Raw genomic sequence first — 63,184 nt, 5'->3', positions numbered from 1 at the left:
GTGTTCTCTACAACTCTGACCCTCAGCTGACCTTAGCTGGCAAGCAAACCTAGTGGCATGTCTGGTGGCCCTTTACAGAGATGAACCTTTTGGCTCACAACTGCTCAATCTGTCCTCCCTCACTTTGACCTCCTGCCTAGAATGCTGCTCTCTCTGCTCACCCCCTCCCCTCTGCAATGCCCCTGGAGCCTTCCTGACTCTTCAGATAATCCACTATGCCCCAAAGAAACTATCGCCCTCGTGAGACCCTTCACCCAGCTGGCCTGCGTTTCTGGCGTGAGTTCAGCCTGCTCTGTAGGGTATACACACAGATGAGATAGGAGGGATGGGAGGGCCATGGGGGTAGACACCCCCCCCACATACACATAAACACACAAAGTGGAGACAGCTCAAGGGAAACACAGCTGTTTAACTGGGGCATGTAGTGCAGAAACTCAAGAGTCCGTGGGAGGGGAGAGGGAGGAAGAGGAGGAGGGAGGAGGTGGGTAATATCACAGGGCGGGCACACCCGATGTGCCATGCTCCCAGGCCACCTTTTTTCATCTTTGGCTTGACACCGGTCAGCCTCGGGATCATTAGGTAAGCAGCCTGAAGTCTGCATCCCCAGATTCCTAGAAAACAAACACAGGGGACACTCCTCTGGCTCTGTAAGGCACGGGGAGTCTCCTTGAGCATTCCAGGCGACTGAGCTCCAACAGCCCTGCCAGAGATGGGCTGCAGTCTTTGGATGAGTCATTTAGTGTCTGCGGGCCTCAGGCTCCTCATCCGAGGACGGCTTAGGTGTTGATGGTTCCGTCTACAGGTGGAAACAATGCTTAGAGTAGAAAGCAGTGAAGAAAGGAAGCCAAAGCTCGGGGTTCTTGGTCAAGGTGTTTCAATTCAGTCATCCCTTCCCCTCTGAGCCTTGCTGAGTTCCCATGCATACAGCAAGGTGTTAGGATGATATGGATGCTTGCATGATCAATCATCTCTGTCCTTCGAGATTCATCACCTCCCAGGAGTTTCAGGCAATTGTCAATCCCCACACTCGTCAGGTCTTCCCTGAACTTTCTGTCTAGCCAGAACCTACTACAGCCCAGCCAGCCCATCTCCTCCCCTTTGCCCACAAGGCAGCATGACAGGAAAGGCTGGGGTCACCTCAGCAAGGGCTGTGGTTAAACAGGACAAAGGACTTCCTCGAGGGCTGCAGGATGCTACACTGGAAAACAGCCAAGGTCCAGGGCTGCTTCCGGGAAAAGTCAGTGCACTTCCGGGTAAGGCTGCTTCCAGGGAAATGCCAGGACTCTATCTGGCTAGGCCAGTTTTCTGCTGGAGTAAATCAGCTGGGCAGTTGTCCTGGGGACCCTCTGGGGCCTGTTTAAACCCAATCCATGTCCCCTGAGATGACAGCAGACAAGGGGAGAGCCACAGGATATGGGTCACCAACCAGACACACGCTGTTGCCTCCGTCTAGAACACTCCCTAAGGACTAGAAATAGCTGACCCCCTCAGCCTTCTAGCTGACAGAACTTCCTGGCCAAGCGGTGCACTGAGTCCCGTATGTGTCAGGCACTGTCTAGACCTGTGAGCAAGACAGTCCCTGCCCGTCCGGCCTGGAGCAGCACCTGGCCCCTCCCTGTTCTCAAACAGGACACGTGTTGCTTATCTCTCATACCTTTTTATGGCCTGTTTCCTGGAGGAGTGTAAACCCTAGGGGAGCAGGGACCTCCACTTTCTCACCAGTGTCCCCAAGAACTCAGTGGAGAAAAAAAATAAAAACTAGCAAGCTGCCAAAACAGGACTTATAAATAAATGGACTTAGAGACCAGAGGCAGTTCAGACACACAGACTTCAGAGTAGCACAGAAATGTGAAGCACAGATCGGGTGGTGGTGGCGCACGCCTTTAGTCCTAGCACTCGGGAGGCAGAGGCAGGAGGATCTCTGTGAGTTTGAGGCCAGCCTGGTCTACAAGAGCTAGTTCCAGGACAGCTAGGGCTGTTACACAAAGAAACCCTGTCTCGAAAAACTAAAAAAAAAAAAAAAAAAAAAAAGAAGCACACACAGACACACACAGGAGGAGGATGCCTCCACAGTGTCCTTCAAGTCAACTCTGAGATTTTTTTCTTTGCCTATTTATCTTGCCTACCAGGCCCTGGGATGAAATCACTCTCACTCTGAGGCCTACCTAGATAATAGCTGAGGATATCTTGGTCCTTAAATTCCTTGTGCTGTACACGCAGCTGGCATTATGTTTGGCACTCTTACTTTTGGAGACAGGGTATCTCTACGTAGCCCTGGCATTCACGCTGTAGACCAGGCCGACCTCCAACACACAGGGATTTGTCTGCCTCTGTCTCAAGGTGTGCTGGGATTAAAAACATATGACATCACGCCGGGCTTTTTTGTTTTGTAAAAAATGTGTATATGTGTATCTGTATGTGTGTATATCACTGGGGTGAAGATGCCCCCAGAAGTAAGAAGAGAATGTAGGATCCCTTAGAGCTAGAGTTACAAGAGGTCGTGAGCCACAAACATGTCTACTAAGAATTAAACTCAGATCCTCTGGAGAACAGCAGAGGTATCGCTCCAGCCTGTTACCTGTTTGGAGCCCCTTCTTTGGTGAATAGGCATTTCAATGTAGCCATATTTGCCAGCTTTTAAAATAAAATGTTCGTGCCGTACAAGTTGGCTCAAAAGGTAAGGGCGTTTGCCGATAAACCTGACGATTTAAATTCAACCCCTAAAATCCACGTGGCAGAAGGAGAGAACTGATTCTGCAGGTTGTTCTTTGACTTCCACACACAGAATGTGGCTCACACCTCTCAAAGGAAAAAAAAATGACCTCTGTCTCCAGAGAGCTGGGATTAAAGTAAAGGCGAGGGCCCGGCTGAAGCTACTTTTTAAATCACGGTGGAGGCCGGCCTTTAATCCCAGCACTCAGGAGGCAGAGGCAGGCGGATCTCTGTGAGTTCGAGACCAGCCTGGTCTACAAGAGCTAGTTCCAGGACAGGCTCCAAAGCCACAGAGAAATCCTGTCTCGAAAAACCAAAAAAAAAAAAAAAAAATCACGGTGGAGGCCTTCAGAAGCTGGAACTTCTTTTCTGCCTCGCCCTTCCCCACCCCGGCCCCGCCCAAGTCCCGTCCCTCACCCCGCCCCGCCGGTTGCGGGGAAACCCGACGTCTTCCTAGGAACTGGTAGTAAACGCTCCTCTGCTAGAGCTTCTACCTGAAGGGGCTGGGAATTGGACAGACACGGTGGAGATCAGGCTGCCGGCCCACCTCCTCTAGGCCCCGCCCCCTCATCTGGCCCCACCTCTTTCCCCCGAGGTCTCCAGCTCGCGCCCCGCCCTTTCTCAAGGGCTCGAATCCCCCGAGGGGCCCCCGGCTCCCAGCCCAGGCCCCGAGACTTCCCCGGGGGCTCCGCCCCGGTCCTGCCCCTCCCCCTTCCCCCAGAGCTCCACCCCTCCCAGGCCTCCGCTGATTTCCCGAGAGTCCCTACCGGCTCCCTGATGGGTTCCTCCGCTTGGGTGCAGTAATCAATGGCCGTTGCCCCGACGGCGGGTGGCCCGGGCAGGCAGCCTCTTGCTCTCGGGACAGCGACCCGGCAGGGGGTGGCGCTGCGGGCTCAGTCAGCAGTTGCCCAGGCTGAGACGTGGCCCCAGAAATACACTTCTGGTCCAGGCAGTGCGGGATTGGTCACTTCGGGGGTTCTTTTCTCTCACCGGTCGAGATCACTGTAGTCAACCTGGAGAGACTGGGATTCTCAGGGGGATTGGATCTGGGCACCTCACTCCAACCCCCAGACTGTTGCCAAGACAGGGTGGTTTAGCCAGCAACACCCTCCCACATTCCTCTCCAGTCCTCGTTGGGACAAGAGAATTCACCACGCAGTGGGCAGGCTCAGCGAATAGCTTGTCTTGTCCTCTTGACCCAGGGTTGGATCATTTAACAGCTGCCTAGGTGTGGAGGGGGAGGCCTGACAGCTCACAGTTCCCCTGGGCTCGCCGCTTTGGGCATCAGTTGGCAGAGGGAGCTGGGTCTGAGTTGGTCTTTGATGGGATCTAGTCCCCATTAGCCTCCTCAGCTTTCAGGATAAAGAACCCCAGCCCCTTAGTCCTAGGGGCTAAAGGAAGGACAGTTTGGGGTGCTGGAAAGAGAGAACCCCCTCACTGCCCCAGAGGCCTCCAGCTTGATCCCACACCCCTGTTGCGGTGCTCACAGGGACCCACATCGCAAAGGCCTTCTCTGCCTGCGTAGTTTCACATCCGAGGCTGTAGAAGAGGAAGACTTCCTTCACCTCAACTCTAAATCATGACAAATTCACCATCTGTGTGAATTCGCTCTTTTGGCTGAATAAGACACTAAGGTTTGGAGAACAGTAAAAAATAAACGGGTGAGGGGTCTGTGTGCCCTTGTCCGGCTCAAAGCCTGGTGTTCAGGGCTCTGAGCCCAGACTGGGCCCTGCTCCCCGACCTGGAGATCCTGAGGAATGCCCTGGCCTAGCTCCCTTCCCCACACCGCCAGTTCGGCTATTAGTGACTCACACAGGCTTCAGGAGAGAGTGGGCAGCTGTTTGGAGCCCCCAGGGTCCAGTACAGGCCCTGACTTGCCCCCTCCCCAATCATGCAGCCATATTTAGGGATCTTTTCTCTCTCTTTGGACAGTCTCCCTCTACCAGCCCCTCCCTCCAGAATGGCTCCTTCCCACCAGTCAGCAGGATCTGGGCTTGCCTATCTCTGCGAGAAAAGCAAGCCTTCCTGTTCCACTCCCTTCTCCAGCTCCTTTACAGTTACAGACCAGCATTCTTAAAGAAGAGGACCTGGCTGTGTGGCCTCTGCCGCAATCTGGTGGTTTCCTCCCGCATTCACCAACCCGTGGGAACAGCTCCTCAAGGTCATCCTCTGACCTCCTTGTTGCTAAATCCAAGGGATGCGGGGAGCCTATCTGACTGGACCCCTCATCGGTGGCCTACTTGACACTCACACAGTCAGAACCTCCCTCCCGCTTGAGATACTTTGGGGCCCTTGTTTTTGAGACACTGTGAGCTCCTGTTCTTGCTATCTTAGCAGCTTTTGCAGTGTGGCAGGTTCACGGTCTTTGGCTTACCCCCCTCTCCCTGGCATGGGCAAGTCCCAGTCTATCTAGGTTCTCGTGCTTCCAGTGAGTGTCAGAGACCCTATTGTCTTTCAAACTGACTTCTGCCCGACCCCTACCTGCCTCCTGGAGGCTTCCAAGGCTGTGTGACCATGACAGCCATGCGCTCCTGTCTCACAGCAATCAAGTCCTCCTGTAGAAACACTTGCTTGAATCAGAAGTCCAGGCTCGCTTCTCTTTCTCCTCTTCTTCCTCTTCCAATTCTCGTTTACATCCTATATGTGGTGTTTTGCCTGCATGTATGTCTGTGCTCCACTCATTTGCCTGGTGCCTATGGAGGCCAGAAGAGGGTATTGGGTCCCCTGTAACTGGGGCTGCTCCTTGGGTATTGGGCATTAAACCTGGGTCCTCTGGAAGAGCAGCCAGTGCCCTTAACCACTGAGCCAGCTTTCCAGCCCAGCATCTTAAATGAAGTATATAAAGCACAGGTGACTGGTTTTTATTTATTTACTTATTTATCTGTTTATTTAGGGACATGCTCTGGGGATTAACAGTGTGTACATCACTCTTATTGTTTTAAAAAAAAGGATTTATTATCTGTGTGTATGTGTGCATGTGCCCACATTCTAGGGTAGAAGCCAGAGATGGACACTGGGTGTCCTGCTGTGTGGACTCTTCCTTATGCCCCTGAGACAAGAGCCCCCCGCTGTCTACAAGCCTCAGTGGCCCTCATGTTCCACTCACACCAGGGCTGGGGCTAAAGGCAGGTTAAAAAAAAAAAACACAGCCAGGAAGTGGTGGTGCCCTTTAATTCCAACACAGGGGAGGCAGAGGCAGGCAGATCTCCGTGAGTTCAAGGCCAGCCAGCCTGGTCTAAAGGGGAGTTCCAGGACAGCCAAGTCTACACAAGAGAAATCCTGTCTTGGGAGAAAAAAAAAGGCAGGAAGATAGATTTGTGAGGAGCTGCCTGGTACCTGATGTGGCTGGACAAGCGACATAAAGCCACTGATGAGATTTAAGGAGGGCCGACTCCTGCAGCTGGAGACTGGGACAACCAAGGAGGAGGCCGAGAGTGGTTAGGGCCAACATGAGAGGAGTCTGGATGGCTGGTGACAGAATCTCACTCAGAATGGTGCCGGGGTTTGCCTTGGTTGGAGGAAATGAGCAGGAACGGCATGCCTCTGAGGCCCAGTCCCCAGTGGCGCATGGGGAGGGGCCATGGGTGTGGAACCCCCACCATTGCTCCGGGCCACCCTGTCCGACCTGCTGCAGGGTTGGCCCGTCTTCCCGCGGTCCTCCCATTCATCTTTCTCCCTGTAGGAGCGGATGGAGGCTCAGGAAGTCAAAGACTGCTGACAAGGCTCAGTCCAGGGCATCGGGGAGGAGGAGAGAGAGGAAGCTGGGTCAGAGTCCGGATGTGATGGGCTTCAGGGACCGTGACATCTGTGGTTTCCTCAGAGCCTGGAAATTCCACTGGCACTGATTTCGTCAAGAGCACACATCCTGGGGTCTGGTCTGTGATCATCCTGGGGCCCCCCTCTAGCGCTTGGTTGAGACTGTATCTGCAAGGCCACCACTCCCTGACAGATCCCAAAATGAGAAACTGTCATTGCACTCTTCCCATGGCCCGGTCCTAATGTGTGACCTGCAGCCCTTGAAGGAAGGTTGGCTTTTCCCTGGCTGTACCTCTGAAGCTTGAAGGGGTTAAGGAATCTGCTCAGAGTTCCACGGCGAGGATGAGGCAGAGCAAGGATTTGAACCGAGGGTTGACATACATCAGAGCCTTGCTTTTTACCTCTAGTGCTATATTAAGCCTGTCCACCCTTCAGCTGATTGGCTCAGCGAGGGGAGGAGGCTTTGTGGGGGATTTGTTCGCGGTTGGGGCGGCTGCCCCCCTCTCATATCAAGAGATGGGAAATAGTGCTGACGTCAATTGTTGCCATGGCAATGCAGCAACCCTTTCCCTGCCGTCTCCATGGAAACCTGGGGGGTCCATCTGTACTTGGATTCGCCCCCTTCCTTCTAAAAGGGGGTCCCTTAGGGAGGGGCTAGCTAATAAGGTATCTGTGAGAGAAGTCAGAGAAGGCAGCGATTCAAATGTCTTTTTCTGGGTCCCTTGTCATTGCTCAGGCCCAGGCTAAGGCTTGGGAGCGGGGGTCCTGTACCGTAGTCTCTGGGCAGCCCTACCCTTGAGAACGAGGCATGTAGCATTACCTTTCTAACTAAGGATTTTTCTAGAAGCTGTCCCTTCCCTAGGCTCCAGATCCAACCCTCTGCAGAACGGTGACAGTATCCATGGCTGCCTGGCTCTTTGCTGCCCCTTGAAATCAAAGGTCAGAGTGCCAACAATTTCAGCCTTTTTCAAGGGCTGAGTCTGGCCTCCTACCTGGTATGATATAGATATGACCTTACCAAAACCTCGTAGAGGGGACTTAACACTCCCCCCCTTCCAGATAAGAATGTGGAAGCTCAGAGAGGCTTAGACATTGGCCCAAGGTCATGCAGCAGTGAGTGGCAGAGAGGAGACTTGAACTCAGGATTGGAGTTGAAGCCGGAGGTTTTTCTAGATAGGAGAATGGAGAAGAATAGAAGACAGAGAAACAGGAGGATGGAGCCCAGCCTGGTCTGTTGTCTGAGGAACAAAGCTCAAACTCCTCAGCTCGGGCCTCAAGGCTTCCTTGATGTACCTTTTCTTCTGTTGAGCGGTCCCTTGAGTTTCTGCAGTAGACCCAGACTCTCAGCATGCAACACCATCTGGGCTTGAGAAGGTGAAAACTTCATTCCAGAACCGCTTTCCACCTTCCTGCCTTAAAACCTTTGCCCACGGTGTTTCACCTGGGATGGCCCTTTCTCTGGCTCACAGAACAAGTTGGCACAGCTGTTATCTGTCTGGCAAGGTCAGCGCCTGAAGTCAGGCTCCCTTACAAACCAACCATATAGGAGGTACAGGAAATGTTTATGTTACAGGGTTTTAGGGTTTTTGTTTGTTTGTTTTTAGCATTTTTATTTATTTCGTATTTTTATGGTCTTTTTAAATAAAATGAAGGTTGAGAAGAGGGTGGGGCAGGGAAGGAAGTACCAGAGGTGAGAAGAAAAAGGGAGAGTGGAAGGATTTGGCATTCTAGGCAGGATGAGACAAAGCCTAGCATTTAAGGACCACCTGGGCGAGCTTGTGAGGAAGTCAACACAGGGTACTTTAGCTGGGTGTGGTGGTACTGTAATCTCAGTCCTGAGATGGTGGTAGGAGGTTGTCCAGTGCCCGGCTAGCCTGTGCTGCATAGAAAAGCTGCCTTAGTTCGAGACCAGCCTGGTCTACAAGAGCTAGTTCCAGGACAGGCTCCAAAACCACAGAGAAACCCTGTCTCGAAAAACCAAAAAGGAAAAAAAAAAAAAAAAAAGAAAAGCTGCCTTAAAAATTGAAAAGGGAGCCGGACGATGGTGGTGCATGCCTTTAATCCCAGCACTTGGGAGGCAGAGGCAGGCGGATCTCTGTGAGTTCGAGACCAGCCTAGTCTACAGAGCTAGTTCCAGGACAGGCTCCAAAGCCACAGAGAAACCCTGTCTCGAAAAACCAAAAAAAAAAAAAAAAAAAAAAAAAAAAAAAAAATTAAACAGGGGGTGGAAAGATGACTCAGCAGCTAAGAGCTCTGGCTGTCGTCCCAGAAGTCCTGTGTTTGATCCTGGGCATCCACACAGTGGCTCACAACTGCCTATAACTACGGTTCCAGGGGATCTGACGCCCTCTTCTGGTCTCTGTGGACAGTGCATGCCTTGGTGAGCAGACTGGCATGCTGGCAAAACATACACACATATAAACTAAAAATAAATCAGTCTTTAAAAAAAAAAAACAGGCAGAGCTCTGTGAATTCGAGGCCAGCCTGGGCTACAGAGTGAGTTCCAGGACACCCAGGGCTGTTACACAGTGAAACCCTGTCTTGAAAAAAAAACAGTTAGAGAGAGAGAGAGAGAGAGAGAGAGAGAGAGAGAGAGAGAGAGAAGACTGGAGTTGGTGGAGTGCTTACTTAACAGGTGCAAAGCACAGGCTGGATCCCCAGTGCCAAACAAAACTGGTGGTGGCACAAGCCTGTGGCACAGGCCTGTGGCTAGCCTTGGCTACCTAGTGAGCTCGAGGTTAGATTGGGCTATATTAAGTGCTGTGTTTTTTTTTTTCTTTTGTTTTCATTTCATTTATTTGGTTTTTCCTGAGGGTTTCTCTGTAGCTTCAGGGCCTGTCCTGGAACTCCCTTTGTAGACCAGGTTGACCTCAAATTCACAGAGGTCCACCTGTCTCTGCCTCCCAGGTGCTGGGATTAAAGGTGTGTGCCCCCACTGCCCAGCTTTTGTTTTCATTTTTTAATAAACAAACAAACCAACCAAAAAGTAAATTGCCTTTTTCAGATGACCATGGAGTCTAAAGTAGTCTATCGAGAGGGTTGACCCTGTCTCGAAAAACAAAACAAAAAAAGTTCATCAGCCTCATCAACAAAGTGAGTTCTAGGCCATGACAGAAAAGAAAAAAACAGAAACCAAAACTTGGAAGGTGGGGTGGGGTGGGGTGGGTGGTGGGGATTGGAGAGGTGGCTTAGTGTGGTTAAGAGCAGTTGTTGCTCTGCAAAGGACCCAGTTTCCAGCAACTACAGTCAGTGGCTCAAAAACATCCTTAGCCTTCTTAGCTCCGGGAATTCAGCAGGCACACGTGTGATGCATACACATGCAAACAGGCAAAACTTTCTTTCTTTTTTTTTTTTTTTGTTTTTCGAGACAGGGTTTCTCTGTGGCTTTGGAGCCTGTCCTGGAACTAGCTCTGTAGACCAGGCTGGTCTCGAACTCACAGAGATCCGCCTGCCTCTGCCTCCCGAGTGCTGGGATTAAAGGCGTGCGCCACCACCGCCCAGCCAGGCAAAACATTCTTACACATAAGGCAAAATAAACATCTAAAAATGTTAGGACACATTTCCCCAATAATTTTCTCTTCAGTCAGCAGTCCTACTAGTCTGAACTGTAACCAAAGGCTCGAGCAAGTGGGGTCATCCCTTGATCCCCTACAGCAGGGAGCTGAAGCCAACTCTAGCTTGGAAGAATTACATAGGCTTGCTGTGGTCAGCCTTTGATTTTCTTCCACATTGTCTGCTCATCTCCCCCCTCCCCCAGTCTTAATTAAGCGGGTGTGAGCAGCCAGCGTCCCGCAGAGAACGATTTCTTTGGGGAACCCAGGACAGGGGGGGAGACAACTGGAGAATTCTGAGGGTAAATGGTAGTTACAAGAATTCCTCTCAAGAGGGTAACAAGCCCCTACCTAGAACAGTGGTCCTCAACCTTCTTGATGCAGTTAATACAGCTCCTTCCTAATACAGTTCTTCATGTTGTGGTGACCTCCAACCATAGGTATTTTCGTTGCTACCTCTTAACTGCAATTTTGTTACTGTTATGAATTGTAATGTAAATATGTGTGTTTTCCTACAGTCTTAAGCCATCCCTGACTGGTCGCCACTCACAGCGTGAGAACCACTACCCTAGAGGGAGGCGGGTTGGGAAGTGGAGATGGGTCGAAGGTTGGTCTGAGGGAGGAGGGCTAGTGGGGCGGTACTGGCTAGGGCAGAGCAGCTCGATCCGACGGATACACATACACGGCCAGCCCGGAGTGGAAAGAACAGTTTATGCTGTGCTTTATTAAAATGTGCATCATTCTTTTATTTTAAAATGTGCATCATTGTCTCGTGCTCGGCGCGTGCGACCTCAGCGTGGTGGCCCGCGTCTGGCCTCGTCCTGCCCGGCTCCTGCGGAGCTGCCGTGCACAGGCGCACTCAGGTGGCACGGGCCCGGGGGCTCCCGCCCATGGCCAGGTAGACGTCGATGGGCACGTGCAGCAGCGTCAGACAGTGGCAGCCCGGGCAGCGTCGGAGCGGCCTGGCGAAAGCGGCAGGCGACAGGGGGCGCATAGTGTTGGGGCGCGCCTGGGGTCCTCTAGGGTAGGGCCCTGGGGATGGTGATGGGGCGGGGCCGAGGGACAGAGGGCATCCACCTCACCTGACAGGGTTATGATCCGTAGCTACTGGCTCCGGGCTGTCCTGGGACTCGGGGGCGGAGGCAAGGCCAGGGGAGTCTCCGGCCTCAATGGGGAATCTTCGACCCTGTGGGGTCTCCTGGGCACTCATGTCCAGGGCCCGGGACACTCTGCGCGGGGAGTGACGGTCAGGCAGCTCCGGAGCCTTGGATGCTCCCTGCCCGTGCTGCTCGTGGGTCGTGGCTTACCTGCCGGAGGCCGAGGCCGGTCCCAGGCTGGAAGCAACTGCCCGAGCCCTGGCGGCGGGAGGACGCTCCGGTCCAGGCGGAGCCTGGCAGGTGTCTGCTGAGCGCAGGGGCCCCAGTGCCGAAGGGGAGGGCTGCATTGTGACCCTGGGCTCTGCGTGCTGACCTCACACAGCCTATTCCTCGCTGGAATTCTAGGGCTCTGGCGACCGCAGTTTGGTGACCGGTTTGCACTACCTCCCAACAGCTCGATGGAGACTTCGGGGATGAGGGAGACTTGCCTGGAAGCAGAACCTGGCTTCCCTGGCCTACAACAGCCACCGGGGTCCCTTCTCCGGCACTGTTACCACTCGGTGCCGTACTCAACTCATGAATGACTTAACTCAGACTGGGTTTGCTGGTGGTGGTGAGGGCAAGTAGGGACACTGCCCATGTTGTCTGAGGGTCACACAGCATTTACATCACAATTGGGGGCAGGAGTTTAAAAATGTCTGGTCCTCTCCCTCCCCACCACCTGTGGCTGTGTCCAGACGGAGAATGTTCTAGCCCTGGAGGCGGCTGTGGATGAAGTCCTTGGGGGGAAAAGAAGCAGGCAAAGGGCGATGGTGGAGTAGTGCTGCCTCGCAGAGGCAGCATGAGCTGAGAGGGTGACGAAAGGAGGCGCTACACAGCATGGAGGACTTTCTTCTCTCCAATGGGTACCAGCTGGGCAAGACCATTGGGGAAGGGACCTACTCAAAAGTCAAAGAAGCATTTTCCAAAAAACATCAAAGAAAAGTGGCAATTAAAATTATAGACAAGATGGGAGGGCCAGAAGGTGAGCAGGGGCCCTTTGGAGGGTGGGCTAGCAGACGTGGGTAGGTGCTTTGCTCAGTCAGAAATAGTTCTTCCCTTTTGGTGACCGGCAAAACAAGCCAGATTACTGCCCTCAGGTCTGTAATAGACGGATGTGAAGATCCAGGATCGCTGCACTGTCCATATTTGCAAAATACATGGCAAAGGGGCCTCAGTTTTTCCTATCCCAGGAGGTATTGACTAGATGACAGGAACTGGTAAGGAGAGGTGGAAAAGGGACAGGAAAACAGGGCTCCTGGAAAGAACCCTGGGATTCAGCAGCTTTATTTGAAGTTCCCAAGTACCCTCTTATCTGTGGTCTCACAGGCTGCAGGGAGCAGGTTCCAAGTATGAGCTAACTATGAAGTCAGAAAAGGGGATATCTGCTGCGAGAACATCCGAGACTATTCAGGGAGTCAAGGAGGGACACACAGACACGGTGGGTGTCCAGAAGACAGAAACGGGAGCCGGGAGGGAGGAATTAGGCCCTTCTTTTTTGATAGTCCATTTTGCCTCTCCACTTTCCCCCTCAGAGTTTATCCAGAGATTCCTGCCCCGGGAGCTCCAGATTGTCCGTACCCTGGACCACAAAAACATCATCCGGGTGTATGAGATGCTGGAGTCAGCAGACGGAAAAATCTACCTGGTGATGGAACTGGCTGAGGGAGGGGATGTCTTTGACTGTGTGCTGAACGGAGGGCCGCTTCCCGAGAGCCGGGCCAAGGCCCTCTTCCGCCAGATGGTTGAGGCTATTCGCTACTGCCATGGCTGTGGCGTGGCCCACCGGGACCTTAAGTGTGAGAACGCCTTGTTGCAGGGCTTCAACCTGAAGCTGACCGACTTTGGCTTTGCCAAGGTTCTACCCAAGTCATGCAGGGAGCTGAGCCAGACCTTCTGTGGCAGCACAGCCTATGCCGCTCCTGAAGTGCTGCAGGGCATACCCCATGATAGCAAGAAAGGTGATGTCTGGAGCATGGGTGTGGTCCTGTATGTAATGCTCTGTGCAAGCCTACCTTTTGATGACACAGATATCCCCAAGATGCTGTGGCAGCAACAGAAGGGGGTATCCTTCCCCACTCATCTGGGCATCTCAACCGAATGCCAGGACCTGCTCAAGCGGCTCCTGGAACCAGATATGATACTCCGGCCTTCAATCGAAGAAGTTAGTTGGCACCCATGGCTAGCAAGCACTTGATAAAAGCAATGGCAAGTCCTCCCCAATAAAGTAGGGGGAGAAAGCAAACCCAAACACCTGCTTCTAAAATGGTGATCTATATTTGACACTTAGCTTACTTCTACCTCCTAAGGAGGTCCCACAAATTCCTTACCGAGACATCTTTCCCTCTAAAGATCTTAGAACTAAGGGCCTTTTATTAATGGTTCTCAAAATGATGTTTATAGGTGTTTAGTTAAGGTTCATTAAGTTAGACCCTAAAGCCATCCTGGGCAGGGAGAAGAGAGAAGGAACATGCCCCACTGGAGCTGCTCAGGTACTACAACCTGTTTTCCAAACAAAAGCAAAGGTCCTTGAGACGAAGAAATGGCCTCCTGCCTCCGTGGGTTGGGCTCATTCCTTTCTCAACCCAGAGGCCTCAGGACCCAGGCTGTACCCCACCTATAGTCCCAGCTTCAGGCAGGAAGTCACACCTGCAGCTGTGGGGACAGAAACATCCCCAGACACTTCTGGCTTCTGTTCAATCACTTTAATGCTGTTATGACAAATCTGTAAAAGGTTCAGGACAAACTTTGTTTTTTGTTCCTTTTTAATTACAAAACTAACAGCTGTTAGAATTTTTCTTTTTTTTTTTTCCTTTTCCCAGCTACAAAATACTCTGGGGAGATGCATCATAATTTAAAATATATAATATTGCACAAACAACCAAAAGGTTAATTAAACTAAAAATTACAAAGAGAAAAATCCCATCCCATCAAGAAGAAAAAAAAAGAAAAAGAAAAAAGATTTAGCATTCTCTTCATTCTACCCTCTTCTCTGAAGGTTTGACGTGAGGTGCCCACTACTCACGGCGCCCCTGTCAAGATCCCTTTAAGTCACTAGGGGATGCACCAGCACAGAATCACCAGAATTCTATCTGAAGCACCGGGTCTCTGTGCAGCCCTCACCGAGCCCCAGGCGGAAAGTCTTCAGGAAGGAGGTCCTTCCTCAGCAGAGGGCTGAGGAGAAGCAGGCCTGCAGATGGCTGAGCACGCCTCTGCTCACTTCACAGAGCTCACAGCTGGCTTGTGTCCTAAGCTATGGGAGTCAAGGTAGGTGGCTGTTCGCAGCAGGTATACAACCAGGCAACACCCAGAAGGGCCTGAAAGTGGCTCCCTCCCTTCTTGGGGAGGGGAAAAAATACAAGAGCAGACTCTTGCAGTGGCACAGCTGGGCTAAGGACTTGGGTGCATCTGACAGGAAAAAGCCCTGGGAAGATGTAGGGATATCCCGGTGTGGGCTAAAGGAGATTCAAGGTTTGGTCTTAGATTCTGAACCCATAGGACCTTCGCAGGAGTGGAAAACACTTGGGAGGGAGATTCCAGAGAGGCGAATTTCCCAGAGATGATTGCCTCTTACTCACTGGGACAGGAACCAAAACGCTATTCACTGTACCTGTGTAGCCAAGGGCAGGTGGCTAGCCTCCCTTGTTAACTCACTAGCTTATGGCCTTCTCAGAGACCTGTGTTTCAGCTCCTGTGTGTGCAGAAGACAGCTACCCCGGGAGGTTTCCCAGCAGGAGTCCCTAGAACAGTAGAGAAATGCAGGCTCTCCGGTGGGGTTCGGGTCCTCCCTTTAAGTCATCCTAAAGTTGGCACAAGTCAGACTTCTGGATTTGTATTTGGAAAGGTTCTTCCAAGGTGTGAGCAGAGGGCCAGCAGGGAGCCATCAGAATCTGCACCAAGTTCTGGATGGTAGAGGCCATTTTGTGGGGGACATTCTCAGTGTCTTCCAAGGCTGGCTGAGATTAGCGAGCAAGGGAGGTGGGATATGTCTTGGGTGGGGAGCTGCTTGCTCTGGCTCCCCTCAGTCCCAGTCCTCCCACTCCACATCTTCCAGCTGCAAAGGTGAGGAGATAATGAGAGCACACACAGTTACTCCTCTGAGGCAGCCCAAGCCCACCTCCCCCTGCCGAGCAAGGCTACCACTGGAAAGGGCCCATTCCCACAAGTAATCCCTAGCTTTAGGGACCACACTGGGGAACAGAGGCAGCTGCCTGAAGGAAGGGCTTGCTGCTTTCTTTGCTTTCGATTCTACCTCTACCAACTAAACCTAGCTCTGCCTCTGCAAGGGAAGGCCTGCCTGAGGAGTTAGGCAGTCCCCAAAAGGAGAACCCACTTCCTGCTGAGCAGACAAAGGCCATGCTTTCCAAAAGCCAAGAACTGAGAGTGGCACTGGACCAGGACCAGGGTCGCAGGGTGCTGCAGATGCCAATATAGCTAAAACTTTTATCTCTTGTCAACTTTAAAGGAGTCACGCAAGCTTTAGGCAGTCTCGACTTGGATCCATCACAGGTCAATGGACTCTTTCCTCCCCCTCCTGTTGGATGCATGTTCTCTTTGCACAAGGTCTTCTCCAGGGGCTCTGCACCCTAACTTCGTCCTCTTGCCTTGTTGCTCTTGGCCTGTTTCCAGCTGACTCCTGCTGCAGAGGGACTGAGTGGCCTGCTCAGGTATTCTGCCTAGTAGGTTTTGTTGTCTGTTTGCTTATTCTTTCAGAGAACCTCCTGAATGCTTTGGCAAGTGCTTGACCAGAGTCACATTCCCAGCCAAGCATATCAGGTTCTAGAGAGCTAAAAGACAGAAGAGGGCATGGGGTAATAGTAATAGAATTATTGTAACAGTGAGGTCATAGTTGCAAAAGGTCATTAATTCCCCAGCTTTTTAATATGAAAAACCAGGTCCTTGGGGCTGGAGAGATGGCTCAGTGGTTAAGAGCACTGACTGCTCTTCCAGAGGACCCGGGTTCAATTCCCAGCACCCACATGGCGGCAGCTCACAACTGTCTGAAGATCAGTTCCAGGGGATCTGACACTTCACACCAATGCACATAAAATAAAGTTAAATAAACCATAAAAATATTTAAAAAAAAAGAAAAGAAAAACCAGGTCCTTGTCACTGAGCCTGGTGGTTCACGCCTGCAATCCCAGAACTCAGGAGGCTAAGGCAAGAGGATGGCTGCAAATTCACAGCCAACCTGGGATACAGTGAGTTATCGATAACCCCCACCATGGGGGAAAAGGAAAGAGAGGGAGAAGAGGGGAGAGAGAACGGAGAGGAGAGAGAGGAAAACACACAAAGACTCAGACCTTATGTGTGTCTTTCTCTAAACTGCCCACTTCTGTTTTATTTTGAGGCAGATCTCCTGTCTAATTGTTCTAGAACTCGATATGTAGACCATGCTGTCCTTGAATTCAAACTCACAGATCTGTCTGCCTGTCTCCTCAGTGTGTGCCATCATTTTCGGTTGAAACTGGACCAACTCTTGATTTGGGGAGGCAGCAAAGAATGAAAACAATCAAAGGTCCATTTAAACTTAATAGCAGGAATGGGTTTTGTGGTGTTTGTCACTAATGTCTACTGGATGACATATGACAGGCACAGCACTTAGAGTGTTACTTGGTTTACCTTGCTAAGAATTCTAAGCCAGCTACTTTCCATCTTTACTTTAGATGAGGACGAAAGTTAAATGACTTGGTCTCAATCAAAGACCTTCTGTCCCCATAAGTCACAAGGGGCAGGCTTTAAACATCTATATCTCTCTATTTTAATCCAGACCCAGGTCAGCCTGAATTTGCTACATACTCCAGGCAGCAATCTCCGTGTCTTCCTGGGCACTGGGTTTATCCTGGGAGTGTGTCACTATGCCCTGCTCAGCATCTGTTTTGTTCTTGTTCCTTGGGTGACTGTGATACAGACCTAAGGTCAAGAACTCATTCATGCATCCAGCCTAGGACTGAGCAGCAGCATCCCTTACTGCAGCCATTACTTCACTTGGCTGTAGGGAGTCATACCAGGGAGCAAGGGGTGCTGGGAAAGGACTTCCACCCTGATGTCACTGCACTGGCTTGCTCTGGCTGACCAGACCGACTTACCTCACCGGAGGCATCCACTTTGGAAAGTGCCATCTGCACCTCTTCTTCAGTCATGTCCAAGTCAAAGTCCTTTTCCCAATCCTCACTGATGTCCGTGCTTGAGCCTGGAATCATAAGCGACATGTAATAAGCAGCGTGGTTACTTAGGCACGCTCACTTGTGTGTGTCTGTGCTGGCAATCTTTGTTTTGTTTCTCGAGGCAGTTTTCTCTGTGTAACAGCTCTGGCTGTCCTGAAACTTGTTCTATAGACCAAGCTCTATGGACCTGCCTCTGCCTCCCGAGTGCTGGGATTACAGGGATTTGCCACCACGATCCAGTCTGGCAGCAATCTTCAAAGGGGATGGCACGATACAACATCTTTAGAATCACTTTCATTGGGCTCAATGATTTTACTTGTAGAAATCTAAGGAAAAATCCTGGAAGTAGAAGAAAATTTAGTTTGTAAGGGATATAACTCAGTAGTAAGATAACACAACACTACCAAGGTCTAGTTAGATCCCTAGAAACACACACGCTCTTACACTTAGAGCTGGTGATAGAGCTCAGCGTTTCCCTATATGCACAAGACCATAGGCTCTGTCCCCAGGACTGACTGCATAAGAGGCAGGAGAATCACGAGTTCAAGCTAGGCAAACTCTACCACCTTATTTTAAATCACAACCCTTCCCCTTCACTCCTCTCTTTTCCCCACTGCATTTATTTTCTAACATACTCAGGTAACTATGCTTATTGTCCAATAATAAAGGGTGTAAATATTTTCTAACATATACTCAGGCTAACTATGCTTATTATCCAGTAATAAAGGATCTAAACATGAGCTCCAAGAGGGCAGGAATATTTGTGTTTTTTCCTTCTACAATTCCTATTGTCTAGAACATCAAGTTGATACCTAATACTCACAGACCTTTTATCTAAGTCAGCAGCTGGACAACTATTTCCCCTATCAAATTCAATCCACTGTTTCTATGGAACACAGGGCCTTCAGAATGGCTCAGCGGATGCTTGGTGTCAAGTCTAACAACTTGAGTTCAATCCCCAAAACCAACGGGATGGGAAGGAGAGAACCAACTCACAAGTTTAGGCATGCGCACACACACACACACACACACACACACACACACACACACACACACACACACAGCTGGAGAGATGACTCGCTGGTTAAAAGCACTTGTTACTCTATTCTCAGTACTCGCATGGCAGCTCACAACCTTCTGTAACTCTAGTTCCAAGGGATCTAACACCCTCTTCTGATGTGAGGGCACTAGACATGCATGTGGAACACTGACATACATGCAAGCAAACACTCATACATATAAAATCTTTTAAGTGGCACAATCATTTTTTGGTGTTTTGAGAAGAGACCTTGTCTCAAAAATAAAAAAATTTAAGTCTTTAAAAAAATTTCTTCGGGGGCAGGGTGGTGGTGGTATAATCCTTTAATCCCAGCATCTGGGAGGCAGAGGCAAAGAATCTCTGAGTTCAAGGCCTGCCTGGTCAACAGAACTAGTTCCATGATAGCCAGGGCTGTTACACGGAGAAATCCTGTCTCAAAAAACAAAAAATAAAAAAAATTTGGAACAGATCCCTGTCCCTTGTTTACATGTTGTCTGGATGCTTTTATGTGGTAAAGGCAGAGCTCAAGAGTTCCAGCAGTGGACTTATGGCCCAAAGAGCTAACAGTATTTAAGACCTGGCCCTGCTCAGACAGTTTACCACTTGCTGTACCACCTGCTGCTTCATGCAAATCTGATACAGTGCAATCTGCTTTAAACACACTCGGACAATATTTCTTCTAGGCAATATTGAAACCATATATGTGAAAATTATCAGTAAGAAGTGACCTACAGAGATGGCTGTCCTGCTGCACATTCTGCACGGAGGGCCTTTTGGGGTCTCCTCATCCCATCATGCAGTGCAGTCAAGGTCTGTGGAGCTTGGCAGACCTGGACTGATCATTATACCTACTGTGTAGTACGGGGCAAATTATTCCAAGCTGCAAATCATTCCCATTATGCTGGGGAAAGGTCTGGAAAGTAGCTCAGTTGGTAAAGCACTTAGCATGGACAAAGCCCTGGTCCAGTCCCCAGCACTGACGACAAACAGCAGCAGGAGCATTGGCACACCCTGTTATCTCAGCACTTGGGATACAGGAGGATCAGCAGTTCTTGTTCATCCTCAACTACTTAGTGAGTTCAAAGCTAGCTGAGGACACGAGATCCAGTCTTAAAAACAAACAGCAAAAATATAACAAGGGCAAATCACCGTCTTTGCGAGACCACTAAAGAAGCTTACTAGAGAACACAGATCTCTCCCTGGCCTGCGTTTTGACTCAGCAGGCAGGTGTAGCCCAGGATTCTGTGTTAGAAATGAGCTTGCTGTTTGAGAAACAACGGCATTTGAATTAGGGGTCTGAGTGTCAAGTGCCAATTACACGCTGAATATAGCAGATAATTAACAAATGGAGAAGTAGGGTCATATTTCTTTCAAAGGTCTTATCTCAGAGTTAAGTAATTTTACATGTGGTCCACTGCAAGTCAGAGCAGACCTACAGCCAAGACAAGTTCTAATCCTGTATCCAAAGACTCCGTGTGCCGTGCCCTCGGGACACGCATGTGTTTATCAGTTAGTGTGGCTTCCTGTGGGTCAAAAGACAGATTCCTGGCCAATTCCTTGCATGGCTGTAGGTCTGCTCTGATCTCTCGAACCTAAAAACTCCCTTCAGGCTTAAATGCTAAGATAGAGCCTTCTAGAAATGGAAACACATCAACTGACACTTGGGGGTTCCACTTCTACCTTCCAGGACAGGTACCAACAGTACTAACTGATACATGGCAGAACAAAGACTTTAATGGCACAGATGTAAATCACTTTCCTGTTTGATTACACAGGGGCATGTAACAAGATCTGCTTAAGGACATTAAGACTTCATGATGGGCTGGGTAGTGGTGGCCCACACCTTTAACCCCAGCACTAGGGAGGCAGAGGCAGGCGGATCTCTGTGAGTTCGAGGCCAGCCTGGTCTAAAGAGGTAGTTCCAGGAGGGGCTCCAAAGCTACGAGAAACCCTGTCCTGAAAAAGCAACCAACCAACCAAACACCACCAAAACCTTCACAACTGGGTCTGTTCTGTTTTGGTGTGCTTTTTCAGGTAATTACTAACCTGAAGGCACTATCACCCACAGTGTAATTTTTTTGTGTAATAGCTTTTCTACTTCCTCAGATAAATGGAGATTAAAAACAGGTTCCACAGGTAATGGTGAAGTAGGGCCTTTAACCCAGGGCTGTAGGCCACACACTCATCCCAACTTCCCTTTCCCTGCTCTGCAGAGAATCTGAAGAGGCAAGTGCCCCTTGGAGCAGCTCTGCTGCACACAGATCCAGCCTCGTGTCGGCTTAGGATGTGGTGGGGGTGGTAAGAGGGAAGAGGAGTCAGTACCCAACTGTCCAAATACAACCCCCATGCCCAGAGCTCAGGTTCGCTATGTCTAAGAATAAAAACCACTATGAGTAAGAATAAAGCACACACCCGCGGCAGTGACGCACACCTTTAATCCCGGGACTTGGGAGGTAGAGGCAGGTGGATCTCTTTCAAGGCTAGCCTGGTCTACACAGTGAGTCCCAGGACAGCCAGGATTGTTTCACAGAGAAACCCTGTCTTGAAGAAAACAATGCAAGAACAAAGTACACTCATGTACGTGTGCGGACACACACTTGTGAGGGAGAGGCATGAGGATCATGATTCAAGCAAGGCTCAGGCTGCAGAGATGGCTCAGCAATTAAGACTGTATACTGCTCTAGTTAAGGACTCAGTCAGTTTCCCAGTCAGCTTAGACTTCAGCTCTAGGGGATCTGAAAGTCTTTTCTGGCCTCTTCAGCTACCTACATTCATGAACAAATGAGAAACACACATACACACACAAATTAAAAATAAAGCAAAAAACAAAACAGAAATAAACCAAAAACCAGGGGCCCAGTAGTTAAGAGCACTTGCTGCTCTTGCAGAGGATCTGGTTCAGATCCCAGCATCCACATAATAGCTCATAGTTATCTATAGATTCATTCAGTTTCAGGGGATTCAAGGTACTATTCTGGCCTCTGCAGGCACCAGGCACAGGTGTGGTGCATAGACATACTTACAAACACTCATACATATAAAACATAAATAAATCTTTAAAAAAGACCCCCTTTCTATTGTTCTTTTATTTTCTCTTTTTGGAGACAGGGTTTCTCTGATTAGCCCTGGCTGTCCATACCAGAACTCACTCTGTAGACCAGGCTTGCCTCACACTCACAGAGATCTGATTGTCTATGCCTCCCAAGTGTTGGGATTAAAGGTGTGCACCACCACTGCACCACTGCCCGACTTAAAACCTCTTCTTAAAACAAAAGGAGTGGGGTTCTAGCTTGGTCAATCAATGCTTGCCCAGCGTGCACGGGGCTCTCGGTTGGCCCCAACACTGTGCAAACTGGTCATGGCGTCACTCATCTACAATTCCAGCATGTGGGAAGCAGGGAGAAGCAGAAGGACCAGACGGTCAAGGTTCAAGGTTATCCTCAGCTATCTGACAAGTTTGAGGCTAAGCTGGATGAGACCATGTCTCAAAAAATATTATCTAGAGGGCTGAAGAGATGGTTCAGCAGTTAAGAGCACTTCCAGAGGTTCTGAGTTCAATTCTCACAACCATCTGTAATGAGATCTGATGCCCTCTTCTGGCATAAAGTTGTACATGCAGATAGAACACTTATATACATAAAATAAATCTTTTTTTAAAAAGTGCCTAGCATTTGTGAAGCCCTGGGTTCAATTTCTAGTTCTACCACACACAGAGACTTTCCCCCTGTTCTATTTCCATTGTCCTAGTCTAGCGCCACACCATGGCTTCTCCTCACCTGTAGTTTACGGGTATCATACCCCAGGCTAAGCGTGTGAAGGTGTGCACAGCAGACGGTTAGGAGCATTAGTATTACAACTCTGTACAGCTTCAATCATTATTTTCCTAATCATCCGCTTTGCGGCCAAATTCTGAATGGAACTGCAGTTCTTTTTTTTATGTATTTATTATGTATATAGTATTCTGTGTGCCTACCTGCAGGCCAGAAGAGGGCACCAGATCTCACAACAGATGGTTGTGAGCCACCATGTGGTCGCTGGGAATTGAACTCAGGACCTCTGGAAGAGCAGCCAGTGCTCTTAACTGCTGAGCCATCTTTACAGCCCCGGAACTGTAGTTCTTAGAGTGGATGTGTGTACATGCACATGTGTAGGCCAGAGGGGAACTTTGAATATCAGGAATCATAACTCTACCTTTTTCAAAGAGTTATTTTATTACATTTTTTTTTTCAAGACAGGGTCTCTCTGTGTAGCCTTGGCTATCCTGGAACTCAGAGATATCTGCCTGCCTTTGCCTCCTGAGTTAAAGGCATGTGTTACTATGCCTGGCCTTATAGATTTATTTTTTTAAATTTTTTTTTAAAGTATTTATTTGTTTGTTTGTTTATTTATTATGTATACAATATTCTGTCTGTATGCCTGAAGGCCAGAAGAGGGCGCCAGACCTCTTTACAGATGGTTGTGAGCCACCATGTGGTTGCTGGGAATTGAACTCAGGACCTTTGGAAGAGCAGGCAATGCTCTTAACCACTGAGCCATCTCTCCAGCCCTATAGATTTATTTTTAATCATGTGTATTTGTGTGTGTCTGTGTGGAGGTTTATGCTTGTGCGCATAGTTACAGACCAGAGGAGAGCAGACCTCTGGAGCTGGACTTACAGGTGGCTTAATCCTCCTGAGGATGTGGGTGCTAGGAAGTGAACCCAGGTTCTCTGTAAGAGCAGCGTTCTCTCCCTGCTCCCCGCCAGACAAGGTTTCTCTGTAGCCTCCCTGTCTTGAAACCCCTCCCCCCAAAAGGGAGGGGTAAGCTGGGCAATAGTGATACAGGTCTTTAATCCTAGCACTTGGGAGGCAGAGGCAGGAGGATCTCTGTGAGTTCAAGATCAGCCTAGTCTACAAAGTGAGTTCCAGGATGTTACATAGAGAAACTCTGTCTTGATAAAACCAAACAAAAATGAAGGGGATATGAGGCCAGTCTGGAGTCCATAGTAAGATCCTATCTCAACCCCCCTCCGGAAAACAATGGGGGTGTAGTCACAACCCTCATGACCACAATCTCAGAAGCTGGCATCCCATTCCTACCAGGTTCTGTGTGTGCTCGTCCACCTTCCTATAGATTATTTCAGTCTTCAATGTGATCTTCCTATTGACTTCAGGGGGCTGACTGGCTTTTCTCTTTAATTTTTAAAATTATTTTTATTTCTATCTACATGTTATCTGTACACGTGAGTGTAGGTGTCCACAGAGGTCCGAAGAGGATATCAGACTCCTTGGAACTGAAGATGCAGGTGGCTTTGAGAGGCCTGATGTGAGTGCTGGGAACTGAACCTGGTCCCTCTGGAAGGACAGCAGGTGCTCTGAACTGCGGAGCCACCTTTGTAGCTTTGTAAACTTTTACCAGGAGAGAGGTAGGGAACCGCACCAATCATCAAGGGCTTTTTTTGTTTGTTTGTTTTGTTGTTTTTTTGAGACAGAGTTTCTCTGTAGCTTTGGTGGCTGTCCTGGAACTAGCTCTGGTAGACCAGGCTGGCCTCAAACTCACAGAGATCCGCCTGCCTCTGCCTCCCGAGTGCTGGGATTAAACACATGTGCTAACACCACCAGGCTTTCGTCAAGGGCTTTGTGAGACTCTAGTGATAGGCACACAGAGTGCTGAGCACGGCCTGGGACAGAAAATACTCCAAGAATATTGCCTATCATCAGCACTATGCTGGTTAGGGTTTTGTTTTTGTGGTTTTGGTCAACTTAATACAGCTAAGGTTAGGGTCATCTAGGAAGAGGGAACCTCAATGGAGAAACTGCTTCGCTCAGTCTGGCCATTCTGTGGGCATTTTTTTGACTGACAATTGGTGTGGGAGGGCTCAGTTCACTGTGGGTGGCAACTACCTGGGAAGGTAGTCTTGGGTATGTAAGAAAGCAGATTGAACAGCCAGTAAGCATCACTTCTCCATGGCCTCTGCATCCATCAGCTTCTGCTCCCAGGTTTCTCCCTTGAGCTCCTGCCCCGAAGCAAGCATTACTTCCCTCAGTGATGGACTGGTACCTGGACATAGAAGATGAAATAAACCCTCCCACACCAAGCTGCTTTTGGTCATGGTGTTTATCACAGCAATAGAAAGGACTCTATGATGCCTATCACCATGTCCCCAAAGCAGGGCTCTACCAAAGTTGCTTCTGATTGAGGGCGGTCTGAAACAATTTCCTTTTGTGGAAGAGAAAGCAGACGCTTAGACAAGAACAGTAACTTTTCTAAGTTACGTGGCTCATGAGTGCAGCTGGGGTTTGTCCCCAGACCCTCTGCTCTGCACCTGAGTCCAGCTTAAGATGATAAGTTCTCAACTGTTAATTAAGAACCCGCTCAGGCTGGGCGTGGTAGCACACGCTTTTAATCCTAGAACTTGGGAAGAAGAGGCAGATGTATCTGTGTAAATTCCAGGACAGCTTAGTCTACATAGTAAGTTCCAGGCCAGTTAGGAGTACGCAACGAGACTCAGTTTCCAAACAAAACAGAACAAAAGAGAACCAACTTTCCCACTATTGGGTCTCCCTTACCCAGCAGAAGTATGGGAGGGGGGCTTTAGTCATGTCCCCTCGAGCTGGACTGCGACTCCTCAGCACCTGCCCCAACTCTCCAGCTGTCTCCTTGATGACTCACTGCTGATGTTCAGAGTTCTCCTTTCTCTGAATGCCTCCAGCATCAAACCTGCCCCATACGGCTCATCATGTTCCATCACAAAGACTTGTCCTTCTGCCCTGCCCCCCTCCATGTCTCCTAAAGAGCAGGCAGATTCAATGGATGGATGGATGACCTCACTGAACAAAGTTTAACAGGAGCACTGTGTTAGAGTCTGGAAACGTGGAAGTTTCCGTCAGGGAGCAGGGTGAAGCTCTGGTGAGCCTACGTCCCATCCCCTGAAGCTGTCACCTGAGGGGCAAGCTTCACGGCAGCATGTCTGTCAAGGGTCACAATCTGCAGCAGGATCTTGGGAGACTCAGAAAGCTGACAGCTGTACCTCTCCTTTAATTCCTGGAGTTGAAAAGTTTGCTCTTTCACATAAATGCAGTCTCCAGCCTAAGACTCCATTACACAGATGCAACTGAAGCCCTGCTGTTGAAGGTGGCTCAGCCGAGTTTCCCTGAAGTTAGGCTCAAGGTTTGTCTCCATGGCTCATGACAAGGCTTGGAGACGCTAACTTTCCCAGGGCTCCACACTTTTCCAGGAAAAAGACAGACTGACAGACAGACAGACACACACACACACACACGGGCTCCCAGCAGGGGCAGAGCCGAATTGTTTAAGAGTAGAAATGGGCCAAGAGTTTGGTAATGGCATGATCATGGACTCAAGGCAGACACAGACCTGGGGCTGAAGCTAGGAGCTCCACTTCTCAGTCATTAAAATTTGAAAAAGTTACTTAATATTTCTAGACGTCATTTTTTCTCATCTGTAGAATGAAGATATTAGTATGGACCCAAGGAAAGGGAAATGCTCAAAACCATGAGGCATTTATCACAGGGCCTCACATAAACTTGGTTTTGTTGATTTTAAGAACCCTACCATGCATGGCTGGGCGGTGGTGGCACACACTAAAGCTTCAATCCCAGCACTTGGGGGGCAGAGGCAGGTGGATCTCTGTGAGTTCGAGGCCAGACTGACTTACGGAGTGAGTTCTAGGACATGCTCCAAAGTTACATGGAGAAACCCTGCCTCGAAAAATAAAACAAACAAACAAACAAAAGGAACCCTACCATGTTGCACATGGTGATGATTCATTCCTGTAATTCTATCACTTGGGAAGCTTAGGTTACAAGAGTTAAAGGCCAGCCTAGACTACATAGTTTAAGGCCAGTCTGAGCTATATAGTGAGGTCCTGTCTCAAAAATTCAAAGCCAGGGGCTCAGAAATTAAGAGCACTGGCTACTTAAGAGGTTCTGGGTTTATTCTCAGCACCTACATGGTGGCTCACAACTGCCTGTAACTTCAGTCTCAGGGACTGGGACTTCTCCTGGACTCTGTGTGGTGGATTAGATGCAATCGGCCCCCATAATCTCATAGGGAGTGACACTATTAGGAGGTGTGGCTTTGTTGAAGTAAGTATAGCTTCCTTGCTTTGAGGTTTCCTTATGGTGAGGATACTGCCCAGTGTCTCAGTTGACTTCCTGTCAAGATGTAGCCAGCACTGCATCTGCCTGCACGCTGCCATGCTCCCACCATGATGATAATGGACTGAACTCTGAAACTGTAAGCAAGCCACCCCAATTAAATGCTCTCTTTATAAGAGTTATCATGATCATGGTGTCTCTTCATGGTAACAAAAACCCGAACTAAGACACACTCATGGTAATTAAGAGCTCTGACTGCACTACCAGAAGACCCAGGTTCAATTCCCAGCACCCACATGGCAGCTCACAGCTGTCTGTAACTCCAGTTCCAGGGGACCTAACACCCTCACTGAGACAGACATACATGGAGGAAAAACACTAACGTATATAAAATTAAAAAAAAAAGACACATTGCATGTAGACAGTACACACAGATAAACAGATAAAACATAAAAATAAAATGAAAGTCAAAACCAAGCCAAACAAAAGAACCCAAACAACTTGCAAATGTATCCTTCAAAGACCATGTAAATGTTAGCTAATAGAGTATGACAATATACATATATCCCCCCATATATCTCTCCCCCCATTATCACAAATGAAGTGTATCTGCTCCTAGGATCATGACAACGGACAGACACACTGACATGCATGGTGGCAGCTCCTGCTTGCCCTGCTCATAGAGCCCCTTGTACTCAGGCCTCCAGACCTACCTTTCTTGCCATTGTTGGAGGGCGTAGACTTCCCACTATCTGAGTTCAGCTCGAATACGCGTAAGTCTGTGGGTACCTCCTCTCTCAGGGTCTCTACTCTGGCGGGAGGCCTGGGCTCTGGGCCACTGGCTCTGCTTGCAGGGGTTGGAGGCTTGGAGGGAACTGGGGGTGGAGGTCCAGTTTCCCCCTCGTCCTCAGCTAGACTCTGTTCTTCCAAAGATGCCTCGAGTAGCTTTTGGGACAGGTCTTTGGGCAGCACTGGCGTCTCTGGTGCAGCAGCAGGGTTGGCAATCTGGGTCACGAGGGAGATGCTCTCACTGCTCTCTGATGGAGTCACCTCTGCAGGGGGTTCCACTGGAGTATCTTCACAGGGGTTCTGGGGACCAGGTCCAGCTTCAGGGGTTGGGGAGGTTTTGGTCTCTTTTGGAATCTTTGCCTCTTTTGGAGACGGTGCAATGTCTTCAAGCTCCTCTATGGAGAGAAAGGTAGCGAAAGGGCGAGTATGGCCCAGTCAGCCCCATGACAACCTTGGAAAGCACGTCCTGTCATGTTGACTACAGTGAAGACTAGCCCATGTCTCTCGGTGCTACCTCAGCACAGGCTCTTCAGCAGACAGTCCATGCTAGTCAGTCTTGTCTCTACAGAGGCCAAGCTGGACTGCTGACAACACAGCCTGAGACAAGGCCTGGAAGTGGGTCTGTTCTAGGTTCCTGTCAGACTGTTCCATCCTATGCAAGCCAGGACTTACTTTCAACTTGCTACCCAATTACTGAGAAGGGACACTGGTTTCTCCTAAAGGTTACCCATACACTAGAGTTACCCATACACTAGAGGTTACCCATACATTAGAGGTTACCCATACACTAAGCTCTTAGTGGGGGCTGGATGTACAGTGTAAGTATTTCACACATCCTGACCTACAGTCTTGTCTTTTTTATTTTGAGATAGAGTCTTACTATGTAGCCCCAGCTGACCTAGAACTCACAATGTAGACCAGGCTGGCCTTGAACTCATAGACATCTGCCTTCCCCCGTCTCTCGAGTACCAGGCACTTGAGCCACAATCCTGTAGTCTTTTGTAGAAGGGACATGGGGAGACGGAATCTAGATGTTCAGTGTGCTTCTCAATAGTTATGCAACAGCAGGTTCATGTGTGACACGGCAATCTGTTCCAACTGGCACATATGATTTCTGTACCCAAACTCTAGGTCCCACGAGCCCTGCGGCAGCTCCTTGTAAGAGCTGACTGCTCAGCACACAAGCAGCACCCATTCCCTGCTTATCCAGGGATGCCATGTCCTCTCAGGCCTTTTAGAATACTACAGCCAAGCCTGTCCCTGGGCCATCTCATTTCAAGGCCTCTCACCTTCTTCCTCTTCCCAGCCAGGCTCCTCAGAGATGTTCTGGTCCGCCCGCTGCTTCAGGGCATCCCTCCGGGCCTGCTCCTGAGGGTGGAAGAATAAAGACCAGGAGGTACAGCACCCTTCTCTCAGGCCCTGTCATAACTGTAGAACCCTTGGCACCCCCAGAAAGGACTACAGTCTTCAACTCTTTCTTGCCTTGACAAAAGTCTGCTTCCCCCAGGGCTGAGTCATGGGGTCTTCCCCAGTTAGGCCAGCATACCTGTTCAAGTTGGTGGACTTTATAGAAATACCGATGCCAGAATTCTGAATGGGAAACAGCTGCTGGAACCTGAAGGGAGGAAATGGAGATGAGAATTGGGGAACGATATATAAAGTCCTATCAGCCTGTTCCCAATCACTCTAGAGCAGACACACAAAGTGGCCTTGCAGTAATCAACAAAGCCCCTCTACCCCACTTTAATCTAACCAAACCCACCTTCTGGGCCCAGTTTGGCCAGGAAAGGAGACCAGAACTGCCATAAGACTTTGCTGGTCTTTCCACTTCTCACCATCTCTGACTGCCAGAAGCCTGGCAAATCAGCCTCTTCCTGGCAGCTTCCTGGCTCAGCACATGGCCCATCTGGCTCTACAGGGTCTCCCACTACACACATCCCTCCCACTTCCCAACACCTCAGGCTCAGAGCCAGCTGAGGTCCTGCCGGCTGGGCCCTCACCATCTTGGTGTAGAGGGCCCGGATGGAGGGGCTGCCCACAAGGAGTTCAGAGATCTCCCCCTTCTTCTCCTCCAAGCAGAAATGGGAAAGCCAGGCGTCAAACAATTCCGGGGGCCCTGCAGAGGGACAAACGCTGATGGTCAGTTTCCTGTGTCTAGGGAAAGAACACTGGGACCAGAGAGAACACTTAAGCCTGGACTTGAACAGTAAAGGAAGCTTAAGGGTTATTTTCAAGCCATTTTATCCAAGGGGAAGAGTTAGCAAGGGTCGGGTGGGTTCTTCCAAGATCTCCAAGGACCAAGGTCTCCCATCTCTGCTGCCACGTCATCCTCTGCATGGGCTGTAGAAACAGCGTTTTTCAATGTGGACCCATAATGTCAGAGACAATGGCTGTGTCTCTCCCTTATGTCATGTGGCAGGAGCCTCTGTCCTCCTCCCCCTCTTTTATTCCTTTCCTCCTCCTCTGAACAGTCTAAGTCGGCCCGAGCTCCTTTTTCTCATTTTGCCATTTTTTTTTAAAAAATGTATTTATTATGCATACAGTGTTATGCCTGTATGTCTGACTACAGGCCAGAAGAGGGCACCACATCTCATTACAGATGGTTGTGAGCCATCATACAGTTGCTGGAAATTCAACTCAAGACCTCTGAGAGAGCAACCAGTGCTCTTAACTGCTGAGCCATCTCTCCGGCCTCCCAGCCCCCACCCACCCACTTTGCCTTTTCTCATGTGTCTCCCCTAAATCATTCTGGCCTCTTCTGACAATTCCTATTTCTTTGCGACCCTGAGCTAACTGCCATCACTACATGCACTCACGTCTGTCCCCACTCGGCTACTGCTGGAAACCCAGAAGACATCCCAGCTCCTTCCTCCTGTGCGCTCTGATTCTGCTTCTTTAGGCTCTCCTGATGCATACTTTCCTCTCCATTCAGTCTGCCTCTCCCCAGGCTCTGGCCTTACCTCTGACAAGGGGATCCCTAGGCACCCCTATGTTACGCTCCCATCTTTGTCTCTTCCTTGACAACACAGCCTCATGGGCTACTTTACAAAATACAAAAGATGATCATTTGGGGCCTCAAAACTGTTCAGCAGTCCTCTACAATGTGAGCTTTTAAAGCGAGGGTCCACAGAAAATCTTCAAAAATCAAAGAATTCCAACACTGTAAACACACACATATATGTATGCACATATAAATGTATGGTTATTTATTTATTTATTTTTATTTTTTTGAGTCAGTGTATCACTACATGGCCCTGGCTGGCCTGGAACTTGCTATGTAGACCATGATGCTCTCAAACTCACAGAGATACACCCACCTCTGCCACCCAAATCATGGGATTAACAAACGCATGCACCAATATGCCTGGCCTTACACATAAATTTTTATAGAGAAAGGGCATCATTGTGATCAGGTTTTTGTTTTGGTTTCTTTTTAAAACTTTTCTGGTACTAGATATTGAACCTAGGGCCTTGTGTATGCTAGGCAAACAAATCCCAAATCCTTTTTACTTTGGTACAGGTTTTGCTAAATTGCCCAAGTTGGCTCTGAACTCATCATTACAGATCAGCCTAGGCTCAATCTTTCAATGCTCCTGCTTCAGCTTCCAAGTAGCTGGCATTTTAGGAGCATGCTATTATACCTGCTGTCAATAGATTTTTATAGGCCTCTGTGACTAAAGGAAAGTCTAGAATCACTATCATGAGTCTTTCGTGACCAAACACTAGCTGCTTATTCTGATACACAAAAGCCCTCTCCCAACCAGCTTGCTGGCTGCCTTCACTTCCTCGTGAACTTTAATTTAGTGTCGCCAAAAAGGCTCACTATTCTTTCTGGCTTTTTTTTTTAATTAATTAATTTATTTATTATGTATACAATATTCTGTCTGTGTGTATGCCTGCAGGCCAGCAGAGGGCACCAGACCCCATTAGAGATGGTTGTGAGCCACCATGTGGTTGCTGGGAATTGAACTCAGGACCTTTGGAAGAGCAGGTAATGCTCTTAACCTCTGAGCCATCTCTCCAGCCCTCTTTCTGGCTTTTTAAACATACTCTTGCCCTTGCCTGAATAACCTTCCACTACTAAATATTACTCCCAGGCTCCACAGGCTAAGCTAGCTAAGTGCATTCCTCTGGACACCCAATGCCATTCTGCAGAGTCAACCCACTCTTTACTACCTCTGCTTGATTCCTTGACTCCCATTTCTTTCTCTTTGCAGCCTGGTTCTGAAGGAATGGCCAGCTTGAAGACTTAACTCACTTCTGGTCTCTAGTTCCTAGCATGGGGCATAGTGGACAGGAACCCAAAGGTGTAGTAATCCCTTCCGGCAGACAACTGAACAGAGAGGATAAGGGACTGTAAGACCAAAGTCTCTCCAAGAGACAGAGTTAGGGTTAAAATACCTGCGATTCAGGGAAGAAAGGGATCAATAACCTTCATAGAGTATAAGGTAATATCGGCCCTATTCTGTTCCCAGGATGCAGAGCTACCTGACCTGTGGCATCTAGAATAGAGACCCTACAGTCCACATCTTCTCCCTCTTCCTGCCCCATTAGCTCACCCCCACCGCTACCCCTCACCATCGGGTTCGTTGCAGTACGTTGCCGGGTCTGACTGCAGACTGTAGAGGCGAGCCTGTAAGCAAGAGAGAAGAAAAATTCTGGGGAGGTGGATGCAGAGAAAATCCCCTCTGTGCATAGCATTAAATCAGCTACAACCCAGATTCCCCCTTGTTGGTTGCCAAACCCATGGGTTATTAATGATATAGTGGTACTCAACTAGCCCCCAAAACTAAGACCCTCAGGAAAATAGTCTCTTACCCAATATTCCAACCCTGAGAACTGAGAAATTATAGTAAACAGATTATAAAATTATAGTATAACTTCTTGACTATATGAAATTAAAAAAAATGTCAAATGTAATTATGTTAATAAAATCCAAACTTAAGGGCAAATTGTAAGATAATTTAAGTGTCCCAAAATTAAACTCCAATACAGCCGGGCAGTGGTGGCACACGCCTTTAATCCCAGCACTCAGGAGGTGGAGGCAGGAGGATCTCTGTGAGTTTGAGGTCAGCCTGCTCTACAGAGCAAGTTCTAGGACAGGCAGAACTACATAGAGAAACCTTGTTTTGAAAAACCTAAAATTAAAAACAAACAAACAAAAAATTTATCAATAATAACCAGGCATGGTAATGTATACTTTTAATCCCAGTAAAGACAGAGGCAGGTGGATTTCTTGAGTTTGAGGCTAGTCTGCTCTATAGACTGAGTCCCAGGACAGCCAGGACTACACAGAGAAACCCTGTCTTGATAAACCAAATAATGATGATGATGATAATAATTCCATTAATAATATCTTGAACTGGCTGGGCGATGGTGGCGCACGCCTTTAGTCCCAGCACTTGGGAGGCAGAGGCAGGAGGATCTCTGTGAGTTCGAGGCCAGCCTGGTCTACAAGAGCTAGTTCCAGGACAGGAACCAAAAGCCACGGAGAAACCCTGTCTCGAAAAGTCAAAAAAAAAAAGAACAAAAAAGAAACAAACAAAAAAAAACAAAAAAAAATATCTTGAACTGGGATGTGATTCTGTGGTGGGACCCTTGCTTAGCATGTTTAAAGTCAACATAGCAGGGAACAAAGTTAGGCCCAGGAAAAGAGAAAAGAAAAGATAAATTTCAGAGCCACTCTACCAAACGCACCGTAAAGCGATGCTCCACTGGGGCCACAGGAAGCCCAGCTCAGCTGATAAACAGAAAGGCCCTTCTTCCCCAGACCAGACAGAGCATGGGCTGTCTGCATGGGAACTTCAGTAGTACGTTTTAGTGATGAATCCCTGTGATAACTTAGACTCTTATCATTGAAAATCTCAAAATTCTGGCACATGTTAGTAAACAGTCCCAGCAATGCAAGTTTGGAATGGCAATCCAATGTGATAAGATGCAACAAAGAGAGACGGCCCAGGAAACAGAAGCACTAACACACTGCTCTAGTTGGTACTCATGGGTTCTGACTGCTAGACTTATTTCCAGTGGAATGAAATATGAAACAAATTATGCCCCAAAGATGTTCTTTTCAGGTCTTTACTAATGCTGAAAACTGAAAAGAACCCAAATGTGTAATACCAGAAAGTGACTGAATAATGCTATCTATATTCATTTGCAAGAAGTTTTTAAATTTATTTTTATTTTATGTGCATTGGTATTTTGCCATGGGTGTCCAGTCCCCTAGAACTAGAGTTACAGACAGTTGTGAGCTGCCATGTGGGTGTTGGGAACTGAATCCCAGTCCTCTAGGAGAGCAATCAGTGCTCTTAATAGCTGAGCCATCTTTCTAGTACTCATTTGCAAGAATTTAAAGACACTGAAACGTGGTTAGGAAAACCCAAAAAGACAAAATAAAACAAACGAAAAAAAAAAAGACCCACCAACCAACCAAAAAACCCCAAGCAATTATCTTTTTATATTTATTTATTTATCTACCTATAAATAGATAGGTCTCTGCCTCCAAGGTCTGGGATTAAAGGCGTACACCACCACCACCTGGCCAAATTTGTCTATATTTTTAAAGACTTATCTATTTATTATGTATACAATGTTCTGCCTGCAAGTTTGCCTCCAGGCCAGAAGAGGGCACCAGATATCATTCTAGATGGTTGTAAACTACATGATTGCTAGGAATTGAACTCAGGGTCTCCAGAAGAACAGCCAGTGCTCTTAACCACTGAGCCGTCTCTCCAGTCCCCTTGTCTATATTTTTAGACTGAACATATGTTCCTTTTATGATAAAAGGTTGATAGATAACGCTTTGACTCTTTAGCAAAGGCTGTAAGTGAATACCTTGGTGCCGTCGTATGGCTCAGCTGTGCCAGAGGGTGTGCCCATCAGGGTGATGACGTCACAGTCAATGGTTTTGTCTGGTGAGGGGGCAAAGGTGTCTGAGATCACCCCTAAGAAGTCAGATAACCCCTTCTTCATTTTTTCTGTTGCCCCTGAGGAGCCTTCCGTCTGCAGAGAAAACCAAAGAAAGGAAAACAGTGTCTTAGGAGCGGAATGCAATCTGGGGTCTAGAAGGTGACGCATCAGGAGAGGAGCACTAGGTGTGAGGATATAAGACATGCTTAACATCCATCTCCCCATCTCAGACTGGAGGAGGAAATAGGTAGAGCCCTCTAGTCCCAGCTGGGGATGTTGAACAGGGCCAAGGTAGGCCTGAAGAGAGCTCAACTGGTTGTTACATCAAAACATCAAAGCCAACTTGGCTGATCAAAGACTGGCAGGAGAGGTAGGGAGATGGTTCAGTTCGAAGCTTACTATGCAGTCCCACACATGCAGGTAGCAGGCTAGGTGTGGTGACAGACTTAAGGAGGCAGAGACTGGGGGATCCCTGGTGTGTGCTGGCCAGAGGGCGTCGACTAACCTAGCTGAGAAGTTTCAGGCCCAGTGAGAGACACTGTCTCAACAAACAAGGTGGCAGGGTTCACAACACCTGAGGTTGTCCTTGGCTTCCAGATGCACGTGAACCAAATAAGCACATGAACCACATGTATTTCTTTTCTCCCCCCTTGCCCCCCCCTTTTTGAGATAGGGTTTCTTAGTCCTGCTTTGTAGATCAGGTTGGACTCTCTGAGATCCACCTGCCTCTGTCTCCTGAGTGCTAGGATTACAGAGTGTGCACTGCCACTGCCCAGCCTGAACCACACATATTTTCAAGCCCACATGAGCATCTGCACTTACACACTTACACACACACACAGTCAAAGAAGATCCACGTCATTTTAGTAGTAAAGAGTGAAGAGGGTCTGGGGTGGGGCATAAGGATACTTTTGCTCCCAGTTTGAAGAAACTGTTTGTCAAGCAAATAAGTTAATAGTTTTTCCACATCTGTATTATTTTAACAAATGTTTCCTTTCGCAAAACAATGCATTGTAGAAAATGCAGATAAACAAATGGGTGTGCAAAGAAGTAAAGAAAAGCCCAGCCTAGACATATCCAAAATCCCTGCCATGAAGGTAACAGTAGTTAATTTAACTATTGTTAAACTGGATACTGCAATGATTTAAGTACACAAGTTCCATTCCCAGCATCCACATGGTGGTTCGCAATCACTTGTAACTGCAGTTCCAGGGGATGAGACTCTGTCTGCCCTCCATAGGCACTGCATGCATTTGGTACACAGATATGCATGCAGGCAAAATACCCACACATTTAGATAAACAAATAGATAATTAAAAAATCAGTTAAGATCCAAGTATGTTGGTTCATGCATTTGGGGATAAAGATGGGAGAATCAGAAGTCTGATGCCATCCTCTGACACATAACTGAGTTTAGTCTAGGCTATCTGACAAACAAAAAATAAAAAAAGAAGAAAAAAGGAAGAAAGACAGACAGACCGACCAAAGGGATAAAAACAAATATGTTAAAAAATATAGCATTTAGGGCTGGCGAGAAGGTTCAGTGAATAATGCACATGTCGCCAAGGCTGACGGCCTGAAGTCAGGAGAGAATCAATTCCCACAGTAGTCTTCTAACCCAGCACAGTGTGCACACAAACACATAAACACACACACACACACACAAACAAAATTATTTTAAAAATTATATTTAGTTGGCCCTAAGTTTTTTTGTTTGGTTTTAATGAGGGAAAAGCTGGGGTCCCCACCAGGACCCCAGAGCAGGCCACATTGTGCAGGGTGGCCATCACGGTGGGTAGTACTCACGGCCAGCTTCTCCTTGACCACACTGGCGGTGGCTGCTATGGTGCAGGCTGTGTCATGTTGTACCACCTGGGTAAATTCCGTCAGGTCCCGCTTCATGAACTCCAAAGCTTCAGTGGACTACGAAAGACAGAGAAGGATAAAGCTGGCAGGCGCCATCACTCCACGTCAGGTGACAGAAGAGCCAGGGTTTGGGAATAATGCTTACTTGTCCCAATTCCCCGACCTGGATTAGCTGGCGGCAGAGAGGGAAACGCCTGCTCGTTAGCATAGGGACTGAGTTTCAGCCCTGGCACTCATAACTATGTCCCAGGAGTGTGCCTCATTTAGTCACTGTTGCTCTCCTATCAAATGACCTCGAAAGCAGAGTGGCAAGTGGAAGAACACATACCTACTCTCCAAACCGACTGAAAGCTTGCTTTGATATAAGTCCTATCTGCTTGAAATTTCCAAAATGATAAAAGGTATGTGACTTACTACTTTTTAATTAAAAATATTTTTGAGACAGTGTCTGACTTTACCCCTGGCTGACCTTGAACTCTCTATATAGACCGGGCTGACTTGATAGAAATCCACCTGTCTCTGTCTTCCAAGCGCTGGGATTATGGGCACCACCACAGGCAGGCAATAAGGATGGATGTGATTTTTTTTTTTTTAATTCCAAGGAAGGATGGATTCTCCCTTAGTCTTAGTCCCACTGCTCCAGGTTCTGCCTATCCATTAATTTTCTCTGGACTGAACGGTATCTGCTCCTGTCCAACCAACCTGTTTCAGAGCTAGCTTGAGCCAGCTGGTCCTCAGCTGCCTTCTATGTCCGTGTTGCTGATATCATGTCCACCAACTTCAAGATGACCTGAACCACCTGTGCTCACCCCACTTGTGAGTCCCCTCATTTCACATGGATGCTTTGTTTTGAGAAGGTCTCGCTATGTTGGCCGATCCTCTCCCTCCACCTCCCTCAAGACTGCACATCATGCCCAGATTACAGATCTGCACCTCCACGCCCAGCCAAAGCATGTTTGGAGTGTCCTGTTCTTGTTTTTTTTTCCTGTGATGGGGCTGCCTACTTTTCATTGCCCTGACAGGACTGAGCAGTCGGTGAGGAGCCACTGAAGGACTGAAGCAGAAGGGGCACATGAGACCATCCTAGAACTAGCTCTGCACACCAGGCTGACCTCAAACTCATTCACAGAGATGTGCCTGCCGCTGGCTCCCAAGTGCTGGATTAAAGCTTTGCACGTTTTCATTTTTAATATGTTACATTAGTGATTGGCGTAGTTTTGGGCATTTAGAGTCAAGGAGGCCAGAGGCTATCTGGGTAGTTGTCCAGTAAGAGCTATCCTTAAGTACTGAAGACTCTAGGAAAAGAAAGGAGACTAATTCCCAAGGGGAGGTGACCCACAGGAAGAGTCTGCAGACTACCCATAGCTGTGAGCTAAGGACAAAGAGACTCAGAGCCCCATCTTTAAACGGCAGGCAGAGAAACGAGCTCAGGCCGGGTGATGGTGGTGCACGCCTTTAATCCCAGCACTCAGGAGGCAGAGGCAGGCGGATCTCTGTGAGTTCTAGACCAGCCTGGTCTACAGAGCTAGTTCCAGGACAGGCTCCAAAACCACAGAGAAACCCAGTCTCGAAAAACCAAAAAAAAAAAAAAAAAAAGAGAGAGAGAGAGAGAGAAACATGAGCTCAACAGAGTTAAGTTTCAAAACGGGTTGGGGAGGGGCACATATTAGTGTCAAGAGCTGTAGAAAGTTCCAGAAAGATAAGCTGGCAAGTGAGAAACGTGTGTGACTCCTGATAAGTGTGTGTGGTGGCTTCAGGGGTGGGGAGGGGGTGAATCGCTGACCTCCTGTTTTCTAAAGTCTGTGAAGACAAGGGGAGGAGAAAAATAAGAGAATGAAAGATTTATTGGGGAGCAACTAGACCCCGTTAAAGCGGGATGGATGCAACCATGCCTTCTCTAGAGTGCTTAGGCCCTGTTAGGGCAGGGCAGGATGCTACCCGTGCCTTCTCTAGAGCACCTAGACCCTGTTAAGAGTGGGTAGAGACACAACCTTGCCTTCTCTAACACTGTGTCTGAGTGTGCACTTGGATGAACAATATAGACACACAGGAGGCTCAGGACGGGAGCAGAAGGCAGATTATCAGGCCCTCTCAAAATTGTAGGCTCTGAGCAATGTATGTTAAGGGAGCAGAGAAGTGACTGATCCAAAGGGAGTCAGGATGGGAAGCAACGGCAAGGAAAGCAGCAAAAGAGCAAGAAAAAGGTGGCAGAGAAAAAAATGGTGATGTTGTCTAAGCTTTATTTATAATTAGTACTTAATAAAAACAATGAATGCTTGCATGATTCCTAAGTGCTACACATGGTCCTTAGAGCTTTCTGTATCATTTAATCCTCATGACAACCCATTAGACCAGTATTATTACTTCATTTTTCAGCGTAGAAAGGTTAAAAGACTGGTCAAAGCCAAATATGGTGGTCTGTGCCTTTAATTCCAGTGCTCCAGTGGCAGGTGGATCTCTATGAGTTTGAGGCCAGTCTGGTCTACTTATGCATTCCAGAGCAGCCATGGGCTACATAAACAATCAGACCGCCTCAAAACAAACAAACAAACAAACCAAAAGATGAATTGCCCAAGTTCCCATAAATGTAAGTAACTAAATTCAGTCTTCTCTTTCTGAGAGGAGCCTCGAAACACACAGGAAGACATCCTGCTCCGCCCGCTGAATGAATGCCACACTTTCCTTGCCGGAACACGCTACTTTGAGATCTCATAGTAAACTTTAGTGAAAAGTCCTCCCTCTTCAACAAAGCAAACAGCTCAGGGTAAATGCTCAGCTGTGCTGGGCGGTAGCTTGAGTGACTATCCAGCAGTGCCCAGGTCAGGGAAGGAAAAAACCAAACAAACAGAAATCGCTCCTAAAGTACTGGGCTGCTTTGGGATCAGAAGCCTCCTGGAGTCTGCCCTAAAGCAGAACTCAGTTCATTCGCTTGGGGTAAATAGTAATTAGCTTTTCCACAACTTAGTCGGGCTGGTTTTAAATAAAGTAACATGGGACAAAACAGGAGTAGCCAGTGGCACAGCCTATGCAGGGACAAGCATTACTCCCTACATAGGGATTACTTAGCCTTTCATTTCCCCAGGTCCCCACTCTCTGGCCATCAATCCCCTTTCCCCTTTGCAAACCTCTCACTCAGACAGGGCTCACCAGACACCAGTGTCTCTGCGATCCTCATCTCTACCTGGTTCCTGCTCTTCACCTTCTCTATTACACCTTCCTGGGCATGCTCACGACTCCCCAGTCTGGACAAGATGTCAGACACCTTCCTTTCACTGTATTTACAAAAGCAACTAAGCGGCTATTTTGTTCGGCTGCCCGCTCCCCTCCGGACTGAGCTTTGTTGAGGCCCCAAGTTCAGCTAAGGTCTGTACCCTTCCGGGCTGTCTTGAGAGTAGCGATTGTCATATACTCTAATATTTAGATTGCTGTAAGGGTAAGGTGTTGCTAGTGGTGGCGTCTCATCCTTTTCTTCCAACTGGCCTCCCAGAAGCGTGAAAAACCCAGGCAGGGCTAGCAGGATCCGGTTGCAAGGAGACAGAGGAGGATGCCGGCCCGGCTTACCTTTTCTTTGACTGCCTGGTAACTCTGCTGCAGCCAGCTCCGCCACCACCCCACGTCCTCCCTGTGGAAGACAGACACATCTGGAGGCCCCGCAGTGTGGTGAGGCCTGCGGGCCGCTTCCCTACCCCATCGCACCACGCCTCCGCTCTGCCCTTTCAGCTCGGTCCGCACCCGCGCGGGCAGCCTGTCCCCTACAGGGATCCTGGCCCACCACCCCAACCCTGGGAGAATCTAGGCCCCCGGCGCCAAAGGGAGGAACGACAGGCTCACCCTTCCGCCATCTTGCCCGCATGACATCACCACTATTTACCGACCTTTGACTTCCGACACGGCACCGCCCCCTCAGGCTCCGCCCCCAAGCGCGCGCCCCAATCCTCGTCCAAAGCACAGCCCTCCGCCCAACCCACGCCCCCTCCCCCAAATGTGCCTCGCCTCTGTCTAATCCTAGTCTCAATTTCGATTTTTAGCTCCGCCTCTGAACTCTCGATCCAATCCTATTCAAGTTTGCCCTCGGGTCCCACCCACCAACCTCTAGCTCTCCTGGTAGCCCCTGACTACAGTGGCCTCTCTGGGTCAAGTTCCTCAGGCTTTCTAGACCGCGGATTGGAAGGAGGGAGAAAAGGGGAGGGCCGGGCTCGAACGTCGAACACTGGGCTAGGATCGCTCCCCTTTGTGAAACCCGCTGCCTAGCAGCTGCTCAGTGTTCTGTTCCGGGCTAGTTCAGGAAGCTCGGGCTGCGGGGCTCCGAGCCAGAGTTTGGAGGGTTGGGAAAACTCCGAGGCTACTTCAGGTTATCCTCCTGATGACCCCCAGTATCATCTGGAGAGGCAGATACGCATTCAATTGTCACAACTTTCGGTGGCCTAACTTAAAACATGAGCTGAATGTGTTCTGGAAGAATCCTGAGATCGACTGATAGAGGGAAATTGAGGTCTACTGAATTGTGGAAGGGGGATTCCGTAGATCCTATTTGCAGACAAGTGCTCTCCCCCTGACTGCATGTCCTTCTTACCTGTGTGACATCACCAAAAGCTTTGTTTGATGTTTACTTTTGTTTCTAAATTTTGTCTTTTAAGTCGGGCTCTGTGGGGGCTGGAGAGACTGCTCCGCAGTTCTCTCAGCAGATCCAATTCTTGTGTCAGGACCAGCCTTGACCAAAATGCCTCTTGCCAGGGTAGAGGCGTGGGGATTTAGGAAATATTAGTAAAGAATAGGAAGATGCGAATGAAAATAATAAAACAGAGAAACATATAATACTATCGGAAGGGAATTCCAGTGAGTACTGAGATTCTCCCGCATTTAATTTCCTACTGCTTAAAATACCCCTGGCCCCAAAGGTAGGAGTAAGACAAAAAACTACATTAACAAGGAAAGCCGGGCGGTGGTGACACACGCCTTTAATCCCAGCACTCAGGAGGCAGAGGCAGGCGGATCTCTGTGAGTTCGAGGCCAGCCTGGTCTACAAGAGCTAGTTCCAGGACAGGAACCAAAAGCTACGGAGAAACCCTATCTCGAAAATCAAAAAAAAAAAAATGATACGGAAATGAACACACCAATTCAAGGCTGCGGGTTACAGCCATAGTTAAACATTCTGTTGCTAGAACAAGTCATACTCACACCCTAGATCAAAACATTCTGTAGGCAAACCATTCCCTGTACGGAATCCAAAATTATCTCCTTAAGGGAACTGGAACTTAGTTGGATCCTTAGAGTTTTGTTTGAGGTAGGAACACGTCTACTTCCCTATTCCTGAAGTACAAGGTCTGATTAGTCACACTTGTTGACAGGAACCTTGAGAGAGCAGAACCTAAATCTAGGTGCGACCTTTGTTTGAGATAGAGGCAGGATAACCTTGAAGGAACTACAGGGAAGTTCCAATTCTCTATCCTTTGGTCAATGTGATAATAGGCTCACATTTTCGGTCCTCCACATCCTAGCAACCACTTGATAGCTCACAACCTTGTATAACTCCAGTTCTAAGAGAGCCAAGGGTTCCTTCTAGCTTCTGTAGGCACAAAGTGTAATGGTCTGTCCTGTCCCTTTAAGAGACAAGGCCCACCCACTCCCTCCCCAGTCCAGGCAGGCAGATCTTCCTTCTGCTTCTAGAGAGCCTGAGCTCTCTTCCTTTCTGTCCCTCTTCCAAAGAGGTTACCGCTGAAGTGGCTCTTCTCCACCCCCTTTCTTCCTCTTCCCCCTTCTTCCTCCCTCTCCCCCTCCCTTCCATAACCTACTAAATAAATACCCAACCTCACTCAGCATCGCACGCCTATCCGCCTGTCTCTCCTCATGGGACTGGCTGCCCCACCAAGGTCAGCCACTCAGAGAACAGCGCCATTTTTACTTAAATCATAACACAGAGCACTCACATAAGCTCATAATACATTGTGCAGGCAAAATACCCATGCACAGAAAGTAAAAATGAATCTGTGTAGCCTAGGCTGTCACCCTGCCTTCAAAACAAAACCAGCATCCAGTCACTTTTTTTTTTTTTTTTTTGGTTTTTCGAGACAGGGTTTCTCTGTGGCTTTGGAGCCTGTCCTGGAACTAGCTCTTGTAGACCAGGCTGGTCTCGAACTCACAGAGATCCGCCTGCCTCTGCCTCCCGAGTGCTGGGATTAAAGGTGTGCGCCACCACCGCCCGGCCATCCAGTCACTTTTTTACCACCCCTGCAACTCCTGTGTAGACCCAAGGGTAATTGTAAGAGCCACACAAATTCTGGGATTATAGCTATGCACCATTGGATAACAAGATTGTTTGTGCATAGTGGCACATACCATTAATTTCAGCACTCAGAAGGCAGAGGTATATGTATCTCTGAGTTACAGATCAGTCTGAACTACACAGAAAGTTCTAGGCCAGGGCTGGAGAGATGGCTCAGAGGTTAAGAGCATTGCCTGCTCTTCCAAAGGTCCTGAGTTCAATTCCCAGCAACCACATGGTGGCTCACAACCATCTGTAATGAGGTCTGGTGCCCTCTTCAGGCATACACACAGACAGAATATTGTATACATAATAAATATATATAAAGTTCTAGGCCAGCCAGGGCTACATAGTGAGACCCCTGCCTCAAAAAAAGGTTGTGTCTTTTTTGTTCGTTTTTGTTTTTGGTTATGTAACGATGATGTGATCAAATCTGGGTCATTTATTAAGCCAATCTTTTATAAATTAAGAAGCTGATATTCAGAGACCTAGAATCTCTTCCTATGAACACATCTGGGAAGGCTACATTTCTGATGGGAACCTGATGTTGTCTATTAAGATCCTGGGGCTGGAGAGATGGCTCAGTGGTTAAGAGCACTTGTTGCTCTTGTAAAGGACCTGGATTCAATTCTCAGCACCCATATGATGGCTCACAACCATCTAAAAGCCCAAACTGTGGTGTCTTTTTTGTTTTTGTTTGTTTGTTTGTTTTGTTTTGTTTTAACCAGAAAAGACTGCTCAAGTCTTTAGTAGCCTGCCAGTGGCTGCACTGGGTGTTGGAATCCCACGGTAGCCCCGAGCCTTTCTCAGGGTGAGTTCTTAAGCACAAATACCACGTCCTGGGTTGATACACTTCAGTTAACAAGAACAGTTAGCTGGAAGCAGAACTACAGAAGCCAAAAAGCAAGGGTCTTGCATTTAGAGACTTTCCCAGAGCTATGGACTTTGATGGATTAGGCCTTTGTTTCAGTTTTGGCAGGTGGCGCTGTCTACATGCTGAGTTTTACAGCCTGAATGGTACTCCCACCTTGGAGTCAGTTGTGCTAAGGTTTCAGAGGCCTACTATGGTCCGGAACCCGTTACACCCAGTTCCAGGGAATCCAACAAACACATAAGCAGTGCATATATATGCATATAGGAAAATATTCATTCACAAGGAAAAAATTAAATCTAAAATACATTTTTAAAACTCAAGTGTCTGCTCTTCTCACATATTACGCCTTTACTTTGTCCTGCCCACCCACCCAGGCAAGGACGACTTCATGCCCTTCCGTGGAGTCGGCTTTAGCTCGTGGCTTCACCCTCAAGCCTAGGACAGTGCTTGCTCACAAAGCCTTCAAGGTTCTTAGAGAAACTCAAAGAGCTCTCATCTTCCTCATCTATCCATTCCCGAGCCTTGATCCCGGACCCCTCCCCCTCCACTGGCATCACTTCCAGCCTCAAATGGATTTGGACTCAAATCTCAGGTCAGTCACTTTCCAGCCGTGTGGCCTTTCCAGACTTTGGTGTCTCTGTCCTTACGATGTAAACTGCGGTTGTTGTGAGGATTACACGTGCGAACTATCCTCGTCTTACCCTCCTACCGCTGTCCTCGGAGCCTAACACCACTGCTTAACAGAGCCTCGGAGCCTCACAGCACAGCTGTGATGGTTCTTGCCCTAGGATCCTGGCCCTGTTCCTAGGAAGCTCATACACGCATACACCACTAGATGGCGGTGTGGGTTCATTCATATGCTGCTTCTCCAAGGATCCCAGCAGGGAGTGTTCCTGGGAAGACTTCCAGATCCCAGGAGAGACTTGGTATCTCAATGAAAGGTAGCCAGGCATTGGATGGTCCTGGGAGGTGATTCAAGCCTTCTAGGCCTTCTGTAGGTTTCAGCGGCACAAGCCCACCTGGTTCCACTGTGGAGACACCAGCGTAGAGTTGGCAGAAAGGATTAAATATATTGTGTAATCTGGCACCAAGTGAATATACCTAGCTAGTACAGGTTAAACAGAGAAAGCTAACTGAGTGGTTCTTGTTCAGACTTCTAGAACTGACTGTTAGAAGTTCAGAATGTGACTGGGCGGTAGTGGCGCACACCTTTAATCCCAGCACTCAGAGGCAGAGGCAGGTGGATCTCTGTGAGTTTGTGACCAGCCTGGTCTACAGAGCAAATTTCAGGACAGCCTAGGCTACACACACATGCTCACACACACACAAAACCCTGTGTAGAAAACCAATAAATAAGTAAATAAAATAATTACATTTTATTTAGTAGACAGCCAGAGCTACATGGAGAAACCCTGTTTTGAAAACACATTTGTAGTTGTTGTTTGGTGCGTGTGTGTGTGTGTGTGTGTGTGTGTGTGTAGGACAGAGGTGAATGCTGAATGTTTTCCTCACTTTGTTTCCGCCTTACTTTTTGAGCTAGCTTCTCCCACTAACCCGTGACTCACCTATCCAGCTAGACTGGCTGGCCAGCAAGACGAGGGACCGTCCTGCCTCTGCCTCCCCCACGCTGGACTAGCAGGTGCACACCATTCTACCCGTGTGTGTGCTGCAGGTGGCGGGATGGCAGAGGGGTGCTCTAGACACTGAGTGTGGCTCCAGGCTATTTCTGCCCCAGCTTTGGCTCTGCCTCGCTCACTCTTTCCTTACTATGTCCTTTCTGGAAGAGGAATGTTTGGCCTGTGCCATTATATACAGAGAACATTTAACCTTTTTTTTAAAAATATTTATTTATTTATTATGTATACAATATTCTGCTGTGTGTATGCCTGCAGGCCAGAAGAGGGCACCAGACCTCTTTACAGATGGTTGTGAGCCACCATGTGGTTGCTGGGAATTGAACTCAGAACCTTTGGAAGAGCAGGCGATGCTCTTAACCACTGAGCCATCTCTCCAGCTCGACCTTTTTTTTTTTTTTTTTTTGATTTTTCAGGAGAAAATAGTTAACAGTTAGTGTTGTGTAACAATTTCCTCTGAAATTGAAGTCTTCCACCTTTGGGGCTGGAGAGAGATGCCAGAGGACACAGAGAAGAAACAGGAGGTGCAAGATGGAAGAGAGGTAAAAAGCTACAAGGTGAAAGAGAGATTAAATTATAAGAGCTAGAAGGACAAGCCCAAGTTATAGGCCAAGCTTTCATAATTAACAATAACTTTCTGTGTCATTTTTTTTGTGGACTGGTGGCCCAAAGAAAAATTCATCAGTTAGGCAGTGGTGGTGCACACCTTTAATCCCACTACTTGGGAGGGAGAGGCAGGCAGATCTCTGATCTCTGTGAGTTCGAGGCCAGCCTGATCTCAGAGTGAGTTCCAAGACAGATTCCAAAGATACAGAGAAACCTGTCTCAAAAAAAGAAAGAAAGATAGTAAGAAGAAAAAGAAAAAAAATCAACATATAGTGCCCAGCATGGTGCTCAAATATCCAAACACAGAACCTGACAAAGCTGAGGAAAGTTCTGGACAAGAAGCTGGGTGTGGATTTCTAGTCCCACAGTCTCTCAGGCTCACTGGCGCACAGAGACAGGGCTCTCAGTGGCTTCCTGCAGGCTACACAGAGAAATCCTCCCTCAAAAAAGAGAAAATAATAATAAAAAAGCATTGTATGATCCATTCTAAGCTTTGTCTGTTACAGTGTGGTTGGAGTGTTGGTTCTGTGGCTTTAGAGCACTGCGGCTCTTGCAGAGAGGACCTGGGTATGATTCCCAGCTCCTTCATGGTTCCTCAAGGCAGTTTGTAGCTCCAGTTCCAGAGGATCAAAGCCCTCGCTGGCCTCCACAGTCACCACTCGTACACATGGATTCCGGAAGAAATCAGAAAAAGTTAAAAAATGGATGTATTTACATTTTGGTCAAACCTGTGAGAGAAAGAATCTAATTTCTTCCTGACCAAGGCTTCTGCTGCCTCATAGCTTAAAACAAAACAAAGCGGTGTATGTGTGCGTATGTGTTCACCTGTGCATGTGTGTTTACCTGTGCGTGTTTGCTCAGCTGTGTGTGTGTTCACCTGTGTGTGTTTCACCTGTACATGTGTGTGTTTACCTGTGTGTGTGTGTTCACCTGTGCGTGTGTTCACCTGTGTGTGTTCACCTATGTATGTATGTGTTTACCTGTCTCTGTGTGTGTGTTTACCTGTGTGTGTGTTCGTGTGTGTGTGTGTTGACCAACGGTCGATGGCCGGCATCTTCCTCCATCACTCTGCTCCTTGTTTTCTGAGACCTAGTTTCCTGCCGATACTGGAACTTATCTATTGGAACGAACTAACGTTTCGGTTTGACTGCCTGTCCATTGAGCCCCTGGGATGCACCTCTCTCTTCCTCTCAACACCACAGTAACTTCCATACCTGGCTTTTTTGAGGATCCTGGGAATCTAAACCTAGGTCTTCATGGCAGGGGTAGGGAGTGGGAGTGTGTGCGTGTGTGTGTTGGGAGAGTTTAGAGGGTGTCTCATGCCTTTAATCCCAGTACTTGGGAGGCAAAGGCAGGTGGATCTCTTGTGAGTTTGAGGCTAGCCTGGTCTACATGCTTGTGCATAAAGCACTTTACTTTTGGATAATCATTTATCCAATTTATTTACCCCACTTATTTTATTTTTATGTTTTTAATTTAACATTTAAAAAAATTGTGTATATGTATGCCTGTGTGTGGGTATGTGTACATGCATGTAGGTGCCCCTGAGGCCAGAAGGGGCATCAGATTACATGGAGTTGAAGTTACAGGTGGTCGTGAGCAGCCTGACGGGGATGGAGCCTGAACTCAGGCGCTATGCAAGAGTAGTACATGCTTTTAACTACCTCACCACCTGTCCACCTCTCCAGCCTTATTAGGGCTTTGCCTTTTTGTTTCTCTTTTCTTTCTTTCTTTCTTTTTTTTTTTTTTCCCAGCGCTGATTCTTATCCTCTTGGGCATCTTGGTACTTGTAGTCTTGTCCACTAGCTCTTTCCTGAAAAGAGAGCGCTGAGACCACAACTCCCATCACCCCATCAATGCTGGAGCTTTCAGAGCGCATCCTCCAGAGGTGGGTGCTAGGACCATTGACGAACCTGCAGGCTGAAGGGCCCGCCTTCGTCAGCCTAAGGTCTCCCACTATTGGCCGTCTCCCCCGCCTCTCACCGGAGGGCGCAGGTGAATGAAAGGGGGGCGTGTCGGTGCGCGCAGCCCGTTTTCGGCAGCTGGAACCCGGTGCCAGGTGAGAATCCAGCATCCGGCCGGCTTTCGTTTTGGGGGAAAGTTGGTTGGGGGGACCTCGGAGGGCTGACTCGGGGGACCGGGTGTGGGTAGCAAGCACGGTTGTCTTTCTCAGCCAGCTTTGGACCGCCCGGCCCAGCAACTCCCTGGACCCCGGCTGAGCGGAGGGGCAGACCCTCTCTCTTTGCGTGGGGCGAACGGACACGAGACACATGCCCCGCTCTCCCTAGCTGTGGGTGGCTCTCCCTGAGTGGTCCAAGTGGGAGTTCTAGCTTCCGCTCACTCTGATCCTGAACCATACCCGAGAGCCAGGGCTTGGCCAGGCTGGGCCAGCGTCCGCCTCGGCGATGGTCACTTTGCTGGCGGAAAGACATGGGAGAGGCAAGGCCTCGGTTTCCACACCCTGACACCAGGGACTGTGCCCAGTACCTGGTGCCAGTGGCCTCCTCTGGCCCTCTGACTCTGGATGGATTGTTCCCTGTGTCTTGAAAGCAGTTTAGCAGGAGAACCGGAGATGCAATTGGTCAGAAATCCTACGCCTGCGAATGGGAACTCTTCGGTTGTCTCCCTCCTTTCCATGGGTCAGAGGAGGGAGTGGCTTCCCGGTTTCTCTGGACTTGGTAGAGGGTTTGGGGAGATCGATAAATAGTTTTTAAGAATCTCCTCTCTGGAATCAGTTGACTGTAAATTCTAAATCCTGAACGTGTAATCTGTATCTTTGAGCCTCAGTTTCCCTCCCTCACCCCGAAAAATGAAGATATAAGTGTTAGTGTAAGGCTAAGGCTAATGTGCTTCTCAAGGAGTTTGCTTAGCATTTTGCCTCCTTCCTCCCTCCCTCCCTCCCTCCCTCCCTCTCTTCTTTCTTTCTCTCTTTCTTTCTTCCTTCCTTCCTTCTTTTCTTTCTTTTCTCTCTCTCTCTTTCTCTCTTTCTTTTTTGGTTTTTCTCTGTGTAACAGTTCTAGATGTTCTGGAACTCACTCTGTAGACCAGACTGGCCTTGAACTCACAGAGATCCGTTTGCTCCTGCCTCTGCAATTAAATAGCACTTCTTAATGAATGACACACAGAAAATTCTAGTAATTGAGGATCTATTTTTATTCTCAGGTTGGTGGGACTGGAGGAGAGTTGTCAGAAAGAGGAGGCTGGCCCAGCGGTGGAGGTGTATATCTGTAATCCTAATACCTGGGAGGCAGAGGCAGGTGAATGGAAGCAAGTAAAGGCTAGCCTGGTCTACATAGCCAAACTCTATCTCCCCCCCCGAAAAAAGCAAAATAAATGGGGGTAAATGAGACAAAGCCAGGCTTTTTTTTTTTTAAATGTGTGTGAGTACAGGTCTTGGAATGCTGTTGCCCACAGAGGCCAGAGATGTGGATACCCCTGGAGATACTGGCAGTTGTGAGTCACCTGATTTAAGTAATGGGAATTGGACTCAGGTCCTTTGGAAAGCAGTATTTTCTCTTTAATTGTTGAGCCAACTCTCCAGCCCGTTTTCGGCTCTTGACTAAAACCAGTCCTGTAGTCTGGCTAGGATGCCTTTAGGGGTCGAGGAGTTTGTACTACGCTTCACCTACAGTCTCTCTGGGGACATCACTAGATCTGGTTAGCTTTCCTGTTCCTAATAGCTTCCTTCCATCAGGCAATATACATGGTTAGTACGGTTAGTAACTGTTGTTTTGAAGACAGCGTCTTAGCCCAAGGTTTGTAGCTAAGGAAGACCCTGAATCTTGATTCTTCCGTCTCTGCCTCTTGTTTGCATGGATTACATAGGTTTCCACCACACACCTGGTGTATGAAGTGCTGGGGATTAAACCCAGGACCTTGTGCAAGGAAGACAAGTACCGGCCATCCGAGCTATACCTTCAGCCCCCATACTTAGTAGTTGGCTTTAATTTTTTTTTTGTTTTTGTTTTTTCAAGACAGGATTTCACGGTATGTATTCCTGGCTGTCCTGTAACTCTGTAGACCAGGCAGGCCTTGAACTCACAGAGATCCGCCTGCTTCTGCCTCCCAAGTGCTGGGATTAAAGGTGTACACCACCACTGCCCAGCTCCTGGTATACCTTTTACATTTTGGAAAAATATTGTCAAATTCCCTCTCCAAAATGATGTCCAAGTTATATCCCCAACCACACAGGGTATTTGCACAAAGAGCTGATGTTATCAGTTTGACTGCTTTGATTTTAGAGCTGTGGGAGAGAATGAAAGTAATATTTAAATGTTGTGTTTTTCAGGATCTCAGCCCTCTGGAGGCAGAGATGAGGAGGACCAAAGCAAATTTGAGGCTAGTCTGGTTTATATAGAGAGTTTAAGCCAGCCAGTGTTACCTAACAAGGTCCTGTATTTTTTTTAAGTGTTTTTTTTTTCCTTTTAGATCCTGTTTGTCTTTGTCCCATAGTGTTTTGATTATCAAAGACAGTAACAACAGCTGCTAAGAATATGAGGATGGTCAGAGAAAGGAATGAGGACACAATGAGGCTTTATTTGCTGGAGAAATGTCCCCAGATTGATTTATTTAGAAGCAATACAATTCTGCAGCTGTGGGGGGGCTAAAGAGATGGCCCAGTGGTTAAGAGCACTGGCTGTTCTTGCAGAAGACCTGGAATCAATTCCTGTTGCCCACATGATGGCTCATAGCCATCTATTACTCCAGTTTCAGGGGATCTGATACAGGGACGGGCACATGGGTGGCAATCAGACATATGTTCAGGTAAAACATTCATATAATAAAAATAAATAAGTATATTTTAAAAATAATTCTGCAGCTGGATACTGGTGGCTCACATCTTTAATCCCAGTGCTGTGGAGGCAGAGGCAGACAGATCTCTGTGAGTTCGAGGCCAGCCTGGTCTACAGAGTAAGTTCTAGGACATCCAGGGCTACCCAGAGAAACACTGTCTTAAAAAACAAAAACAAACAAACAAGCAAAAAGAATCCTACAGATATAAGATGGTACTCTTTTTTATTTTTATTTATTGTTTGTTTTGTTTTTCAAGACAGGGTTTCTCTTTAGCTTTGGAGCCTGTCCTGGAACTTGCTCTGTAGACCAGGCTGACCTCGAACTCACAGAGATCCGCCTGCCTCTGCTCCTGAGTGCTGGGACTAAAGGTGTGTGCCACCACTGTCTGGGAAGTGCTCTTCCTTTTAAAATAGTGTTTATGGGGCTGGAGAGATGGCTCAGTGATTAAGAGCATTGCCTGCTTTTCCAAAGGTCCTGAGTTCAATTCCCAGCAACCACATGGTGGCTCACAACCGTCTGTAATGAGGTCTTGGTGCCCTCTTCTGGCCTGCAGGCATACATGTAGACATAATAAATAAATATTTAAAAAATAAAATAGTGTTTACTTTATCTACTTTGGATGAGGAAACTTTTTAAAATGAAGATATAATTTTGTTGAGTTTAAGATGAACCTAAGAATATAGGAATTAGCTGTGATTTGGCTCTGTGGGTAAAAGGTGCTTGCTGCCAAGCCTGATGACCTGAGTTTCATTCCCAGGAACTCACATGATAAGAGCACCAACTTCCGCAACTTGTCCTCTGAACTTCACACAAATACTGTGGCACATATGCCCCCTAGTACCCCCTTTCAGTCCATCAGTCAATCAATCAATAAAGCAGTCAATAAAATCAATCAAAAATATTTCTCCTCTCAAATATTGTTAGTCCATAGTTGACTGAATGCATGGATGTAGAAGCCCCTGCTACAGAGATCTGGCTGTGTTTGTTTTCAGGACTGCTCTGAGTTCAGTGGATCAGAAGGAGGAGTGCTTAATGGATGGTTGTGGTGTGATGTGGGGGGGGGGAGGGGAGAAGGGGGAGCGCTTGGAGCAGACAGATAGCACCTCCATTTTCCCCACCGCCGGGAAGATTCCAAGCTTGATGATACTTGTTCTGCCTGGCAGTTAAAAATAGGAGCGTGCCTTTTAATTTAGCAAACATTCTTTATCCAAAACACTCGCTCTGCCGGCTGCTATGAATGCTGTCGAATTTAACAAGACACGCCTGTGCCTTTCAAGAGCTTGCATTCTTCAGACAGAGCTGGTCAGGGCTGAAACAGTAGGAAGGTGTTCGCCAGTGGTTGCAGAGAGAGTTCAGTCACTAAGAGGAACTAAAGCAAAAAAGGTACTTAACTGATTGGGACACAGCTTAAGCCAGAGATTTTCTACTGTCCCCAGGTTCCATCGGTTAAGTCCTGATGTCACCTTTGTAAGGCTAGTTTCTCCCGTGGCTTAGCAGCACACTCCTCATCTGTCCAACAAAGGATCCACTGCTATTCGTTGGTTCTGACCAAGCCCCAGTGCCCCTTCTGAGTCACTGATGGTCAGAGAGTAAGAGTCATTGATTGTAGTAGGCTGTGTGATAACGGACACACCTGGAGACTGAGCTGGGTGTTGCCAGCGTCGTGCAGAGCACATTAGCCAAGAGTGAGGGGAGAATGATTCTGTAGCAGCCTGAGGGATTCTAGAACTCTTAGATGGGAATGTGTGTGCTGACAGACCCAAGAATCTACCAGATTTTCCCAAAAACAGTGATGGAAGATGTCTTAGGATTTCTGTTGCTGTGAATAGACTCTGACCATGGCAACATTTAATTGGGGATGGCTTACATTTCAGATGTGAGCCATTTTAAAATGCTTACTATTTAAAAATGCTCCTTGTCAGAAAAGGATTTTCAGATACACAATAGAACAGATTCAGACATGAAAGACCTCTAAACGAGACACAGTGTATTTAAAGATGTATGTAGGATTGGAAGAGAGAGGAAAATGAGTATAGACAGTTATAAAAGGAAGTAAATAGTTTTAAAAAAATAAAACAAAGTCTTTAAAGAGACAGTAATATAAAAGAATACAGACAGTCATGGGTTAAAGGTATAAAGATAATAAAAAGTAATAGAAAAAAAGCCACATAAAGATGGAAAATACAGAATCTGGATTATGTGTATTATTGTATTTTCTTTAATTTTTTTGACTGTTAATGAGCTAACTGTAGAGAGATAATTGATTGTGGGGGCTGCTAAGCTAAACCAACACATATATTTTAAAGGTATCTTGACTTTATTTATTTATTTATTTATTTTGAGACAGGGTTTCTCTGTAGCTTTGGTGCCTGTTCCGGAACTAGCTCTTGTAGACCAGTCTGGCCTCGAACTCACAGAAATCCGCCTGCCTCTGCCTCCCGAGTGCTGGGATTAAAGGTGTGCGCCACCACCGCCCGTGCATCTTTTTTTTTTTTTTTTTAGGTATCTTGACTTTAAAATTTGAGTCTAAGGATATGTTTCGAAAAGAGTTTCTGCTTTTGTTCCCACAGAAGATGAGAACCTGTGGATTCCTTTCAGGCTAATGTGGTTTGATGGAACAAGATCCCCCCCCCCAAAGGTCTCTGAACCATAAAAATACTTCACCCAACAAACAGCAGGAAGCAGTTTGGAGAAGACTACACCCAAATTCCCAAAATGATTGTTTATAAATATTTTCATTTAAAGAGGGATATGATATAAAAATGAATACATTGATATGAATCTTGGTCTATTGATACAAATATAAAGCCAATTTTTATATGTATATTTCTACTTTTGTTTAAGGTATTATTTTTATACAGTTCATTAAAAATTTAATGTATAATTAAAAATTACAGATTAATAGTCATTTATAATAGTCAAGCTTGTAGCCATGTTAGTTTGGTTTTCTAGATGCAGAGAGATATATTTCAGATGGATAGGTATTCTTCAAACCTTTCAAAGACCTACAGAGTATAACATTTAAAATGTTTTAAGAACTTGGACTTTTCTCGACAGTGAGGCATGTCTGCTGCTGGCAGTACCAATTACTTTAAGAGGATGATGAGCATCAAAGAGGCTCCTTATGGAGTTTGCTAGCCATTTGAGCAAGAAACTGCTTTTGCCTGGCTAAGCTATTTGTCAAACAGCTTAGTTCATTAACCAATTAAAGGAACACATATGCAGGACATCCCACATCACATGATCATCTTGGGGACTTCTGGCAGGCCTTCTCAGGGACGGGGTGGTGGGAGGAGTGAGACCAGAATGGAGAATAGGGCCCCTAGTTGGAGATCCCCAACACTCCTAATAGTGCCACTCCCTATGGCCATGGAATCAAACACCTGAGTCCATGGGGGCTGTCTTAGGGTTTTTATTGCTGTGAAGAGACACCGTGACCATGAAAACTCTTATAAAGAGAACATCTAATTGGGGTGACTCGCTTACAGTTTCAGATGTTTATTCCATGGTGGTGTGCAGGCAACAGGAAGTCAACTGAGACACTGGGTGGTATCCTGAGCATAGGAAACTTCAAAGCCCACCCCCACAGTGATGTTTCCTCCAACAAAGCCAAGCCATACCTCCTAATGGTGTCATTCCTAATAAGATTATGGGGGCCAATTACATTCAAACTATTATAGGGGTCATTCCTATTTAGACTACTGATACGGGATTCCCCTCTGTATGCTGTGAATACTATTGGTTAATAAAGAAGCTGTCTTAGGCCTGTGATAGGGTAGAGCAGAGTTAGGCTGGGAAAACTAAACTGAATGCTGGGAGAAAGGAGGCAGAGTCAAAGAGAAGCCATGTAGCCCTGCTGGAGACAGATGCTAGAACTTTACCCGGTAAGCCACAGCCTCATGGCAATACACAGATTAATAGAAGCGGGTTAAATTAATATGTAAAGAGCTAGCCAATAAGAATCTAGAGCTAATGGGTCAAGTAGTGATTTAATTAATATAGTTTCTGTGTGGTTATTTCAAGAAGTCTGGCCGGGTGATGGTGGTGCACTCGGGAGGCAGAGGCAGGCAGATCTCTGTGAGTTCGAGACCAGCCTGGTCTACAGAGCTAGTTCCAGGACAGGCTCCAAAGCCACAGAGAAACCCTGTCTTGAAAAACCAAAAAAAAAAAAAAAAAAAAAAAAGAAGTCTGAGTGGCCGGAAAACAAACAAGCAGCCTCTCATACAATAGACTACTTTAGAAGATAAGAGTCTAAGCTAATCTCTATGTTCACATCAGGACACTGAAAAGGAAACTGACATTTGAACCTTCTAGAGAGTAGAATGCCGTGCATAAGATCCATTGACTTGACACCAGGAAACCCAGTTCTGAGTCCTGCTTCTGCCATAGCTAGGTCATTTCCTATCTTGGATTTCTTTATCAGAAGAATAGGAACAAAATTAGGACTGACAAGGGATTTATTTATTATTTGAGATAAGATGCTACATCCTGGGCTAACCTAGAACTAGCTATATTGCTGAGGAGGGCCTTGAACTCCTGATCCTCCTACCTCACTAGTGCTGGGATTACAGGTGTCTGCCACCATGTTCAGTTTATGGGGGGCTGGGGATGGAACTCAGGCCTTTATGTTTGCCAGGCAGGCACTCTGCCAACTGAGCCACATCCCCAGACTTTTTTGTTTGTTGAGACGGTTTCAATGCTAGACCAAGCTGGCATTGAACTGTCTGTATGATCAAAGATGACATTGGGGATGTTGAGATGACTCAGTGTAAAGGAACTTGCCATTGAGCCCAATGATCTGATTTCAACTTCAAGAACCTATATGGTCAAAGAATTGACTTCTGCATGTGCACCATGGTACCCACAGGCCCAAATGCATATATGCAGACATACACGTAATATAAATAAATAAGTAAAAAAATCAAAGATGACCAACTCCTGATTCTCTGGTCTCTGCCTCTCAAGTGTCAAATTTATGGTTTGTTTGTTTGTTTTTGAGGCAGGGCTTCTCTGTTTATCTCTGGCTGTCCTGGAACCCTCTGTAGACCAGGCTGGCCTTGAATTCACAGAGATCCTCCTGCCTCTGACTCGTGAGTGCTGGAATTAAAGTTGTGTACCACCCCATTTCCCAGCCAGTTTTATTTTTCCATTTTTTTGGAAGATATATTTTTATGTGTAGGTATGTAGGTGCCCATGCAGGCAAACAGAGGGTATTGAATCCCTTGTAGCTAGAGTAACAAGTGATTGGGAGCTGCCCAGTATGGATGTTGGAAACTGAACTCCAGTCCCCTGGGAAGAGGAGTAAGTTCTCTTAGCTACTGAGTCCTCTCTCCAGCCCCCGTTTGTTTATTTATAGACAGGGTCTCATTCTCTATTCTGAGTTGGCCTGGAACTTCTGATCCTTCTGTCTCAGAGTTCTGAATACAAGAATCACTAGTATGGACCACCATACCTGCTCCTCCCACAAGGTTTTTATAAAAAGTTGTAGAAAGAACCCATGTAAAACACCAAGTACTGTGACATGCAGTTACTTATCATTACTTTTTGTTCCTTTTTTTAAAGATTTGTTTATTATATATAATGTTCTGTCTGCATGCCTTCATGCCAGAAGAGGGCACCAGATCTCATTATAGATGAAGATATATAGCCTCATCTTTAATATATATATATATATATATATATTTTTTTTTTACAGAGAATTGACATCTGGAAGAGCAGCCAGTGCTCTTAACCTCTGAGCCATCTCTCCAGCCCCCATGTGTCTCATAGCTTGTTACCTCATTTTCTACATGTCCTGCTTCCCTGGCAGCTGGCTGGCATCTCCTCTGATTCTGCCCTTCCTCCTGCCTAACCTTACCCTGTTCAGCTATTGGCCAGTCAGCTTGTTTATTAAACCAATCATAGCGACATATATTCACACAGTGTACAGGAGGATTATTCCACAGCATTTCCCCCTTTTCTCTAATTTAAAAGGAAGGTTTTAACTTTAGCATAGTAAAATTATATACAAAAAAAAAAAGTTAACAAGAAAGAATTACAGTTACAATATCCAGTCCATTTGTATTTGGGAAAATTAGAGAAAATACTCGATTTTATCTTGGTGAATCTAAAGTTTTATATCTAAAAATCTTGGCAGAGCTCCAGGCCCCTCCAGAGCGGCAGTGGCTGGTGGAGAAATGGAGGCGCAGTCCTATTGCGCCAAGCTCTTGGGGGAGCTGAACGAGCAGCGGAAAAGGGACTTTTTCTGTGATTGCAGCATCATTGTGGAAGGGCGTGTCTTCAAGGCCCACAGGAACATCTTGTTTGCTAACAGTGGCTACTTCCGGGCCCTGCTCCTTCACTACATTGAGGACAGTGGGCGGCACAGCACTGCCTCCTTGGACATTGTCACCTCGGACGCCTTCTCCACCATCTTAGATTTTCTCTACTCCGGGAAGTTGGACTTGTGTGGCGAGAATGTGATTGAAGTTATGTCAGCTGCCAGCTACTTGCAGATGAATGACGTGGTCAACTTCTGCAAGGCGTACATCAGGTCTTCCCTGGACATTTGCCGAAAGATGGAGAAAGAAGCTGCCGTGGCTGCAGCTGTGGCAGCGGCCGCGGCAGCAGCTGCCGCCGCTGCAGCTCATCAGATAGACAGTGGAAGTCCAAGTTCAGGACCGGAGGGGACGTCCTGTGGTACCAAGAGCTTTGTCTCCTCCCCAGTAGGGGAAGAAGGGAGTGCGGAGTGTACGAGAGCATCCCCATGTGATGACTGCCATCCCTTGGAACTGGTGGTCAAAGACAGCCAGAGCTCCGGCGCCTCTGACAGTGACCTTTCTATTGTGCCCAGGCGGGTTGAACCCAAGGTGGAGTTTGATGTGGCCAGAGTAGAGGTGGAGGCCAGCGAGCAGCTGCAGCAGTATGCCGCCCCACTGGCCCATGCGGAGGACGGCCTGTCCGGTCACCAGGCCTTGGACTTGACTTACAGCAGCTACCATGTGAAGCAGTTCCTGGAAGCTCTCCTGCGCAGCGGTGCTGTCCAGAGCAAAGATGACTCGGATCATCAGTTTTCTCATAGTTGGGAGGGGAGACTGGAAGGTGCAGGAGCGGCCATGAGTTCCGTGATGGACGTTCAGAATGACTGGTATAGAGAGGACTCAGGTGAGTTCCGATCGATCGCAGTCATTCTGTCTCCCCACATTTGTCTGTGCCTTGTGTTCTCCCATCGTCATGACAGTCAGCACCACCGTCTCCCCACTGCAACCACCGCCGGCATTGCTGCCACCACCGCCAGTACTAATCGAGTACTTGTTGTTTGTAGACTCTGTGTACCGTGTGTGTGCATGTGTGTGAAGACCAGGGGGCAATAATAGATGTTGCACCTCAAGAGATGTCCACCTTGTTTTTGTTTTGTTTTCGAGACAGGGTTTCTCTGTGTAGCCCTGACTGTCCTGGAACTCACTCTGTAGGCGAGGCTGGCCTTGAACTCACAGAGATCCACCTACGTCTGCTTCCCGAGTGCTGGGATTGTAGGCGTGAGCCACCACCACCCAACTTCGTTTTTTTTTGTTTTGTTTTGTTTTTTCTTTTTTGGTTTTTCGAGACAGTGTGTCTCTGTGGCTTTGGAGCCTGTCCTGGAACTAGCTCTGTAGACCAGGCTGGTCTCAAACTCACAGAGATCCGCCTGCCTCTGCCTCCCGAGTCCTGGGATTAAAGGCGTGCGCCACCACCGCCCGGCAATATATTCTTCAACTCTATCAAAAACTCCAGAAGGATATAATATTACCTAAGCAAACAGGAAGTGCATTGTTAGCAACTTCCAAAACTCTAGAATTGACAGAGACATCTTTCTGCCTGGACAGTCACCCAGAGATCTTCTCTACCGTTAGAACATCTATCTTCAGCCTATAGGCCCATCAGACAGTTCAGGCAAGAGGAGTTTCTTGCCCAAATGGCTAACAAGCTCCATGAGGAGCCTCTTCAATGCCTATCTTCCTCTTGAAGTGATTGGTGCTTCCAGGAGCAAATGTGTCTCACTGTTATGAAAAGTCATACCTTCTTAAAACATTTTAAATGCCCATATTCTGTAGTCTTTGAAAGATCTGTAGAATACCTATCTATCTGAAATATATCTCTGTATATCTAGAAAACCTAACAGGACTACAAGCTTGACTATTATAGATGACTATCTATTAACCTATATTTCTTAATTATACATCACATTTTTAAATGAGCTGCACAAACACTTTACCTTAAGAGCAGAAATATGCATATATAACAAAATTGATCTTAAGTTTGTATCAATAAACCAAGATCCATACCAATGCAAATCTCTATAGCATATCTCCCTTTAAATGTAAACAAATGTTTATAAACAATCATTTAGGGAATTGGGGCACAGTTCTCTCCAAACTGCTTCCTGCTTTTTGTTGGGCAAAGTAATTTTTGGTGGTGTTCACAGTGACCTTTCAGGAGCTCTTGGTCCATCAAACCACATTATCTGGAAGGATTCCACAGGTTCTCATCCTCTGTGGAAACAAAAGAAGAGCCTCTTTTCCAAAGCAACATATCCTTTGACCCATATTTTGAAATCAAGAAACCTTTAAAACATATATGTTGGTTTATCTTAGCAGCCCATACAATGAAATGTCTCTCTGTACTTAGTTCCTTTACAGTTAATAAATTCAAAGAAAACACGATAATTTACATAATGCATACTCTCTGTGTATATTTCATCTTTACGTGGCTTATTTTTCTTTATTCCTATTTTTTATAACTCTCTATACTCTTTTTCTTCTCTGTCCCAACCCTATGTACATTTATCCAACATAGAGGTCTTTTTTTTTTAATCTGGATTTGTCTTTATTGTATCTGTAATCCTTTTCTGACTAGAACCACTTTTTTTTTTTAATGCTAAGTGGGTGTGGCTAGGGACAACATGGCCCTGCCTGCTTGCTCTGCCCAGTTCAACATGGAGGAAATATATTTACTGCCTCTGAGACTGCCCAGTACGAGCTGTCCTTACCACTTCAACTCTGATAACCAGTTGGCCTATGCTGCCACCAAGTAACTTGCACTGCCCACAAACTCCTGAAAGGTCCAGAGTTCATGCCCAGAAAGCCGCCATTTCAAAACTGTGTGGCTTTTTTCTGCTATCACTGAATCAGGAAAACCTTTCTTTTTTTTTCTTTTTTTTTTTTAAATATTTATTTATTATATATACAATATTCTGTCTGTGTGTATGTCTGCAGGCCAGAAGAGGGCACCAGACCTCATTACAGATGGTTGTGAGCCACCATGTGGTTGCTGGGAATTGAACTCAGGACCTTTGGAAGAGCAGGCAATGCTCTTAACCACTGAGCCATCTCTCCAGCCCCAGGAAAACCTTTCTTAAAGGAGTCATGGCATTAAGCCATGCTTAACTCTGGTTTTGTCTTGTTTTGTTTTGTGCCTGGAATTCCTTCCTAAACCCTCTCAGGTTTTAAGTGGATTATAGTCGGCCACGTTGGCGCCAATTTGTTGTAGGAGACTGTTTGTTTGTTCCCGGGTGCTGAGCCCCAAGATAATCAAACAGAAACCATATCATTTGCAATACTATTTGGCCTATAGCTTAAGCGTATTTCTGGCTCACTCATATCTTAAATTAACCTATCTCCATTAATCTGTGTATTGCCACAAGGCTGTGGCTTACTGGGTAAAGTTATGGCATCTGTCTCTGCTGGGGGCTACATTGCTTTTCTCTGACCCCACTTTCTTTCTCCCAGCATTCAGCCTAGCTTCCCCCACCTAGTTCTGTTCTGCGGATCTTTATTAATCAGTGGTAATCACAGCATACAGAGGAGAATCCCACATAAGTAGACCAGACTAGCCTTAAACACACAGAGATTCACCTGCCTCTGCCTCCCAAGTGTTGGGATTGAAGGCATGTACCACCATTGCCCAGCATAAAAAATAAATCTTAAACAACAGCAAAAAACTTTTGTGGGCTGGAGAGATGTTTCAGCCATTAAAGCCTAATACTCAAGACCAGAAACCAAGCTAGGCGTATAGGGATGACATTTAGTGACAGACTGTTTGTGTAACACACTCATGGCCCTGACTTCAGTCTCCAGCACAGGGAAGGAAAAGTGGGGGGAGCCCACTTAGCAAACTTGACCTTTGACCTTTCAGGAGCCAGACAAAATTGGACAAGTACTGGCATCTTGCTGCTTGCTAGCAGGTGGGGCTGTTGACTCTCCCTCTGTCTGGGATGGATGGGGTTTCCCAGTCCCACCCTGCAAGCTGGCTGTGGTTGATGCGGTTTACGGTCTATTGGATTCCTCAGGTGACGTGCTGGTGGTCCCCATCAAGCTCCACAAGTGTCCTTTCTGCCCTTACACTGCCAAGCAGAAGGGCATCCTCAAGCGGCATATCCGATCGCACACTGGGGAGCGGCCTTACCCCTGCGAGACCTGTGGCAAGAGGTTCACACGGCAGGAGCACCTTCGGAGCCATGCCCTGAGCGTAAGTGTCGGTGACGTTACTGCAAGGGCTGTTTTCTAATCTGAGGGCGAGCCTGCCTTTCACGTCTCTGTTCCCTGTAGGTTTTTAGAGAATTTGGTGGAGTTTTCTTTTGCCAGATTAAAGCCGGGCTGGTGGCGCTTAGAAAGTTAACACTGGCATGGGAACATTCAGATTTTCTCAAGGATGGCTGTCATGAGGCCAGAATTGGCAGGGCCAGCGGACTGTGGGCCTCTTCCCCCTGATATGGATGTAGAGTAAGCTGTATCCCCAATTTCCCACCAGACTCAGCATCCTGGGGTGGGAGAGCAATGTACTTCCCTTTGTCCCGCCGGCACTCTTAACTGCTGAGTCATCTCTCCAGCTCCCCGACCCCTTTTCTGTTGCATTTACCGCCTCCGCTTCTGCTGCCAGGTCCACAGATCCAACCGTCCTATCATCTGCAAAGGCTGTCGAAGAACCTTTACCAGTCACCTGTCCCAGGGGCTGCGGCGCTTCGGGTTGTGTGACGGCTGCACGTGTGTCACAGACGCCCACGATGAAGATGACGATTTGATGCCCGTCAACCTTAGCCTGGGGGAGGCTTCTTCCGAAAGCCACGGGAAGAGTGACCCGGACGACTGGCCCATCTATGTGGAGTCTGGTGAAGAGAATGACCCAGCTGTGGACGAGTCCGACGACAAGCCGCACAGTCGGCCCAGCTTACCAGACCGAGAGACACTTACGTGAATCAATCGCTGGGAAAGTGGTTTTAGGTGCTTGTTCTACAGTAAAAGCGACCGTCTGTTTAATTTTGTGGAACTTAGGGGCTGTTTCCCCCTCCATCTTGTTAGACTGCATAGCCGAGTCTGGGTGTCGTGACTCAGAAGACTGATGGATGAGTTTTTAGCATGGATTCTGCGGGTTCTGTGGGCCTCACCTTGGTTCCGAATGAATCAAGGTTGGTCCCGAGCCTTCCTAATTTCCTTTTTGAGAAGCCAACTCTGGGTGGGAGGAAAATAAGAAAATCCTCCCTGCTTACCACTCTTTCAATTTTTTTTTTTTTCAGACAAGCAGTTTGGATTTTTTTTAAGATTTATTTATTTATTATGTATGCAACATTCCTTCCATGTATGTTTGTATGCCAGAAGAGGGAACCGGATCTCATTATAGATGGTTGTGAGCCACCATGTGGTTGCTGGGAATTGAACTCAGGACCTCTGGAAGAGCAATCAGTGCTCTTAACCTCTGAGCCATCTCTCCAGCCCCACTCTTTCAATCTTCTGCATTCTCTTATCGTTACCGTTTTCTGAAAAGGTGGCAAAATGTGCTGGCTGGGTACCAGCCTTTCCCTGCCAAGCTTTTCATAACAAGTTCCACAGTTTAATTTTCTGGCAAAATTGAAGGGAACCTGCTTTGATAAGAACCAGGAAGGGCTGGGTCCATGGTCATAAAGGTCCTCCCTAGATTGCAGTCTGCACTCCTGAAGGTTGGGAGCTGTGTGCAGACAAACTCTGCAAGTTTGTAGCAAGTTCATTAGGGCTCCCAGGCTTGTCCAGCTGGATGAAGTTAAATTAACAAGCTCCCCCACCCCCACCCCCAAAGAGCCTGTGAGCCAGGCTGGTAGGCTATTTGACAATTGCATACACACAAATACCCTATTCTGAGATCATAAAACAAGTTGTTCGGGCAAAATGTAAAATGTTCCCCTGCTTTCCGTAGTCATTTCCGTGCAGAGACTCGGTGTACCTGGAGATGGCTGTCCCACTAACATCCTTTCGCCTGGTTTATGCCCACACTTGAGCTGGGGAGAAGCGCAGGCTTGTCTAACGCTGTATTTCTAGGTCTTTCTGTTTTTTTTTCCCCTTTTAAAGATTTATTTATTCATTTATCTATCTATCTGTTTGTTTATTTATTTATTTATTTTGTTTTTCGAGACAGGGTTTCTCTGTGGTTTTGGAGCCTGTCCTGGAACTAGCTCTTGTAGATCAGGCTGGTCTCGAACTCACAGAGATCCGCCTGCCTCTGCCTCCCGAGTGCTGGGATTAAAGGCGTGCGCCACCATCGCCCAGCTCGAGATTTATAAAGCAGTGTTCTGTCTGCATGCATGCCTGCAGGCCAGAAGAGGGCACCAGGTCTCATTACAGATAGTTTGTGAGCCACCATGTGGTTGCTGGAAATTGAACTCAGGACCTCTTAACCTCTGAGCCATCTCTCCAGCCCAGATCCTTCGACTTTTAGAAGACCTTCTAGAAGGAAGGAGCTGGCTAGAACAGGTTTTAAGGCCGGTCTGCTTTTGACCCGTGCTGCAGCCAGGTCACTATTGTTGCAAAGCAAACATCTTTAAAGCATCAGCTGGCAGGAAGGGCCAACAAAGTGCTAGAAGACACTTTCATAGCCTTTTCTTAAGTATCCAAAGTGGATTTAAAAAATCCCCTTGTCTTCCTTTAATTTTAATACAGTTTCAAAAGGCAGTGAAATCTTCCGTCTTTCTGCCTCTTGAACAATAATCAGAAGAATTTATGAATG

General features: G+C 47.5%; 4 protein-coding genes across 6 annotated transcripts; 2 read left to right on the top strand and 2 right to left on the bottom strand.

Moving 5' to 3' along the window:
- Positions 1-10,744: 10,744 nt before the first annotated feature.
- Fam229a (family with sequence similarity 229 member A) lies at positions 10,745-13,224 on the bottom strand. Its single transcript, XM_075947158.1, has 3 exons — positions 11,327-13,224; positions 11,102-11,248; positions 10,745-10,981 (listed from the first exon to the last, which is right to left on the bottom strand). The coding sequence occupies exons 1-3, from the start codon at positions 11,461-11,463 to the stop codon at positions 10,879-10,881; spliced, it is 387 nt and encodes a 128-aa protein (XP_075803273.1). The 5' UTR covers positions 11,464-13,224; the 3' UTR covers positions 10,745-10,878.
- On the top strand, positions 11,996-13,352 carry Tssk3 (testis specific serine kinase 3). Its single transcript, XM_075947159.1, has 2 exons — positions 11,996-12,140; positions 12,691-13,352. Exons 1-2 carry the CDS (start codon positions 11,996-11,998, stop codon positions 13,350-13,352), a joined length of 807 nt encoding a protein of 268 aa, XP_075803274.1.
- A 493-nt stretch (positions 13,353-13,845) lies between these two features.
- On the bottom strand, positions 13,846-39,897 carry Bsdc1 (BSD domain containing 1). Of its 2 annotated transcripts, none has more exons than XM_075947156.1 (11): positions 39,856-39,897; positions 39,586-39,646; positions 35,965-36,081; positions 34,084-34,251; positions 31,828-31,882; positions 29,250-29,365; positions 28,796-28,864; positions 28,539-28,617; positions 27,174-27,644; positions 17,245-17,348; positions 13,846-15,209 (listed from the first exon to the last, which is right to left on the bottom strand). In XM_075947156.1, the coding sequence occupies exons 1-11, from the start codon at positions 39,864-39,866 to the stop codon at positions 15,177-15,179; spliced, it is 1,284 nt and encodes a 427-aa protein (XP_075803271.1). In that variant the 5' UTR covers positions 39,867-39,897; the 3' UTR covers positions 13,846-15,176. The 2 variants fall into 2 exon arrangements, with proteins under 2 accessions (XP_075803271.1, XP_075803272.1); XM_075947157.1 differs by having other exon boundaries at positions 27,174-27,646; positions 28,544-28,617.
- Positions 39,898-47,257: 7,360 nt separating this feature from the next.
- Positions 47,258-61,702, top strand: Zbtb8b (zinc finger and BTB domain containing 8B). 2 transcript variants are annotated; one of them, XM_075945340.1, is made up of 4 exons: positions 47,258-47,288; positions 56,331-57,337; positions 60,501-60,679; positions 61,091-61,702. In XM_075945340.1, the coding sequence occupies exons 2-4, from the start codon at positions 56,371-56,373 to the stop codon at positions 61,403-61,405; spliced, it is 1,461 nt and encodes a 486-aa protein (XP_075801455.1). In that variant the 5' UTR covers positions 47,258-47,288; positions 56,331-56,370; the 3' UTR covers positions 61,406-61,702. The 2 variants fall into 2 exon arrangements, with proteins under 2 accessions (XP_075801455.1, XP_075801456.1); XM_075945341.1 differs by lacking the exon at positions 47,258-47,288 and adding an exon at positions 47,406-47,459.
- The last annotated feature ends 1,482 nt before the right edge of the window (positions 61,703-63,184 follow it).

The sequence above is a fragment of the Microtus pennsylvanicus genome, chromosome 13 (genome assembly GCF_037038515.1).
Source record: "Microtus pennsylvanicus isolate mMicPen1 chromosome 13, mMicPen1.hap1, whole genome shotgun sequence".
Taxonomy (NCBI): Eukaryota; Metazoa; Chordata; class Mammalia; order Rodentia; family Cricetidae; genus Microtus; species Microtus pennsylvanicus.
This window is presented reverse-complemented; position numbering and strand designations above follow the sequence as displayed.

Bases quoted from the DNA above. Each gene is read 5' to 3' on its own strand.
- Fam229a (XM_075947158.1), bottom strand. From the start codon at position 11,463: ATGCAGCCCTCCCCTTCGGCACTGGGGCCCCTGCGCTCAGCAGACACC. The intron at 11,249-11,326 runs GTAAGCCACGAC...CTCCCCGCGCAG, and splicing joins CCGGCCTCGGCCTCCGGCAG to AGTGTCCCGGGCCCTGGACA. The intron at 10,982-11,101 runs GTGAGGTGGATG...CGCTTTCGCCAG, and splicing joins ACGGATCATAACCCTGTCAG to GCCGCTCCGACGCTGCCCGG.
- Bsdc1 (XM_075947156.1), bottom strand. The intron at 34,252-35,964 runs GTGAGTACTACC...TTTTCTCTGCAG, and splicing joins TGGTCAAGGAGAAGCTGGCC to ACGGAAGGCTCCTCAGGGGC. The intron at 28,865-29,249 runs GTGAGGGCCCAG...TCCTCCCTTCAG, and splicing joins GGGCCCTCTACACCAAGATG to GTTCCAGCAGCTGTTTCCCA.
- Zbtb8b (XM_075945340.1), top strand. From the start codon at position 56,371: ATGGAGGCGCAGTCCTATTGCGCCAAGCTCTTGGGGGAGCTGAACGAG. The intron at 57,338-60,500 runs GTGAGTTCCGAT...TGGATTCCTCAG, and splicing joins CTGGTATAGAGAGGACTCAG to GTGACGTGCTGGTGGTCCCC. The intron at 60,680-61,090 runs GTAAGTGTCGGT...TTCTGCTGCCAG, and splicing joins TTCGGAGCCATGCCCTGAGC to GTCCACAGATCCAACCGTCC.
- Tssk3 (XM_075947159.1), top strand. From the start codon at position 11,996: ATGGAGGACTTTCTTCTCTCCAATGGGTACCAGCTGGGCAAGACCATT. The intron at 12,141-12,690 runs GTGAGCAGGGGC...TTTCCCCCTCAG, and splicing joins CAAGATGGGAGGGCCAGAAG to AGTTTATCCAGAGATTCCTG.